General features: G+C 45.1%; 1 protein-coding gene and 1 long non-coding RNA gene across 7 annotated transcripts; one reads left to right on the plus strand and one right to left on the minus strand.

Moving 5' to 3' along the window:
- Positions 1–611: 611 nt before the first annotated feature.
- Positions 612–29597, minus strand: LOC307210854. Of its 5 annotated transcripts, none has more exons than XR_013836169.1 (4): positions 29508–29597; positions 27412–27476; positions 21274–21395; positions 6744–7766 (listed from the first exon to the last, which is right to left on the minus strand). It is a non-coding gene; the product is annotated as an uncharacterized lncRNA (long non-coding RNA). The 5 variants fall into 5 exon arrangements; XR_013836170.1 differs by lacking the exon at positions 29508–29597 and adding an exon at positions 29132–29271; XR_013836171.1 differs by lacking the exon at positions 29508–29597 and adding an exon at positions 27750–27868.
- On the plus strand, positions 27629–44186 carry GATA2 (GATA binding protein 2; the record flags this gene model as incomplete). 2 transcript variants are annotated; one of them, XM_079967022.1, is made up of 5 exons in its annotated part: positions 27629–27857; positions 29122–29739; positions 33022–33200; positions 39361–39486; positions 40354–44186. In XM_079967022.1, the coding sequence occupies 5 exons, from the start codon at positions 27629–27631 to the stop codon at positions 40651–40653; spliced, it is 1452 nt and encodes a 483-aa protein (XP_079823148.1). In that variant the 3' UTR covers positions 40654–44186. The 2 variants fall into 2 exon arrangements, with proteins under 2 accessions (XP_079823148.1, XP_079823149.1); XM_079967023.1 differs by having other exon boundaries at positions 33055–33200.
- Positions 44187–72089: the final 27903 nt, after the last annotated feature.

Below are 72089 nucleotides of genomic sequence, written 5' to 3' on the forward strand. Positions count from 1 at the left end.
GAGGGAGAGAAGTGCCCTGCCAGTCACTTCCCCTCTCCATTCTCCTGCTGCTTCCCTTTTCTCCACTGACTTTTTAAAAACTCCAGGGTGAATGAAAAATGTGCTTGGGGGCAAATGCGACTTAAGTTGGGGGAAGCAGATTGTTCTATCAATATCATCCCACCCAAGCTGAAGGAGATGATGTGGGGACACAGAATTTTCTATCTGCTGGCTGGAATCAACCTTAGAGTAGCAATTTTGAGTGGACTGATGGCTGTCAAGGGAAGGGCGAAATGGTCAACCACTGCCCCCCCCCCCTAAACCTGAGGGTACCTGTAGCTGCTTTGCAAATAATGGAACAACACAGGACTTGTAAACTGTCCCTGTGCAGAAGAATGCCACTGATCTGTGGAATTCCTTCCCACTGAGAATTGCTAATATCTGAGCACTTCCTGAATGTGGTGTAAGGCTTTAATGGCCAGGAACAGGGTAGTATGATGAGAGTTCATGAAGAGAATTTTTTTATATATAATGGCTGACACAAGGTTATTGGTTGCTAAAAACTGGAAATCAGAAGAAGTACCATCAGTGACAGATTGGCAACATATATATTTTTTTAATGATTGAATTAGCAAAAATGACAGCAACAATTAGAATGCAATCTAACCAAAATCTCAAACAGGAATGGAAGTGTGTAGAAGAATACATGACCAAAAGATGCTCCAACAAAAATTTATTGATATACATAGATTGATTTCACAATGTTAAGTTAAACAGATGTACAAGAATGTATGTTTAATTAAGATACAAAAATACAATCACAATAATAAAGTTATAAAATAAAAACAAGGAAGTCACACATGGGTGGAGGGAAGACATAGGGCAAGAAATAACAAGCAAATAAGAAATGACTAGATGTTGGTACATAATGAAATGGGGAAATGTGAATTTACAAATATAATGAATATGTAATACTATGTAAATATTTCAAATACGTATCGTGACATCAATAAATAAATAAATAAATAAGAGCTCAGTTTTATTATTCATGCAAGTACTGTGTTTTAAACATCTCCATCCTGAGCCTTTGGAACAATCATGCTACAAATCAAAGGCTGAAACATACACAGAGGCTACTGTGGGCCCTGAGACTTGTGGAGATCAGATGCCCTGAATTACTGCATGACATCCTTGACCAGAAAGGTTCTGCGGTTGTGTTCACATAGAACCCTCTTTTCTTTTAGCATTCAGCCTCTCCTTCCAAGTAAGTCTATCTCAACAACCAACAGCCAGCAGCACTAACCTGTTGTTCAGTAAGTTCTGAAGAGATTCTTCCACCCATGCATGCAACCTACTTACCCAGTAGAAGCATCTATGGATTAGGAGAAATGATATTTCTTTAGCAGGAATGTAGCACCCCAGCCCCTTCACTCTCAGTCTCTTATCTGGGCATCTGTCCACTCAATCACCCCTTACACATCAAGCCAGTTGGGATTGGCTACTGGATTGGGGTGATCCAGTAGTCAATGTTTACTGAGACGCTTGAAACCCCTTCTGAAGTCCTGCTTCAAAGACTCCTGTGCAAGTATAACTGTCATGAGATAAGAGAAGCCCTCTTATGGGCTGGTGGAAACTGCTTAAAGGAGAGCAAACAGGATAGGTGGGTGGTTCACATGATGGAGTATAATCAAGAGAGTCCCCCAATACTTTTACATTTATTCATAAGGGATCTGGAAACAGGGGTGAGCAGTGAGGGGGTCGAGTTTCCTGATGGCACCAATTTAAATTTAATGCTGTGAAAGCAAAAAAGGATAGCAAAGAGCTCCAAACAGACCTCTCCAAAGGTCAATGAAGGGCCAAATGTGGTTTGGTGCTATCTGATTTGCCACTGTAGGAAACCATGTGGTGGGGGGTGCTGATGGACCAAACAGTACTTTGCTCTTTCTGCATCATAGGGGGTTGGACTAGATGACCCCCTGGAAACCTTCCAACTCTGTAGTTCTATGATTCTATGCTCCGGTGGGGCTTTTATGTGTCTGTATCTGCTGCATTTAACAGCACCCAAAATCTGCCTGCTAAGGCAGGCTCTGAAAACTAAGACCCCTTTGAGGCAGTGGTTTTCATGCAGTGTGGCATGGCACTCTGGGGTGCTTTGAATGAAGGTCAGGAGTACCGCAGGCAACACTGGCCTCTGTCCCTCTCTCCTTCCCTCCCTCCTCTGATGCCCTCTCGCATCTCTGCCTCCTAAAAGCTTGCACAGCTGTTTGCTGCAGCAGCCCTGGCTACAAGCTCCCCAGGAGAATGGTCTTCTGGGGCTGGCCAGGGGATGCTGGTTGCCAGGAGCTGAGGTGGCCTTGGAGCAATCAGGCCAGGGAGCCCAGCCAGACAGTCCACCGGCCCTTGCTGTTGGGAATGGACAGACAAGTCCCAGGCCCCTGTGGGGCAGTGTGAGAAGGCACCTCTCTTTGGGGCAGGGAAAGCAGCTCAAAGACCAGGGGCATCAGCTGTGGCTGCCCAGAGGACTCTCAATGAGAGGGGAGAGGAGAGGAGGCTGAGGGAAGACTCCACAAGGGAGGGTGTTTGAGAAAGGGTATGTGGCTGCCAGCTCTGCAGGCAAGGGGTGACACAACTGGGCTCCTGAGCCCCACAGGGGTGCCGCAGAAGGAATGCAGTTGGTCAAGGGAGCCATGGACTCAAAAACGTTGAAGACCTCTGCTTTAAGGATACAAAGATGCCACATAACTCATCTTTCAAACCAAGACTGCAGAGCCATATTTGCAGAGCACGCATCAACTTGCTGTCATCGTTGGTTGTCTTTTTGCAAGTGAGTAAATTGCAGCTCGGGTGGTGCTGTGGGTTAAACCACAGAGTCTAGGACTTGCCGATCAGAAGGTTGGCGGTTTGAATCCCCGCAACGGGGTGAGCGCCCGTTGCTCGGTCCCTGCTCCTGCCAAACTAGCAGTTTGAAAGCACGTCAAAGTGCAAGTAGATAAATAGGTACCGCTCCGGCGGGAAGGTAAACGGCATTTCCGTGTGCTGCTCTGGTTTGCCAGAAGCGGCTTAGTCATGCTGGCCACATGACCCGGAAGCTGTACGCCGGCTCCCTCGGTCAATAAAGCGAGATGAGTGCCGCAACCCCAGAGTCGGTTGGACGACTGGACCTAATGGTCAGGGGTCCCTTTACCTTTACCTTTAACCCAGATTACCTTTGTTATCTTAGCTCCATATTAAAACTAAAACAAAACAACAAACAAATGAAAACCCATCCCAAACAAACCCCATGTTTTGGAAAACGCCAGTATCTTTTCCAAAGACTGACCAGTAGGTGGCGCTCCCCACCAGGAAATCAAACTGAAACCAATTATATGTTCAATATCACTAGAAATCATTGCTGTTGATAGAGATAAATGGGTAATGCACTACCTGTGTAACAATAGTTTTTTTTTTAAGGAAAAAGAAAAAAGAAAAATTGAACTTTTCATCAGCTGCTAATCATGATTTTTTAATGCTTTGCTTTGCATTTTCTGGGGAATAAAACCTCCAGGGAGCCCACTCTTTTGTGGGAAATGAAAGGGCATTACAAAAAATGAATGTACATGGATTCTAAATATTTCAGGTTGTATGACTTTGTGTTTGACCTTAGCAGAAGATGAACTAATCCTGCAATATAATAGACTTTCATAGAGATATGGAAAATGGCTGCTTTTTTATCTCAGTTGCCATGGGAACCATCAGGGAGAAGGCCTAGCTGAGATGCAATAGAAGGTTATTAAATGTGCGCTTGTGTATATTGGAAAAATACAGCTTTTTGTCATCCTGTGTCACTCATAGGTCTTTAATACGTAATGTTTAGGTTATTAATAAACGAACACAGGTCCATTTTTAGAGGGAACAACTGTGAATGTAGCTGTAAAAAAAAAGTACAAGTTGAACATTTGCAAAAAAGAAAAAAGAAAACCTCTTTAATAGAGGCAGAAGTGTGCAGTTGGCTTCCCCCCCACCTCCCCCTTTTTTTTTTTAGCTGTTGCAATTTTACTCCAATTCCCCCTGAAGTTTTTATGCTTCTCTGTTACTAAAGTAAAGAAAGATGCCACAGCAAGCCAGTCCCACTATTTAAAATTAAACTAAAACCTTTCTTTATTTCTTGGGGGGGGGGGGAGGGGGTTAAGATCTACAATGGACTGATTTTACACCTCTCCTTCCCTGTCTTTGAACTTGCCAGCGGTATTATTTGCATAACACTTTTATCCGGCCTTGATGCATTTGTGTGTGCTTGAGCTTTGCTGGGAAATGGAGGAAGAAAACATCTATGGGAATATTTTTCAGCACCAATGTTCTGTATTACAGCTTAGCTTTTCTTTCTCTCCCTTCCTCATTTTCTTTTCTTTCTTCTTCTTGTAAGCACCAGATCAAGCTGATCCAAATAGTGATACATTCTTGGGGGGGTGTGGGGTTTGGCATAAAATGTCTCTCTCCAGAAGACGCAAGGGGTGCCATAATCTTCACCTTTCCTCTAAAATCATGACTGTGTAGAAGGGACAAGCAAAATCCGGGTCCGTCCATCCCTGATTTGTGAAGAGCAGTGATGAATCTCCAACTTTAAACATGGGTTACTGAAACTTCTAGAGAAGGACTCCAGTCAACCTTAAAGGAATTTTCTGTTTCTTTGCTCAGGAGCAACAACGTGCAGATAAAGATGCTAGGCCTCCAATGTGTACACATTTCGACACAGCTAGTATACAAGGAATATAATACTGTATTGCTTGTTGGGCTGAACCGGGAGCCTGAGTGAAAAGGGCGAGGAAGCATCGAAAGCCCAGCATGCTGCAACAACAGATCTCCCGCAATGAACAGCTTGCCTTCCACCATTGGGAAAGAGCAGCGAAGGAAACTGGGCAAGAGGACTCAGATGCACACTTATGTGCATCGCTCCCCTCTGTTAAAAGACCAAAACATTGAAAGCAAATAAAAAACAACAACGGGGATAATGAAAAGTGAGGAAAGCCAAGCAGGGTTCCTTCCTGTCCCCCAGGTCTGACTCTTGGTCCGGCGGCAGGGTTAATCCTGATGCAAAGCGAGCTCCGCAGGTCCCAGCAAACAGAGGGAGCCATGAGAGATCAAGGGGGAACGAGTTTCGACCCCCCAGCTCCCCAAGTGGCGTCTGCAAAAGAGTGAGCTGGAAAGGGATCGAGTGACCCCACTCCTGGGAGATCTTCCTAACCTGCAGATCTCTTCGCCTCCCGCTACCAAACCTGCTCTTCGCCGTGCGCCTGTATGAAACCAGAAAGGGGCTTGCCACGGATTTGGTATCCGCACCGGCCTCCTGCGAATTTGGATTCTCACGGGCTTTCTAGCTTTTCCCTCCCGGGGACTCATCAGATCCCATCACCTAAGCAGCCCGGGGTGGTGGTGCTGGTGAACTCTTCTGCTTCCAGAATGACCGGGGGGGGGGAGCTAGGGATAAATTTGGGGATTCTCTGCCAGCTCGGACAAGAAGAGGTGAAGAGAAGAAGAGGCTTAAGGTGGATCCACAGCAGAGTCGAGGGTTAGTAAGGCTGTCCCCTTGGAGGAAATGATGGCCCTGGGGACTCCCCCAGCCCCCTCCCTCCGCTCAACTCCAAACACCCCACCAGGTACCCACTGCTGAAGAAGTGCCAGCTTGGACCCGCGACCCTGGGTGCCCGGGGCCGTGGGTGCCAATGCAGCGTGCGTGGCTCTGGCGCCAAAATGTGTGGGTGCCCGGACCCTTCATGGGGAATTTTGTGGGTGCTCGGGCACCCAGGGAGCCGGTACCTATGCACTGCTGAAAGGCCAAAAAGAAAAGGCTCTGCGCGCTTTGTGGAGCTTCCTGGCGTCCCGTCCCCAAATCTCTGGCCGGGCAGACCTCCCTCCCCCGGGCACCTTCTGGCTGCTGACCAGGAACAGAGCAGTCCCTTGCAAAGAGTGCAGGATCCATTTATTTTTTTCCCCGGGTCTTTTTTTTCCTTCCCCCTTTCCCTGCGTGACCCGGCAAGCGGCAAACGCCTCCTCTCCCCAGGCGATCCATCACTGCTCGGATTTCTATGAACACCCAGGAGCGGTCCAGATCAATATTTCCTGGCGAGGTTTCCTAAGAAGATCGACCTTACGGGTCTTGGGGGCAGTTCGGTGTGTGGTTTTGTGTTTTTTGTTTAATTCTGCTTACAAAAAAATAAAGATTTAAAAATCCCTCATCTTCCTCCTTTCGTTCCCTGAGAAAACTGCCTGTCGGCCTCGCCTCATCCAGTCCAGGAACCCATAGCAGTTAAGAGGAGATATATGTATATAATATAAATAAATAAATATACGTGGCTATCCCCTCCGGAGCGCAACGAGGAGGAGACTCCGATGGAGAAGGCGGCTGAAACTGTCAGCCTCACATGGCGCGTCTCCACGGCAGGATCCCCGCAATGCCACTCCGCACGTGTGCACGCGCTGTCCCGCGGAATACGCGCACACGCGCACTTCTTTGAAAAAGAGGCACCGTTCGTGAATGCGATTAAGGGGGGGCAGGGCATCCACCCTGAGATTTTTTTAATTTTTGGCTGTTGCTTATTCCCGCTGCACCCCCACCTCCTTATTTTTCTCTCTCTTTTTCTCAACCCCCCTCCCCACACTTTTTTTTTTTTTTTTTTTTTTGCCTATCTGCCGATCAAACGCGCGGGGATCTGCTCTGGTAAATGATGCATTAGATGCGGTGGCTGTATTTGTTGTGCGAGTTTTGAAAGGGTCCCGATAATCTGGAAGCGAGAGATAAGGAACAGCATTTATTCAGCAGCACTTTGGAACCAATTTTCAACCCTGTTCAACCCCATTCTCCTGCAGCCTCCAGGAGCCCAGGAGATAAGGATTGGACTATTCATTATCTTCACAAGGAACAAAGATTAGCTAGCAGAGATGAAAAATTACTCCTGGATAGTAATAATAAGGGAGAGAACCTCGGGAGCTGCTGAGCCCAGAGTCTCCAGGCTTTGGGAATACAGTACACACACTTACACAAATACATTTAAAAAAATCAGTTTCGAAAATATTGGGCTGCCCATAATAATAATAATAAAAAAAAACCTGGCAGCATTATCATCATCATCATCATCATCATCATTAAGCAACTTAATGTTTATCATGTTTTCATATGTAGAATAAGATTGTTACCGCGCGAGGAGAGGGAGAAAGAGGTGGGGGTTTTGTTTTCTAGTCCCCTTACCAACACCCCACGTCTTCTTCTCTCTCTTTTTCTTTTCATAGTTTAAAGACTACATCTTCAGTAGGAAATCTCACCAGGGCAGCCCAGAGAGAGCGAAACACCATCATTTCATAATCATGGGAGAATCGTGGCGGGTGGGGATGGAAATATAGGCGGAGGGAAGACAGGGTTGGCATGGAAAGTTGGGCGATTGTTGAATTTTGAGGAGTAAGGTTGTGTGTGTGTGTGTGTGTGTGTGTGTGTGTGTGTTTACTGACCCCTATAAGATTTCATACAGCTCAGAAAGTACAGACTATTACGATGGGGCAGAATATCAATAACAGCAGGGTATTAGTACTGGTATTGTTACACCACAACACATTAACCCACCCCCACCCCCCATAAGCCACTGTATCTCCCCGCAAGGTCTCCAGGCTCCAGTCCCACTATGAATTGGCAACACACACGTCCGACTTAACCCTTTCCCCGCCCAAGCTTTGCAAATGATTCCATTCACACCAGTTTGTTCAGTGGAGAGCATTTGCTGTTCTTTCCATCCCTCAGATTCCCAGTACTGTACCTGGAACTGCAAAAAAACATGGCGGGGGGGGAGAGAGGGAGGAGATTTAAAACATACTTGAATAAATCTAGTTATGTATCTCATCTCCTAGAATGAAGAGTGATACAGGAGGGTAATTAAACCAGTTACTTTGGCAATGGGCTGCTTCGGACTGATAAGAATTATCTGCAGCATATCAAGGGGCCCTTTCCCCTCCTGAACCATATCACAAAGACAGACAGAAAATGCCAGCAAAATAGGATTCCACCCCCTTCTCCTTGCTATTGCTCTGGGGTGTGTGTGAGTGTGTGAGTGTTTGTATGTATGTGTGTGTGTATATATATATATATATATATATATATATATATCCCACATACCATTATGATGATAATTCTTTTCCATTGAAACTCTTACACACACACACACACACACACACACACACTCCTTCTTTTACCATACATGTGAAGTTTTCCTGTTCCTTACTATGAGCATAAAAATATTAAGCAGCCGTGGCGGCGGTTTTTAACTTGTGGGGGACCTCAGATTCGAGAATGTAGACGCAAACCGAGACATCCAAGGCGTCGTCCCTTAAGCCCCATTGAAAGAAAGGGGAGTTAAGACTGCAGGCTATACAGCCGGTCGTCAATCGCAGTGGTCACCGAAGAAACACGGCCAGGAAAGGACTGGGCTGTTGGGCATTGGACTTTCCCTTATGGCTGCTTCAAGTTGTTGTTCACACACACTCCTTTTGCTTTGTCCATCCCTTATACGCTTTTTTTCACCCTCATCCTCTGCCACGCAAAGAACAGAAGTGCCCTTTTTTGCTAAAGGGACAAAACAAATTATTTGATTGGCTGCGATCTGGCAAGGTGATGGAGGTGTGTGTGTGTGTGTGTGTGTGTGTGTGTGTGTGTGTGTTAGCTAGTAAATGTGGAATAACAAACAAACAAGCCAACAAACCAGAAGAAGATCCCTAGCTAGCCCAAGATATTTGTAGGCCAAACAAGGAAATAAAAAGCTCACGATTTCGCTAGCCCTTAAAAGCGGTGGCGTCTTTGACTTCCAACCATTTCCCAACCTATTAGTTCCGGCTGACTAGCCTAATGGGCCAAGAATTTATGAATTTCAAGATCTTTTCTTCCTTTCCTTTCCTCTTCCTGCAACAATGGCTGAAGGGCGGCTCTCGCTGCCTTTTCCAAGCGTCCCTGCGCGCTCTCACACACCTAGACACAAAACACTTTCCCAGCTAGGTCTATGAAGTCCAGTTCAGAAGAAGTTAGGACCAAAAGCTTGGGCGATGGGCGGAGGGGGGGGCAGAGAGAGAAGTCAACGTGATAAAACAGGTGAGAGGCTTCAATCGAAGACTTTTCTCCCCAGCCCACGTAAGACCAAGGAGCTGAGAACTGCGGGGAGGGAGGTTGGCAACCCCGCTCCTCCCCCGGTTTAAATCAATAGGAATAATTTTTAAAAGAGGTCTGGAATGCAGGTGATGGGCTTGGGATGTTGGTGGATTTTTTGCTGGGGCGTACAGACTTTTGAGCTCCGACCCCCCCCCCCACCCCTCTTCCTTGGGACGGGGAGACTTTCTTTTGTGCGACTCCCTGCGCCCCGGAGTGGGGTGGGGGGCGTGCAGAGAGGTGGCGACGGCGGCGGGTGCGCGTCTCTGGAATAATATCAGTTCATTGGGAAATATGAAAGTCAAGTCGCGTCGCCTGTGACAGGGAAGGCAACAAAAGGTGCAAGCCGCAGACAATGCGAGGCGCTTGTACAGATATTGTAATGATGCAAATGAAGGCGAGGGGCCGAGCTGGCTGATTATGTACATAAATGCGCGCAGAGGAGGCGCGCACGGGCTCGCCGTGCCATCTCTGAGCGCGGGAGGAGGAGCGGAGGGGGAAGCCGGAGGAGGAGAGAAATTCGCTGCTAGGTTTTGAGCTGACTTCTCTCTCTCCCCCCCCCTCCTCCCCACACCCACCCCAATTCCTGGCAACCGATCTCGCTCGCCTTGCCTCCTGCCCATTCATCAGCCGCTCCTTGCCCCCTGGCGCTCCTTCTTTATTCAGATCCGCTGAGGGGAGCGCCGGGGCAGAGGCGAAAGGGTGGTCGTCGTCGTCGCTCTTTGCGCGCGCTCTCCCCGCCTGTCTCTCTCAGCGAATCCAGATGTGCCAGCTGCGGAGCCCAAGTCCTCATCGGGAAGGGAGTCTCGGTTAAAGCTGCTCTCCTCCACCCACCCCAACGGCAGAGAAGGGGGGGGGGTGAAAGGCGAGAGAGAGATAGACAGAGAGAGACTGGGTGGTGGTGGTGGGGAACCCACACAATCCCAAAGGAGGAGAAAGAAAAGGGGCTCAGGAGCCACAGGAGCGCGCGGAGAGGAAGCACCTCGGAAGAGAGCAAAGGTAAGCGCGTGATTCCAAGGCCAGCAACGAAAAAGAGGAAATGAGAGAGAGAGAGAGAGAGAGAGAGAGAGAGAGAACACTGGATGGCGCGCAGGGAGAAGGGCCGTATCTCAGTAGCGAAGCACCTGCTTGGCATGCAGAAGGGACCAGGTTGAATCATGGAGCTGCCTGAAATCCCGGGGAGACGCTGCCGACCAGTGCAGACAGCACTGACTTGGTATAAGCGATGCCAGAGGGGTTCCGGGCTGACCCACTCCGAGTTGGGCAGCGCAGGGAGAGGGGCTTGGGGTAAGCTGGCGGCGGAGATGCCCCCATCGAGGCCACCTGGAGAGGCACCTGGTGTGTGTGTGTGGGGGGGGAAGGGGGCGCGCTTTTTTGTTCCTGCCATGCACACTTGGAAGGAAAGCAGAGGACACTGTTGGGCGTGGGGGGTGGGGGTGGGGGGGCGCGGAGATGGACACCGGCTTCCCCCAACTCCACCCTGGGGACTTGTCTTTTTCAAGAGGGGCTAATGCCCGGTAACAACGAACTAAGCAGCTCCGGGGGCCCGAGAGAAAGAGTTGTCGCCGAGTAAGCGGAATAAAGCCAGCCTTTTTTCTTTGCTAGAAAGGGGCATTCAGTGGCGCGCTTTTTGCTAACCCTTTCGGAAAACAAATAAACAAACAAGTCCCGGGGCTGTGATTTTAAAAGGGGTTTTTAATCAGACATGGTTTGGGATGCCGGTGGTGGGGAGACGGCAGATCAGCCAGGTTGGGTTATGCTACCAAAGCACGGGCTACATGCAGGAACCTCTTTCTATGTATTTATATAGGACACATTTCCTTACCTGTATAAATATGAGCATGTTGGTGTAATAAGTATATGGAATCTATATTAAATAAGGGACAAAGGTGCTGCATTAAAAAGAAAAGAAAAATAAGTGGCTAAGAGCTCTCTAGAAAACAGACTTGCTGTTGGTACCCGCGAGAAGTAAATAATTTTCTTCTGCTAAAAATAGCGATTTTTAGACACGAAGACGATTCAGGGAAGGTGGAATTATGGGCTGGGACTCCCGGCCATCGTGTAGTTTGTGCTGTTAAGTGTGCCTGATGAAAGACACCCAGATGAAAGTGCTTTTGGCTTTATGGAGCGGCTTGAAATGAGTTTCTAATTAACAGCGTCTTAAAATCATAGGGGAAATAAAATGTCGCTTCTGTCCAGAAAACGAAGCGCATTTTACAGGCTGAAGACCCTTCTAACAGGAAGGGGAGAAAAAAAGATCCTCTTTCTTTATAGTTACACATGAGAATTTTACTAGGGAGTTCTGGAAACCAAAACACGCTCTTCTCAGCCCACGGAGCCACCCCTCCGATGGGAGAGGTGCGCAAGGATTTGTTTTATTCTATTTTATTTGTCACGGGCCAAAGAACAGAAAACAGCCAGAAGGCATCGCAGGGCGACGAGTCCTTTCAGAAACCAATCTTATGAGGCCGTGTATGCTTGTGCATTATAAAAAAAGACACACACACAAACTCGACATTCCCACTTGGGGAGGGGGGAAGAGAGAGAAAAAATCAGCAAAGAGAGAAGTGGAGGAGGAAAAGAAAGTTTTAAAAAAATAAAATACCCCCTTCCCTGTTTAATCTCTTCCCTCCCTCCTCCACAATCACACGCGCGCGGGCACACTTTCCCCAACCTATTGTTCTGAGATTTGTGTGCGTGTTTTAAGAGGACGGGGTTCTTTTGAAGGGGGGTTGAGGGCTTTTTCTTCTTCCCTGGAAACCCCCGCAGTTCCGAGGATTTCCCCCCACCCTCTCCCGTTTCTGGTCTTTCTGCACCTGCTTGCCCAGGGAGCTTTCTCTGTCCCGGTCCCGTGCAGAAGATTTGCACAGCTTTGCATGTTTTAGAACTATCCAACTCTAGGCGACCAGCCTCTTCCCGATTCCCTCCCCCCCATCCCCCCCTTTTTGTTTCTTTTTCTTTTTTTCTGCTGGGGTCAGCTTTAAAAATAATTCTTTCTTCTCTCACCGACCCTTCCTCCTCTTCTTCCTTCTGCACACTACCCTCACCTTCCTCCGTTGTCGTGATTCAAAGTCGCGGCGAATCCCCCGCCAGCGCATTGCAGGAGCTGGGTCCCTTGGAGAGGATTTCAGCAGGGAGAAGGGAAGGCTGTGGCGGGAGTAGGTTTGGTCCGCAAGACGAGAAGAAGCTAAGCGGAGAGTAACCTATATATCAATCGTAAGGCTGAGGGTGTGTTTGTGTGTCTCTGTGTCTGTAAATAGCCATTTCCTATGAGACGGATGTGAGACTCCGGGAATCACACGTGCGTATGTGTGGCTAGCCAAATAGTTAGCGTATACATCTTTTACATAAATAAATATTAAAATAACAACTTTCCTCTCAAGTGTAGTTAAAAAGAAAACCCACTTACAAGCTGACTACACAGACAAAACGTCTATTTAAAATAAATTAACTATAATGCACTAAACGCAGATAAAAAACCGACTCAATTTGTATGCATTCAAATAGCGATGATGATGATGATGATGATGATGATAATAATAATGAAAGCACCAGTGAGCAGAATCTATTATTACTATTATTTTTCTTACTGTCTTAGCTGACATTTCTAAGTCTTACCAATTTGGCTGCATCCCACAAATTACTCATAAAAGGCAACCCTGCGTCGACTCTCCTTTAGCAGCAACTAACATTTGTATGCAGACTGGAGCAGGATCCCTTCCTCATTTACGGATGCAAGTCCTAAACGCACTTACTAGGGAGTAAGTCCCGTTGAAAGAGTGCGGCTTACCTCCCAGTATCACGCACGGGGGCTGTGCCGCCTCATTTATTTCTTGCATCTTTTATATAACCCAGGAAAGGTTGTCTCTGGGCCCATCAACGGTATCTTAAAGCAAGTCATTTTAAAAGAAGAAAAGAAAAGAAAATGACCCGCCCATTTCTCGCTCCCCAAAGGATCCATGAATTCACTTTGATGAATAGTCCTCTGGACAAATGATGCATCTCCGTGCTGCAAAATGGCAGGATCCCATTTTGCAAAACACTCGTGGCCTGTTTCTGAAACGGACCAAATTTCCGTCTCCCGCTTGGCTCTCTTTTACAGCCTCCACCCCGAAGCGTTTTTCTCTTGGAGAAACGAGTCCGGGGCTTTGCGTGGGAAAGGAAGGCGGGCGGGCACCGCTGAACCGATGTCAACACGCATTAAAAAAAATATTAATTCAGGACATCGATCCCTCCCAGGTTGCAAGAGCCCTTTCAAGGGGGCATTGCAAGACCCTTTATGAACCCCCAGGTATGTGGGTCTGAGTTCAAGCCAACCTCGCCTTTTCTTTTTTTGTTTTGTTTTGCAAAGTGATATTTGTAAAACTATTTTTCGATTCTAACTGGTGTGGAATGAAGCGGGGAGCTGGCGAAGCGGCAGAGGGGCGGACAGAGGAGATGGGTTGCGGGGAGAGGGGCGGGTGGCGGGTGCTTAGTGGCTGACAAATTGCAGGTTAATAAAATGTATTTGAGGCTGAGTGTCAGGTGCATCTGGTGGTCAGGATTTGAAAGGGAAAAAGAGAGAAGACTAGGAAGGTGATACGAGAAGCAGGCTCAAAAGGGGGAGAGGCAACGAGGACTTGGAAATACAGGAGGCTTTCCCAACATATACATGCATACATACATACATACATACATACACGTATGTATATATGTATATGTATATGTATATGTATATGTATATGTATATGTATATGTATATGTATATGTATATGTTGTTGTCGTTTTTAACGAAGCTTAACCGGACCTCGTAGTTAAGTGGTTGATAGTTTAATTGTACAACCCCGTTACCACCCATTCAAAAGCACTGGTATCATTGGCCGTATTTGAAGAGAAACAAAAGGGAGGACAGAAGAAAATGAATAATCGTTTAAAACAATAAAACAAAAAACGCCACTAGAGCCCGTGAAAGGGGGCGAGGAAGCAGGAAGCCTCCTGCAGGAAGCGGGTTGCCCTGGGAAATGGGGCTAGTGAGGAATTTTGGGTGGCTCCATAGACAGACGTGAGAGCTCTCTGGCCCCAGCTGGGCGCTGCTGGCTTTTCCCTTCGCTCGCCCTGCAAGTCCGATTCACTCCTTGCCATTCTCAAGAACCCCAACCCGGAGCCAGATGTGCGCTCCTGATCCCCACCTAGATGGCTCATGAGAGGCTGAGGTGTGTGGTGGGGGGGGGCAGCATCTGGGCTGGGAAAGAGGCCCCGAGTTTGCTTTCGGAACTTCCCCCACCGTTTTCAGTCAGTCTCTCCGGCCAAGTCCGAATATGAGCCCGTGATGGCTCACCGAAACAAAGAGCCAGCAATGAGAGAGAGAGAGAGAGAGAGAGAGAGAGAGAGAGAGAGAGAGAGATGGTGCTGGACAATCCCGGATCCAGCCCTCGAGGAGAGGACTGCCAATGCCTTGTCCCCCCCCCCCCCCGCCTCCAACTGCAAACCGACGCACTCTCTCACTGGGCGCAGCAAGGCTTACTCCCGAGTAAACACGCGCGAGGGAGGGGGGCCCTTCCTGGCTGCTGCCATCGCCCAAGCTGCTCCGCTCGGAGGGATTTACTTCCGAGAAGACGTACAAGAGGACTGGGCTGAACAAAACTGAACAGGGAGGGGGGAGGAGAAAAAGTCTGGAATGCACTGATGGGGAAACAAAACGAAACAAAAATCATACGGGGTGTGCAGCGTGTGTCCCCCCTCCCCGCTCTAAAGCAGCCCGCCCTTTATCTACAGCCCCCCCCCCCCGCGCTAGTCGTTTGCAGCAGAGGAGACCTTTGGAGAGGCGAGAGGCTCTTTGGCTCTCTCGCTACCTGCAGCTGCAGCGCGCGACTAAAGCTGGGGTGCCTGCCTGCCTGGACGGCTAACCCGGAAGACGAGAGAGCGGTGTGTGTGTGTGTGTGTGTGTGTGTGTGTGTGTGTGAGAGAGAGAGAGAGAGAGAGAGAGAGAGAGAGACGCCCCTTGTACGTGCTTCTATTTCTGTACCTGCCTTAGCCGGCTTGTTGGAGCTCTGAGCGGGGCTGGGGCTGCTGCAACCTCCGCCTGGCCGTCGGCTCAGCCTGCGGCTCCCCCTCCCCTCCCCAGACCAGCGTTGCTCCTGGCTGCCCCTCCTCCCTCCCTCCCTCCCGCGGCTCCTCCGCCCCCTCCCGGCCGCCACCAATATCTTTCCCTTCAACCCCCTGCTGGCACTGAGGAGCTGTCTGGGATGCGGCGTCCGGAGAGACCACCCTTGCTCGCCACTGCTGGGTGAGTAGCTCTAGATTTCCCTTTTTTGCTTCGGCGGCCCGAGGAAGCCCGTTCCTTTCTCTGTCCTGGATGTGGAGCCGCCTTTTCATTAGGGGTTATATATATTGGCTGCTCCCTCCCTCTCTCTTTCTCTCGGTACCACTTTGCTCTGGTGACTTGGTTACATACAGGCAGGGAGGAAGGGAGAAATGGTGACTGTTGCGGCTGGAAAGGGCGAGTTTGGCGTGTGCGTAAAAGGCAGCGAGAGCGGAGCGCTGCCGCCTGCGGAGTTTGCCGTCGAGATCCGTACGGATCTCCACACAAAAGGTCTGAAGAGACGGCGGTTCAAAGGGTGACCCGCCCCGTCGTGTAGAAGATCCTAAGGCAGCAGAAGCGAGGCAGTTCTTAGCCCGGGTTTCCCGCTACGAGGGAGAAACGTGGCGGCAGCACCCTTGGGTGCTGTGAGCCGCCTTCTGCGGAAAGGGCGCGCGAGAGCGTTAGGAGAGGTCGCTTGTTTTTATTTGCAGCGAGGTGCAAATAACTGGAATGAAATCAGACTCGAAAGTGTCGGAGCTGGAGAGAAGACCCGGTCAGCTTGTGTGGCAAAAGTTGGGGAGTGTTTGGGGTCAGGAGGAGCCACGGAGTGACACGTAGTGTCCTGGAGAGAAGCAGCAGTGAATTTAGAGGCGATTGTGGACGTGGAGGAAACTACTGTTGGTGAATATCCAGCACAGGCAAATGCTCTCTGGGGTCAGAGCTCGTGGTGATTATAGGAATGGCTCCCTTCCTGTTATTTCCTTTTTTAAAAGTCTCTTAAACTAAGATAAATTAGGAAGGGGTGGAAACCCAGTCTGGGGTGAGGAGAGAGAGGGAGGGAGAAAACGAGCAGCGTGTGTAAATAAACAGTCTTTGCTATGTCTGTTCACAATGGGGGTCTCCCCCTGCTCTTATCACTGGCACAGGTGCCTGCCTATCTTGAAAGACACAATTAACAGCTGCTTTTGTGCGCGCGCGTGTGTGTTGCGAGTGCAAACATAGTGGGAGTCATCTCAGCGAGATGGCATCGCGTGTCCATTCAGATAAAACCACGGAGTAAAATCTCCCGTCAAAAGCAAAATTGAATGCAAGGGATAGGGAGCAGATGTGCGTCTATAGCAGTACATCATTCCCTAACCGGAAATGCATTTATAGTAAATTAAAAAGGAGGCGGTTTGTTGTTTTTAATCCAAGGGAAGAATTTACCTAGACCAAAACTTTTGCAACTTAAAAGGGAACCAAAACAAAAAAAAAAGGAAAGAAGCTAGTTTGCCCGAGCGATCTCTGTCCTCGAATTATATACATTGACTAGATTAATACCTCCCTGTCCATTGGTAGGAGGCAGCTGCCAACCTTTTCCTGGGACGAAATATAACCACCCGCGTTCCCTCTGCCTGTCTCGAACCTGCTGCTGTTGTATAAAATGCATCCCATTACGTGTATCTGTAAGGAAAACAACGCGGGGTGTCTTAAAACTGTCTTCACTTTCTGAATCTGGCGTTCCCCGCATAGAGTCCACCAAACAACCGATCGCCCCCCGATCGGGGAGAGACGGCGCAGGCTGCTTCTTCGGCCCACGCAGAGATTTGTCAGGGATTGGAGCCGGCTGGCTGCTGCAGTGCCGCCGCAGTCCGCTGCCCATTCAAGCAGATTCTCTCCAGAGAGGACTTTAATAAAATTGACAGAATAGTAGTTTAACCAGCCGTGTGATGCGGGCTGAATCTCAGCCCCAGAAAATTAGTTAAGCTGCTGCACCCGTGGTCCTTGTGCGGGTTAGTTGATGTTCCGATGAGTGAATTAATTAAATAAGAGGCCCCAACACACGCTCACAGACACGCACGCGCGCATGCCTTGCTCTCCTTCGTTTCCTTACTCGGAGTAGTCGGCTGCAGCGATGCATTTAATAGCAACGCGACCTCAGAAAGCGCAAATAGAGTTGCTAGCTAGCGAAGAGGGCTTTTGCTTTTTTGCTTTTGCTTTTTTTTTTAAAGAAACTGGAGACGCGCTGCTCGCTCAAGGAAGAAGGAGTCGAGAGAAACGAGTTAAGGGCGAAGAATTCACAGTTTTCACCCTCGTTACAAGGAGGCACGGAGGGAGGCGGAATCCGATCTCGAGTAAATGATCCGGGAGAGGCTCTCCTGGGCAGTCGGGCGCCCTTGCTCCCTTCGCTGCTAGCAAAGATCCAGGAACAACCCCACACTTCGTCCCCAATTAAACCCCCGCAGAAAAGGCAACATTTAAAACAGTGGCGGGGGCTCCTCTATGTGTTGGATTTGAAAGAAAGATTTAGAGATCTGAGCCGAAGCAGGGAAAAGAGACGAGGCGCAAGGCAAAAGCACAAAACAAAAGCCATTCCTAAAATCCCAAATTTAGCCATGCTAGTGGCAGGCACTAATAATAATGCAGAGGATCTTAGGAGAAAGGGGAGGCAAGTTGCCTTTTGTGCAAAAGCCATGAAAGAATGGTAACGGGGAGGTGGAGAGGAGGAACGCGGCCGCTGGGAATGTTGCCGCGTCGCTGTTTTTGAACGAGTGTTTTTGCGCGCTTCTCGGCCTGCGAAGGATGCGCGGCGGGGCGAGGCTCCCTCGGCGCTGGCGGTGGGCCGGCTGGCTCTCCGGCGGTGGGGAAGTGGCAGGAGCCGGCTGCAGGGTAACCTGACACGCGGGGCTTCAGGGGAGTTTCCTGGGCAGCCTTAGGGTCTCTCGCTCGCCATAAATCAAGCAGCTTGATTAATCTTTACAATTTGTCTTTTAAAACAAACAAGGCGAATTATCAGCTCGTTAACTGCGATTTTATCACCTGTCTAAAACAAACAGCTTCCCTTAACACCCCCCTCGGAAAAAAAAGGGGGGAAACACCCGCAGCTTCACTGAGTGCGGGAAAGGGCAATATTTAAAACGGTGGTTTGAACGCACAGCGCATCATTATGCACGCATTTATGGCAGCATTTCAGAGAGGTACAGGAGCGCATCTAGGCGAGAAAACAATGAAATTACCTTTTTATCCCACAATGCCTCAGTGGAGGGTCTCGATCTGGCCTCTGGGATTTTGGAAAGTTGGAAATTTGTAAAATGTTTGCTCATTTATTAATTAAAAACATGCCCTATCTACACACACACACACACACACACACACACATCCCAACACCCCTCTGAAACCTCGACAGGGCAGGCGGAGGCGGGGCGGGGAAGGCTCTCAGGTAAATCAAAATGTGTCCAACTTTATTCCCGAGTAACAAAATCGAAGCTTTTCTTTCCGTCTCTTGTCACTGGGGCTGGGGAGTGAAATAATTCTGCATGTTGCATGTCACTTTAAAATATCGTTTTGTGGTAAAGGCAAAGCTAATATTAGAACAGGAGAAAAGGTTCAGATCATGAACGGGGGGGGGGGGGAGAGCAAGCTGGTCTCTCCCTCCCTCCCTCCCTCCCTCCTGGCTGCCAGTCCTGGTGGAGCCGGAAGCCCTTCACAACGCGATATTGGGGGAATATCATATTTTCTAGTGCTGGCTTGACACTGAACCCCCCACGGCCCCTTGACCTTCCTTTGATTTGGGAAGGTCCCCTTCGCGTTCCAGGGCTTGGAGGGATCTCTCGCTGCTGCTGCTTCTCCTCCCTCCCCAGAATTTTTACCTGGGGAAGGAAAACGTCCGGCAGGAGACAGAGGAGAGCCCGCGCTTCCTGGTTGCTGCTGTATTGTTTAGATTACGCACGCACGCACTGTGTGCGTGTAGGAAAGGCTTTAGGTTTTGGTGAGAAACAGCGGCTTCTCTTGAAAACAAAACCACGCAAACAAAAATGAAGCGGGTTGAAGATCTGAAAAGGCCAGCAGCATCTGGGACCGGCCTGATCGTGGCGCACACACTCCTGGTGGAGATGGGCTGCTTGCCCCGGTCACCTCTCGTCTCTCCGGGCGCACACTGAGCCTGAAGGACATGGGGCGCCTCCCAGAGCTCACGTCTCGCTGGGCCAGGGTCTGCTCGCGGTGCGTGTGTGCTGGGGAGAATGGCAAAGGCAGTGGGTGGGTCGATCGGCCTTGGCAACCTGACAAGCCCACCATCTCAGCCCACCCTCCGGCCACAGGAGCAGAGCAGGCGGAGCCGTGCTGCCCGGGCCGGCTGCCCCCGCTTCTCCTCTTTCTTACCCGGATCGCCATGGCTCCCCTCCTGCTTTGGAAGAGGGTGGGCTGGGGGTCTCTCTCTCTCCGTCTCTCTCCTCGCAACTAAGCTGAAGAGGAAGCCGAGGACTCCGGGAAGGCATCCGGGAGAAAACAAAGACCAAACGAGCGAGAGAAGCAGCACAAGCTGGAGGGCGGGAAAAAGGGCATTGCAAGGGAGCATCGTCCTAACCTCCAGGGCCCACGGGCTGGGATGGGATCCCCGCAGGAGCCGACGCAAAGAGGGGGCAGCAGGGAGAAGGAGAGGGGGGAGAGAGGGCTCTGGGCTGCGCCTTCCCGCCCGCCTTGTTTGGGAATCTGGAATTGTTTTGTCTGGCTCGGAAGGTGACAGGGAGGCGAGGGCCGGGGGGAGAGGGGCGCAGGAGGGTGCCTCCAGCTCCCCAGAGAGCCCGCGGGGGCTTGGATGGGGGCAACGAGGGGCTGAGCAGGGTGGGCTCTGCCCACCCCCTTTGGGGTATATTATTAAAAAGTTCATTTCCTGGCGAATTTGGCAGCGGCGGGTGACGTCAGAGCCCCGGCGTCTCGGCGACGGCCCGCCTGGCTGGGTAGAAGGAGCCTCCTCTGGCCCAATTACGGGCTGTCAATCTTCCCCTCCCCCGCCCTTCAGGAAAGTGGCCTGGCCTCCCCCTCCCCCTTCATATGGGGCGGGGGAGCAAGGCGAGGAGGCAGAGAAGCCACCCACCCACCCAGATCCCCACCGAGGGTGCTGCATCTGACCTCCGTGCCATTGCGCTCCCCTTGCAGCCTGGCCTGCTTTGCCTGTAAGGTGAGGAGGAGGCGGAATTGTCTCCCCAGCTAGGATGCTGCAAGCGCGTCTCTTTCTCCCTAACCCACCCTAACAGGTATTCACGCTCTGTGCTGTCATTTGCACCCGCCAACAACCCACGAAGAGCGATGATGCAATTTGATCGCGCGCACACTAAAGTCTTGCTTTGACGCTGGAAATTCAATTTATATCTCCAGCACTCTAGGAATGACAGTCTGCTCATTATTTTTTATCTCCTCCCTCTCCTCACACAGCGCATAAGGTATATATATAGTTCCTTGGGCTGGAATGTGTGTGTACGTGGCAGTATTGTCTTATAAGTTGATGCCAACACCAATTCCCTCCTTTTGCAGCTCCAAAAAATCCCTATTAGGGCAATCCCTTTATTAGGCTAACCAGAACGTCACAAAGCAAGGTGCAGACTTTCTTGTCCCCCAGAACTCTTGCCTGATGAAGAGTTCTGAAGCACCCGAAAGCTTGCTTATTGTTTTGTGTAGCATTTTGGTTGGCCTAGCAAGGTCATTGCCCTAATATGGATTTTAGATTATGGGCCGACAAAGCTACCTTCACTTCTTTTTCAAGAGCACCTAGAAGTGTATTTAGTATTCTGGTCCTATACAAGGCAGGTGTGGTTCAGGTGGTATTTTGATTGCATCAAGCATGTATGCAGCACAGCACCGTTCCCAGTTTTACAGAACCTTTTGAAGGAAAACAATGTGGGTGGGGGCTTCTTCGCAGCTCTAAAGCTTGCACTTTTTTGTTAGCAAAATAAATAGGTATGTTATCACTTGAAACTTTGGGGAACTTTCTTATTTGTCTTCCTGTTTCACCTACACTGTTTGCACATTATAAATAGGGATCCTTCACAAGCAACAATGACACACACAAACGATGCCCTCCTGTCCATGCTTACAGTACCTGGCTTTACAAGTGGATCACAATTCCTCCAGGATGCTCAGCCAACTGAAGTGCCATCATCTATTCTGCTCTGTGGCCTGGATCCCGGGAAGTGTCAGGAGAAGCAAAACAACAACAAACACCTGGAACATAATAGCACCTGGGTCAGTCACAGAGGCACTCCTATATTTTCCATCCCAGTAAATTTCACTTTTGGAACTGGAAAGAAAGTCTTTCCTTCCCTCTGACTCACATTTGGTTGATTGCATCCATTCTTCCATTAAATGGCATGATTTTATTTTTATTTTTAAATCTCTCTCTCTGTTTGTGTATATATACATACTGGAGACAGTATTATACCTTGTGGAAGGGGAGAACAGGGGCATCTGGTTCCATTACCTTAGTTAATTAAACAAACAAACAGCCACCCTACCCTCACAACCAGGAAAACTCCCAAATCTTAAGTTCTTCTTGGCTAAAGTTTTCCTAAGGTGCAGGTAGCTGGAGACGGAACCTTCAAAATGTGATGACTGAATTAACGCCATGAATGAAAAGTCCTGTTGACTTGTTCCTATAGCCTTAGAACAGGGGCTTGAAAGGCAAGGGTCCACCTGGAGGAAGAGACGCTCCCCACCAGAGGCGGAAGAGCCCATGCTGCTGAACACCTGGAGAGGCTCCTTCAGCCTTGGTGGTGTCCTTAGCAAGGGCTTGTAGCTGGCTCCATTCTCCCGCCGGCTTCTCTAACGCTCTGCAGGGACACAGAGCCCCTTTTGGAAAAGGGGGAGTTTCTTCCCCCAACTCTACCTTGGGGGCTTGTCGTTTCCAAGAGGGGCTAATGCCCAGTGACAGCTGAACAGCTCAGGGTGTCAAAGGAAGGAAGATCTTCTGGGCGTTTGAAATAAACCAGCCTTGCTTTGTTGACGGGGAACATTAGTCAGAGGGGTTTGCTTTTATTTCCATCCCTTCCGAATACTATAAGATAGATTCAGCAGCGTTTGGGGCGGGTGGTGGTGGTAACAAAACGGCGTTTCGAGAAGGGTTTATAATGTTTCCTTTTTACGACCAAGACTGCGATCCCGTGAACCTAGGATAACATAGTGGGCTCTGCGTTAACGTGCTTTAAGATTGTGGACACTAACCTCTCTCACCTAAGAATCTGAGGGGGATTTAGGACCAAATTTGTCCTAAATGTATCCATCCAAGGGGGCTGTCCTGTATTACGTGACTAAGGTAAAAAGTACGCAAGGGCCTAAAGAGAAAAATAAATGAAATGTCTTTGGGTGTCTTTGAGAAATACTTCTTTCCCCCCATGCCCAACCTCCACCCCTCAAAAAAAGTGACATTAGAGGTGAATAATCGTTTGAGGAGACTGGAAAGAAGAGGCGGGATGCCCTTTCGCGGGTTCCATTGTCAGCCTGCGCGTTTGTGTGCGTGCGCGTTATTAAAGACCCAGAGATGAAAGTGCCTTGACTTTGTAGAAAAGTTTCTCATTAACTGCGCCTTAAAACTGAGAAGGAAAATGACGCCTCTGCTGTTCCTGAGCTGATGCAGGCTGGACAGGCTGCTGTACCTTCCGTCCAAATAGGAAGAGAATTGATGGCTAAATTACGGGAGCGTGTCTCCCATCCTTCCCCACCCCCACCCTCATTCTGCAGAAAGGGCTGGGTCTGGGTCAGGGGTTGAGGATCGGTGAGGTCTCTTAGCATCCATGCAGGTGCCTTGGTAGTCCTGGGCGGCTGTGAAGAGGAACGAATAAGGAAGAAGGTCGAAGGACAGCATAACAATGCGAGAATCCACCAGAGCGAAAGCAGACCGCTTGGGTGTTGAGCAAAAGGGCAGGAAGGGTGGCTGTTTAGCAAGCCTGGCCCTCGACGCAGCGGTTGGCCAGGAGTTTAGGAAAGTTTAAGACGCGACGCTTGCCTGCCCTGCAACCGCAGTCACCGTCTCTCCTGGCCGCTCTAGTTTGTATCTGGACGCGTGCGCCCGATCCATACCTGGGGGGGGGGGTGTCGGGGAAAGGATCACACAGGGCAGCAATATAGTATGGAGGGGGGGGCTCCAGAGGGCTGAGGGAAGGGGGCGAGCTTGGCTTTCAGAACTTCCTTTATCTGGTCGGTTAAATCCGACGGCGATCCTGGCCTGATTGTGCAATGCGCAACGAAGAGCCAGAAATCACAGGCGGCAACTACAGTCCGTGGTCGCTTCGGCTTCAGGCTCTGGGAGGAAATGCAGGCCGAGAATGCGCGCAGCAGAGTCGGGAGGGCTTACTTCCGAGTAGGCACGCTGCAGCAAACTGAAGCGGGGTAGGGGGAGAGTCGGGACTGCATTCATGGACACCCCAAAGAGAGAGTGAGTGTGTGGTGTTCCCACCCTATCTTCGATGCCGTCATCTGCACCCCCGCCCGCAGATCAAATATTTGGAGAGACGTCACTTGTCTATAAACCTCCTTCTTTACTTGCAAGAGCAGCAAGAGGGGTCTGGGGCGGGCTCCTGCTGGAGTAGCGAACTCGAGGAGACAAAGTTGGTGAGTGTGTTTCTAATCTAACGCCTCCATTTATTCCTTCACCAGGCTTGGCTAGTTATGGCAATTGCAGTGGGCTGGCTTGTTTTCCTCCAACCAGCCAGGTCATTCTCTGGTGTGTTGTGTGTATCTCTCCCAGATCAGAGACACAGGTGCCTGCCTCAAATGACACAAGTGAACCGATGCTTAAGGCGTGCGCGCGTGTCACCGCAACAACGGGGCATTTACCTGTCCATCAATTTAAAACAAGCTGGGGAGCGAGGGGTGGGGAAATATCTCTTCAAAAGCAGGGTGGCAGAGGGAAAGGGGGTAGTATCTATAAAGTAAGCATTTTTTAAAAAATCTAACTTATTATGAAAATAGCCTTACTCTCGAAAACAGATTTAGGGAGATCAAAACTTTTACCGCACAAAAGGCTGCTCCGAGGAGAGTAACCCGCAAGAATATCTCTCTTATCTAGACGCCGTCCATGGCATTGAGAGTTTTCTAGAAACTAGAGACACGCAGCTCGCTCAAGGAAGGAGTCGAGAGAAACGAGTTAAGGGCGAAGAATTCACAGTTTTCACCCTCGTTACAACGAGGCACGGAGGGAGGCGGAATCCGATCTCGAGTAAATGATCCGAGGGAGGCTCTCCTGGGCAGTCGGGCGCCCTTGCTCCCTTCGCTGCTAGCAAGGATCCAGGATCCAGGAACAACCCCACACTTCGTCCCCAATTAAACCGCCGCAGAAAAGGCAACATTTAATATACAGTAGTGGCAGGGGAGAGGAGAGGTTTTATTAAGCTCCTCTGTGTGCTGGATTTGAAAGAAAGATTTAGAGTTCTGATCCGGAGCCGGGAAGAAACGAGCCACAAGAGCAGCAGCGTCTTTAGCAAAAATTGCGAATATTAAAACTCTTAAGGTTAGTCATGCTGGCGATGGGCAGCAACAACAACGCACTTAATCTGAGGAAAGGGAAGGCAGCTAGCGCTCGTAGAACTCGTGTGCAAAAGCAAAGTCCCTTGAAATGTTGCTGCTGTTTTTATTAATGCGGAATGGTGGACGGAAGAATGTACCCACTGAATAGTTTGTCTTCTAAATCGTGGGCTTGATTTGGATGGTTTCTTTCCTTTTAGAAATGTTTTTGCTTGTGAGGGGGGCGTTCTTTCAGTCTGCCATCAATGTTTTCTGGGGGTGATTGGATAATTTTCCTTTTCAATTTTTATTTTTTGCTGGGTTTTAAAAGGGGAGTGAGAGTTGCTGAGCAAGCGGCTAAGTTCTCTCCAGCCACCCACCTCGCCTGTGGCAGGAGCTGTTTCAGGCAGCAGGCTCGAAAGCTTCGGGGGCTTCAAACTAACAGAAAGCGGTTTATTAAAAAGTTTTTGAAAGCCCAAGCAGTAGCATAGTCGTGGTTTACATTCAGAGAGTTAAAAGCATATCAGTATTTTGAACATGATTGAGAGCTGGTCCTGTTACATCGTTTCAATGCCCCATAAGGAATGAAAAGAATTGTAAATGTCCAATAGTTATATTGGACACCAAGGGTTCTAAATATGGCCTTGGTTTGGGCGGGATTTTTCAGGCGGTTACCTAGGAAGACTCATGACTTCCATGCAAAACCAGTGCTTTTGTATTCTTGCTTTAACCTAAATATCAGATTTAAGAAAATCCAGAGCGGTAGGAGGCTATTGTAATGATCTGGCAGCTATATTATCACTAAATTATACTTCTACCCAGAATTATTTCCAAATTGCCATACCTGTTGAGTATTAATATAATTAATTCACTTCTACTAAAATTATTTACTATTTTAAACGAAGATTTTAAACTGATGTTAAAAGTGTGACTTGGGAAACGTATTTCTGTTTTTTTTTTTTTAATTAAAAAAAAGCAAGTTGGGTATTGGTTTTGTTCATTTATTAAATGGTGAACAAAACAAGCTGCCTGAGAAAAACGCCACATCGACTACGATCCTGAATGCACTTACTGCTAAGAAGTTAAATCAGCTTAGGGGGCTGATCTACTGTGAAGTGAATGGACTGAGCACTGCAGTTATGGTGAAATGACAATTATGTAATAATAGAACCAAAACACTGAACTGCAGCGGAAAGAAATAAGGCATGTAGTTAGAAATAAAATCATTGCCGGTTTTAAATACGTTTGGATTCGAATTCGCTGGTACATTAACAGCCACTTCAGTTTTATTTGACGTACTTCTGGTTTACTCTGCATGTGCCTGGGATCCAGCCCACCTAACACTACTCTAATTACAACTGAATCAGCTTGAACAAAACAAAACAAATGCAGGCAATTGTTGCCCTTGTTTTAAAATGATGGGGAACCGGACTCTGGGCCTTGAGAAACAGGGTGTGGGTTTCCTAAAGCTGAGCATATTTCGTGACCCCACATCCCTGCCTACTCTGCTTTTAAGTACTTCTCTCTCCCCCCCCCCCCTTCTCCCTATGTTATTTAGTGCCGTGCAGATTCCCAAATCCTAGGTAAGGAGGATGCTTTACGCTGAGTAAAGTATACACTTTGCAACAAGAAGAAAGCGCGATCTCTGAAAGATAAGGAGCTTGCTTAATAATGGGAAAGCTGGAATGGGGCGAACCGAGAAGTTATGGGAGAGGTGGGGGGCAGCAAAAGTCTAAAAAGCAATGAAGGAGTGGAATGGCGCGTGGGGGGGGGGAGGGAGTCTTTGGCGGGTTCAGCGCTTTTTAGCTGTTTGGAGTAAATGAGGGGAATGTGGATTTCCCGGGGCCAATCGCAAGGCTCGGCTGAGCGCCTGGCTGCTGATTGGCTGGTTCTTAGCCTGCGCGTCGCCCCTAGTTCATGTCTACTGAACTGAGTCCAGCTGGCGCCAGAGCTGACATAGGATGCTTTGGGGATGTTACAAAAAAGGCCAGAATAAGTGGAGCTTGCCATCTGAGTAAGAGCTTCTATCCAAGCCTCCTCTCTCTCTCTCTCTCTCTCTCTCTCTCTCTCTCTCTCTCTCTCTCTCTCTCTCCGCTCTCCTTCGCCTCTCCCTCGCTCACTCTTTTCTGCATTTCCATCCTCCAAACAATCATCTCCCCTCCTCCCCCTTTACAGCCTCATAAAGAAACTTTTCAAACATTTGGAGTTAGATTCAGTCTGCTTGGAATTTCTCTCTGTAAGTATGTTTGTTAGTGGAGCCGAGAGGGTGGGCGGGGGGAGGAAAAGGAGACTGCGCTTATTTCGCAGAAAACGCGTTCGAATCGCTGTTTTTTTTGTTTTTAAAGCACTCATCACTCCGAGTTTTCTTTTCTTTTATCTCAGTTTGAACTACAAACAAACGCAGAGCAAAGGGCTCTCTACTTTTCCCCTTTTCTTACAGTTCGTCGCTTATTGACAACTGTAGAAAAGTAGATACTTTTTTTTTTTGTACAGCGGAACATTAAAAACAAATGTTTTGATGTTAGCCTGGGGACGGTGTGGAAGAATGAATATTTTTGAACCGGGAGGGGGGCGGCGGCTACAGACTGTGATGGTCAAAATAAGGACCCTCCTTCGCTCTCCTCTCTTCCCTCCCCCCACCTCCATCCCGTGATTCAGAGGACAATTTTTACAGGACTGTGTCTGCCGGAATCTAACGCGTACTCTTTGGAGCACATCTTCAAAAGGCACGTAAGGTACTAACCGTTCCTTCCTTCCTTACAGGTGGTGATCCCAGGTGTGTGGCAGGAGCCTCTCTCCGCAACTTCCCTGTTTAAAAGAGGGACACACGGTTACCTTTGTCTGCCTTCCGAGATCAACCTAGCTCTCTACCGTTTCAGAACCAAAACCAACTCTAAACCAAAACGGTTTTGGGTTGGAGGGAGGGTTTTAGGGGGGGAGTGGGGGAGAAGCCCACAGGAATGGAGGTAGCCACGGACCAGCCGCGCTGGATGGCCCATCACGCCGTACTGAACGGGCAGCACCCGGAGAGCCATCACCCGGGACTGGCTCATAACTATATGGAACCAGCGCAGCTCCTACCTCCGGACGAAGTGGATGTCTTCTTCAATCATCTGGACTCCCAAGGCAACCCGTACTATGCCAACTCGGCCCATGCCAGAGCCAGAGTTTCCTACAGCCAGGCGCACGGTAAATCCCCCCCCCTTGCTCCTTCCTCCCTCCACCCCCGGCCTCCCAACTCTTCTTGCTTTCCGTTTCTGCCTCGGGCTCCTGCTGATCTTCATGGAGATGAGACTGGGAGGTTTCTGGCAAAGGAGCAATAGTAGATGAGGGCGATCGGGTTGGGTTTAATCCTAGAAAAAGGTTGGCGTGCCCTTTTTTTTTTTTTTTTAAGGGGGAATAGGAAAGGGAAGCGGCGTCTTCGCGTTAGGAGAGGGGGAAGGGGCTTGTTAACTACAGATATACAGTACTGTACTTCGCAGGCACAAGACCGGGCCATTTCCCGGATATGAAATCTAATCCTATTTGAAATACTTTTGGATCAGCATGCATATAAAGGCGGGGTCGGGGAAAGATGAGATGACGCGCACCTTTTTCATGTGTGTGGAGAAAACTTTAAAAAGCATTGCAGTCACTGGGAGAAAAAAATCCTTCCAAAACCACCACCACCACCACCAAATACAACTCGTTCTGCTTAACAGAGCTCTGTTGAGAGGTGTGCGTGTTGCTTTTAAGACTAGGAAAGGCCCAACTCCTTGACACACACACAGACACACCCTGCCCTCTCCTCGTGTACTTTTAACGGTGGGGCTTTGCTTCCATGCCCGAAGTAGTTCAGCTCCTCGATTGCAGGAGGGAAGATCGCCTGCCTGGCGGTTGCCAAAATTCATTTGACCTGAGCAAAGAGTGGAGGAGCTGTGGGTTACCTTCCTATCTGGATTCCCAACCCCCCCCAAAAAAACCCCTGTTCCAAAGCACGGTATCCAGCATGCGGGCACTTTACTCCTGAATCCCCAATGATTTCCAAAAGAAGCCCCAAGTGTCCTTTTTCCTGCTGCTCACTGTTGATCCTGCAAGTTTTTATTTTATTTTGGGTAGGTTATACAGTATGGCAGTGCTCAAGGCGGCCTCGTTTGCGCTCCTTTAACGAGCTTTTGACCCTCCTCTGGGAGTCAAACGCGCGTTTCCCTTGGAATGGGAGTTGAATCATGGCTGCTTGGAGCGGCTGGTATACTAATGTGCAGGGCGTAGATTCCGGGCGCGGGCAAGGCTGACTCCATTTTGTGGCTCGAGTAGGGGCAAGGCCAAAGGGCTTGAACACAAGCCTTGCACACAAGGCCCCGCCAAGGCGCAGCGGGGTGCGGGGGTCGGCAAGCTGGGTGGCCGGGAGAGAAAAGCGCCCTTAGGCCTCCCCTGACCGTCTGACTGACTGCCGCCCTTTCCCTGCCCGCAGCCCGCCTCACCGGGAGCCAAATGTGCCGGCCTCACTTGCTCCACAGCCCCGGCCTGCCCTGGCTGGACAGCAGCAAAGCGGCTCTGTCGGCGGCGCACCATCACAACCCGTGGACGGTGAACCCTTTCACCAAGGGGCCCTTGCACCCTTCGGCGGCCGGCGCGCCGCCCGGCGCCATCTCGGTGTACCCCGGCGGCGGCAGCTCGGCGTCGAGCGCGGCCTCCGCTTCGTCGCTCACGCCGGCCTCGCACTCTGGCTCGCACCTCTTCGGCTTCCCGCCCACGCCGCCCAAGGAAGTCTCCCCGGACCCCAACGCCGGCAGCAGCGCCGCCTCGCCCGCCTCGGCCTCGGCCGGCCGGCAAGACGACAAGGAGCCGCTCAAGTACCAGGTGTCCCTGGCCGACGGCATGAAGATGGAGAGCGCCAGCCCGCTGCGCAGCAGCCTCGCCGCCTCCATGGGCGCGCAGCCCTCCACGCACCACCCCATCCCCACCTATCCTTCCTACGTGCCCGCCGCCCACGACTACGGCGGCAGCCTCTTCCACCCGGGGAGCTTCCTCGGGGGGCCCGCCTCCAGCTTCACCCCCAAGCAGAGGAGCAAAGCCCGGTCCTGCTCAGGTAAGCCCCTTGTCCGCCCCACCCTCTTCTCACAGAATAATGATAATGATAAGAATAAATAATGCACCCCTTTAGGAAGGGAAAATGGGTCGGTGGGCTGCATGTGCATGGATGGGGGTGGAAGAGGAGGCAGCCCGTATGAGTGTTTGCTCAACTTTGTCTTGTGTATATTCTCAAAAGAGGATTTATAATGCTCCTGGCCTTATTCCGAGATAAGAACTGGAAACTGCTACCCTGGCCGCTGCTAATTAACAACTAATAGCAATAACTATATATATTTAAAATGCGGCCAAAGCATTCGGAGGTGACTTGAGGCATGTATCCTTTGTGACCTCCTCTCTGAAATTCAATGCTCGGGATTGAGGCAATTCATGTCATCCACCAGATAAGAGTTCAGAGATTTTGGTATAGTGGATAGAACAAAAAAATGAAAATAAGTGCTTAAAAATAAGGCTTTTGTGTATTTTGCGGGGTGGTTTTCTCAGTACAAATTGCAAAGACCAAACCACTCACATTGAACTAACTATTTAAATTTAAATAGTAGCATTTACAAAAAAAAAAAAAAGTTGAATGGATGCTGGAAGTTCTGGGCCACTTACATTCACATCCAGTTTATTAATTCAGTCTAAATTTACTGCTCCTTTGGTTTTGTAATTGCAATAAGCAAGGCAGATTAGAATTGCTGTTGGTGTATTAACATATACTGAAAACTGGAACAATTGTTTTTTATTTTAAAACTCTTTAAGCACCTTGATCTTGTGCAAAAAGAGTGGCTAAATGGGTTAAGGTGTAGGTAAATAATCTGGATTAAGTGATTCTGTGTTTCATAGGACATGTTTTTAAATGCCCTGCTTCGACCTGAATGGATTCCCCTTGCTCAGTTTTAGTGAGAAAGTGTAACCAAATTGAACTTACTCATACATTTTATGAGGATGGGGGAGCAGCTTGGAACAGCAGGGGCATCTCTAGCTTTCAAAAGTTTAGTTTGTTATTGCTAATTGGTTGTAGGCAAGCTGTCTCTCCCTTCAAGTTCCTGCCGCTGGTCTCTGCAGCATTCGGTCACCGCTGGGCCCAAGGGATGCAGTAATCCGTTAAAAAACCCCCACAAAACTGGCAGATCTGAATTATGCAAATAAGGGTTTATATTGGAAAATCTCTTAATGCAGCAATATAAAGGCCTAGGCCAGCTGTATTCACTGGAAATGTCTGGCAAGATCCTGTATTCCCTTACCTCTTTTCGCGGGATCTCCACTAAGTTGCCTTTGTTAACTTGTGATAAAAGTTCATCTTTATTAAGCAGTACATTTTGCAAAGAACTAGCTGTTCAGGCTTGAAATTTACAAGGCCATTTTCTTAAAACTTCCAGAGGGCCTGATTTCCTTCAGATCATACAAGGAGCAAAAGTTCAAATATAGTTTACATACCAATGCTGGCTACCAAGGTACCTTGTAAATACTAATTTAAATGAATTCAATAAAACTGGGGGAGGGAAATAAGTGCCACTTATCATGTTAACTCCAGCTCATCCCTGTTTGTTAAAACAAGCAACTTAAAAAAAAATCCCATCTGTCATCACATATAAAATCTTTAAGCCAAAGAGACTCTCTTAACCTCTCTTTCTTTAAAAGCGTACTGTTTAATGAATAATATTCTCATGGATACAAAAGCTAATAATTTATGTTCATATTGCTTCATTTATATTTTTTGCTTTCAAACCTTACCAGGGCATAGTAAATACATATGGAGTTTAATGTGGCCAAAAATAAAAATAAAACAGGATATATATGTCTATACACACATCTCTTTTCAAAGTGGCTAGTAATTCAGAAACATGATCTCTTTTATGAGCATTGCAACCCAAATATCACATGTTTTTACTGCTTCAGGATCTCCACTTCAAATTGCTCCCTTTCAAGAGCGAGAGAATTCACATTTTCCCCAGGACCCGAGATAGATTACTGTCTCCAGTACATAGAAACAGAATGCAATTTTAAAAATATCCCACACCACTGTTACTTTTCTAAAGTGCTCCAAACTAGATAAAACAGTCACCTTGGAAAATTAGGTCTCAGCCCCTCCTCCCCTCCTCTCTCAGCACAAGGCTTTTTATTAGATGTGAGTTTTCCTAAGTGTTGTAATGGAGACCCTGTCCTGTAGATGGAAGTGGGGAGAGTTCGTGACCATTTAATGTTTTTGTAGAAAAACCAAGACTCACGACAAGGCGACTCCTGCAGCTTCCTGCCCAAGGAGGGACAAAAGCGAGGAACTCAGCTTCACAGAGTTCCCTCATTTTTCACTCCAGCCTGTACTGTTTAAAAACCACCCACTCCATAGATTAAAGGAGACATAGATGCAGCAGAACTCAGCCTGCTCGAGTTACTGGCCAAAGTGTATTTCCTCTGCATTAAATACTGTATGATTTGCATAAACTGTGCTAAAAGAATTTCCTCTATTAACTAGACTTTTTCACAGACAAATGAACTTTTAGTAGATGTCCTCCCCCCTCCTTTTTATTATTTTTTTTAGAGGAACAAGTATGCACATATCAGAATCTTTCAAGTTAGGTCAGTCCTTAAACATATAGCCAGTGAATATTTACGTATGATATGAACAAGCCAGCAACAAAGAGCATACTCAATCAATCAGAACTTCCTTATGAAATTGTAAACTGCAGGCTCAAAAAGTTAAATGTATACTCATTCAAAGAATACATTTCAAGCTGTTTTCCCTCCCTTATATTGAAAACCCTTATTGAACTATTTCAGATCTTTGTCCACTTTCAAACTCTGCTTAATTCCAGAGACAGTAGTATTCACAGGAAAAACAGTTTGGATCTGCTGATGGTGGGAGAGTTGCCATTCTGTTTAGATAACTATGCTAACTCGGCAATGCAATCCATACAATTGTTGATGTTCCTACTTTGCTTTTCTTGGGAGTTTTTTTTTGGGGGGGGGGAGTGAGGGGAAGAAAGAACAGTCCCAAATATGCTGTGGCCATAGAGCTGCATTAGACTGGAGAAGCAAAGCAGGACATTTTCTGCCACATTGATACCAGTGCAAGTTCTACAAAATATAATTGCTTTCTGATCGCTGTGTACGAAATTGATGCTTGAAATTTGTGCAACTCTCCTGGATTTAGACCTTTATTGCATGCACTGTAGATGTTGCCATTCATGTCTCTCTCTTGTTTTCCTCCCCTCTGTTTTGAATAATGTGCTGTTTTGATTTCTGGAATCTGCCTAAAAGGACAATGCAAAAAGCTTTTGTGAATTTGTTTTTAAAGAAAGAAATCCGGTTTCTTCGTGTTTCCATTTAGAAGGCAGAGAGTGTGTCAACTGTGGAGCTACTGCCACCCCTCTCTGGAGAAGAGACGGTACTGGGCATTACCTGTGTAACGCCTGTGGGCTCTACCACAAAATGAACGGTCAAAACCGACCTCTCATTAAACCTAAACGGAGACTGGTAGGTGTCTATTTCTCTCTACCAGCTTTGAGGCTAAAATTATTTAATGGGACCACACACACACACACACACACACACATGCGTGTATGGTGACGAGAGGGCAACATGACCCATCTCTGTGTGCTTCAGAGCCTGTATGGGATCTAGATATTGCACTGCACATGAGACCCATGTCACTCAGCGGTCACGGTGTCGCTTAGAGACATACTTTCTTTTTTGCAGGGAGTCTTGCCCGCAGAACTTTGCATGCCAAGTTACAGAACAATAGCAATTTTGTTTGTGGATATACATCACACATTTAGTATTTGACTGGCTTCTCTCCCCCTCCCCCATTCATTGTTTTATTGTAGCTCTTAAATCGATCCTGTAAGGTAGGTTAGTGCTATTATTTCCATTGTGCAGGGGTAAGGACTGAGGCCGAAAGAGGGTGGGTTGCCTAAGGCTACAGAGTTGAGTTCGCTGCAGAGGTGAGATTTGTAGCTCAAAGACACTAGCCAGTGTGAAACCACCAGCTCACCTTCTCCTGGTCTGTCTGTATTTTCTCTAAAGCTCTGGCTGTTGAAAGGTGTGTAACCAATTGTGCCTGCCTGTTTGTTCCTGTGGCTGCATTCTGTCCCTTTTATCCAGAAAGGACAGCTTTAATTCATTTGACCTCTTGGACAGTTCAGAAGTAGGCTGGAACTGAAAGTGTTAGTCATGTATGCCCTTCCAGCCCAAAAGTCCAAAAAGAGATCCAAAGCACAAAGTGTAAAGGAAAAAAAAGAGAGATTGGGAAATCAGATGCGTCAAAGTTGTTGCTATCTGCTCAGTAATTATTTTGATAAAGTAATTTTTATACTCAGAGATTCCATGGTAAAACTAACATTAGCTCTCTCTTCTCTCTCTCTATCTCTTTGGGCAATTCTATAATTGCCTTTTTAAAAGAACTGATTATTTTTCCATGGAGTCACCTATACTGTGTATTTTCATTTGAGTGATTAAAAAGAAAAAATTCTAGGCTCCTGGTAGTAGTTTCCTATCCGGATATCTGTACTCTGAAGATAAGGAAACTTTGTGTATCTGTTTCCTGACTCTAAAAGCTTTAAAGAGTTTCTATAGACAAGCCATGCCAGTCAGGCTGTCTGTTTTGAAATTGCGAATGTGCTCCACTCTACAAATGCTTGTAAAAAAAATATGCTAAGAATAATAAATATTTTTCTTTTTTGGAGCAATGTGGTTTGTGGGGTTGGGTGGAGGTCCTAAAACTCTCCCTCATCATTTGGGGGGGGGCGTTTTTTGCCTCAGCAAGAACTAGGAGGAGACTGAAGGAGCGGCTTTAGTAATCTAAAGCTAGGATGGGCTACAGTGGGGGTCGGCTGTGAGTCAGAATTTCAACAGGTCGAGCTTCTTAATAGGCTTGCTTTCCTTCTGAAGTGAGTGACACGTCTAGAAAAATGTTAAGACAACAGTGTAACATTATCGTCTCTCGCAGGCTAAACTCCATGCCAGACTAAATGGGACAGGCCATAGAGTTAAGCAGCAGAGTCTAGTATCAATAAACTATCTCAAATATGCAAACATAGCTCTCTGCTTTCAAATGTTTGGTGGGAGACTGCAAGTCCTTAACTTACTGCAAGTTTCTGGAGTTTGTGTTACTATATATTTTTTATTTGTTAGATCAAGGAGTGAGCCAGGACAACCCAAACTCTAAGAACTTTTCAAATACTATAAACAATCGGTATTGAAAAATCACCACTGTTGTCCAATAACAATGATATTAATTTTAAAATACTGCACCACCTTTTTTTTACCCACTGAGACCTCCAAAAAGCATTGCAAAATTTGGAAGTCTGGATAAAAGATGAAAATGTTTATAAACTGTGCCAGAAAGCTGTAGCCGTATAAGAGATAAGAAATAATCTTGATCCAGTGATAGGGATCTAAACATTGCTCGGCTGCAATGAAAGCATGATGGGGCGGGGAAGGCTAGCTTCAATCATTCAGCCTGAACATCTAGCTCTATTTAAGGGTGTTGTTGTGTTTTTTTGGGGAGGGGGGGGTCTCTCAGTGCTCATAGGCCAATAGCAGATTAGTGCTGTGATGGGCTTTTGAGTGAAGCCCTTCATGACATAGATGAGCTAATAGACAGAGTAGGAACACAGGAAAGCGCAGGACTCGGTTTGAGAGGCTTTGCCACTATTCCCTCACCCCATCTTATCATCCAGAAGTGCTGGGGCCTCAGTGGGGGATGGGAACACCTAAGCTATGCCCCAGGCATCCCCTTTCCCCAGCTCTGGTCCTACTTGTACTGATCACAGCTGTGAGAAGCTTCTACTCACCAGCCTTCATCACTCTGAGAAACAGGGGCAGTTTCTTGGCCTTCTTTTGCACTCCTAGTTCTTTGAATGGGACTCAGTAAACTTGGAATAAGTCGGGAGGGGGGCCTTAGCCCAGTGGCAGAGTATGTATGTGCTTTTCCTGCAGAAGCAATGGTAGTAATTCACTTTCTGGCAAGTAACAGGTTAGTTTATTACAGGATTTCCCAAACTTGGGGCTCCAGTTCTTTTTGGACTATAATTCCCATCATCCCTGGGTCCTCCTTGCTAGGGATGATGGGAGTTGTAGTCCAACAACAGCGGGAGACCCAAGTTTGGGAAACCCTGGTTTAGTACATTGTTTGGATTAGGTGGTATAGGATGTGGAAGACTTGCTTTGACCCTGGGGAGCTATTACCAGTCAGAATGGACACTACTGGGCTAACTGAAAAACAGCCTGGTGTAACAGAAGGCTGTCTCTTATAAGGAGCTTCTGAAAACAACTTTGGTGAACAGAATAGTGTAATCGCAGTTGGCACATTACATTTTCATGCCTTACACAAAAAAACTCCAATGGCACGCATTCTCCGATTCCACTACCACACTTTTTCACATAGTTCCCATTCATTTCAATTGGTCTTGTAGAAAAGAACTTGGAGGATTATGATCCAGGGAGCAGATGTGCCTCTGCTGCACTTCAGGGCAACCAATTTCTACCACCTGAATTAGCCTCTTAATTTTGTCTCATGGTATGGTCAACTCCAGTTATAATGATTTTTTTTTCAATAGTCCTTTTATAATATTGCTTTGTTTCTGAACGTGCTTTCCTTCCATTCATTTTGTAACTTTATGATTCAGATATATTTTTTTCTGCAGCTCCTAACACGTTCTTGGTGCCAGACGTAGCAATAGCAGCAGTTGTAAAAATAAATGTATGCTTTTCTCTCTCATTTCTCTACTCCTGAGAGCTGGCTATTAAAGACAAACATGCTTAGTTGTGAGACTCATGATGAAATTGTGAAAATTGCTAAACACAGTCATGAGCTTTTTAGTATACATTGGTACCTTGGTTTACAAACTTAATCCGTTCCGGAAGTTCGTTCTTAAACTGAAGCCATTCTTAAACCGATGTGCGCTTTCCCTAATGAGGCCTCCCACCACCAGTGCCCTTTCAATGTTCGGCTTCCATTCGTAGAAAGAGGTAAAGTTTGCTAACTGGAACGCTACATCCAGTTTTGCAGAGTTCGTATACCGAATAGTTTGTAAACAGGGCTGTTCTTAAACCGAGGTACCACTGTACACTGAAAGGCTTGGGAGAATCGGTGACCGTTGTGCACAGTCAAGATGGTTGGATAGTTTGTCCTCATACATAAGACATTCCCAGCATTGCAGCTGAAATCAGATGGAATAAGAGCAGTGGTAGCACCCTATGTAGATAGGCACATTTTTTTGGTCTAAACTGGATCCAGAGTAAAGGTCTGTCCTATATTCTGCCATAGTGAGGTGCACATTTTGTGTCAGCTTCAGAAACTGGGCTTGTAGAAATTGAATCAGTGTCACAGGTTGAGCCATAAGGCGCTGTCGTAGTACACATTTCATTTGCTTGGATGGTGCAATATTGTTCATGGAGCTTTTGAGGATCAGCTCATCCATGCTTTTTACATATTTGTATATATTTCCCTGACACACTCATTAGGCTGTGCCAAACATAGTGTACTGAACATATTTCCTGGAGCAGAATACCTTTGAACCCTTTGTATGAAGGATTCTTTCCTAAAAGAGAGTGTGCATTTCCTCCCCCCACTCCTAAAATTTTCTGAAATGACCCCATTGTTTTCAGGGTTATGGGTCACTCAGCCAAGTGCCAATCTAGGGGGGAAAGAGTTTTTCCCCCCTGAATGTAAATCTTACTTAGGTTGCTTTCATGTTGAGGAGCTCCCTCTCTCCCTCCCCACTCCTTGGGGGCACAAGCAACATTATAAAACAACAGTAAACACTAAACACAATCCACAGGAGCTTTTCAGTTCAGTCTGGTAGCCCTAGAGCTCATCTCAGACTCTGTAGCAAGGCTGAAGTTTAGTATGTTTAGTGCTTAGCAAGTCAGAAGGACTAGTTTAATTTTGCATATTACAATGCAAATTCAAACATCTTCAGAAGTGTATAGATGTGGTCATATATATTGGGTGCCAGTGCAGTATTGCACATCTTCATGTTACTGCCATGTCAAAGGCAGATTAATCAGCCCAGTTGTTTAGGGTCCGAGTGTTAAGCAAAGCATTGAGTTTGAATTAACTAGCTGCCTAAATACACCAAACCATCAGGTTACAAATTAGAATCAAATGTATAGTTTTTGTCGTGGTTAGAACTAAATGCACTCCTGCTGCATTTAATACACAGACAAGAGAACGGTACAAACTCATTTTATTCAAGTGACCTGGATGATCAGAAATGTGGATAACTGCTGAATATACTTCATACTTCATGAGGGATGGGTGCATTCATTAAAAGAGTTTGAGGGAAACATTGGTGGTGCTATACAATGTGTCATACAAAATGGCAATAAATATTCTTTTAAAAGCAAGGAGTTTGAGATAATGAGAACAGGGAATTTTTTATTTTTTTTTACTGTTCCACAAAGTTCTGTATATGGGTAATGGGCTATAGCCAAATAAGTTCTTCTCAGAGTAGATAAAGTTAATGAACCAAAGTTAGTTATATATGTAAGCTTTAATGGGTCTACTGAGTAGAACTAGCATGGGAGGTTGGGTCAAATTAGACACTGTGAGTAAAGCATCTGGGCAATCAGTGCTTTTTTTCAGGGGGTGCTTAGTGCTGGCATCTCTTTTTGTTGTTAAAAAGTGTGACACTTACTGTAACAACTTCACAGTGAGTACCGGCACCAATTTTTTTGGAAAAAAGCACTGCGTGCAAGAATGTGTGGGCAAAGGCTTCACATGGAAAGGTGCAAACCTTCTCTCCCCCGCTTCCGACCTTCCCTTTCGGTGCTCTTCTGTTTTAAGACACTTTCTCCCAGTTTTGGCTCAGGTGACGGAAGTGAAACAGCCTAGAAGAAAGTTGCTTAAAGTAGTGGAACACAGCAAGTTACGGGTTTGGGGTGATGTTCAGTCCGTTCTCCTGCTCCTCTCTTGCTTTACAGTTGTATCTCGGCTCCCGAGCGATCGAAACCCGGAAGTGAGTGTTCTGGTTTTCGAATGTTCTTTTAGAAGCCGAATGTCTGACAGGGCTTCCACTGATTCCGATTGGCTGCTTTGGTTTTTGAACGTTTTGGAAATCGAACAGACTTCCAGAACAGATTCTGTTTGACTTCTGAGATACGACTGTATATACATGGATAACATGACAATTCACATGCAGTTTTCCCACACAGTTCATACAGCCCAGAGCTCCAGGTGCATTTTTGATGCACACATTAAGCTCTTGCACAGTTGGAATTTTCCATTTAGTTCTCTGGCACAGAAGAATGAGAGGCCAAGCAGGTGGGCAAGGAACTACTAGACTGGTGCACTAATGCACATACATTCCCCCCCCCCCAATTTTTGAGCTATGGGACCAAACACCTACAGGCATCATAATATCCCAGGTTAGCTACCAAATACATTTGATAGAGTAATGTACCACCCATTAGCATTAGGTCCAGGTTTACATTTTCAAAATAGATCATTTAAATCCCAGAACAAATGGGGGTGGGGGTGGAACATGGAAAGGGGTCCCCCCCCCCTGCTGTGTGTGTGTGTCCTCATTTATTTCATTAAAATGCTTGCTTCTTAAAAATTAAATTATATTGCACGTGAACCATTGAAAGAACAGATTGTTCAACATATTCTCCCCCCCCCCCCTTTAATTAGTCAGCAGCTAGGAGAGCAGGAACTTGTTGTGCCAACTGCCAAACAACCACCACCACCTTATGGCGACGTAATGCGAATGGGGACCCAGTGTGCAATGCCTGTGGACTGTACTATAAATTGCACAATGTGAGTATTTGCCTGCCATGTGTCGCCCTTTTGCTTGCTTAGCTGCGATTGATGCCTCAACTGCATGGCGTCCACCAGCCCCTGTGTATTCACTGCAGGGAGTCCTTTTAATTTTTTATTTAAAGAGAAAAGCTTTTTAGGGTTCCCCTGGGAAGTCACGGCCATTCTTTGTTGGCATAGTGATGTGGAATTCAGTGACATTACAATGTATTAGCTTGGCTTCTAAAGCACACGGGTGATTTAAGCAAAATAGGGTTAAGAACTTTTGGTTATAACCCAAACACTGCATGGTTCTCTGCCTTTCCCAGAAATTCAGAGGACATTTCAAATGGATTCATGTAAAGTTTAATTCAATCGGGGTATCTTTATATAAGTTTGGCACTGCATGAAAGAAATTGTAGAATGCTCTGATCGGTTCCAAATTTTATATATCTGAACACAGAAATAGTGCAAACTTTCTTCTTTTTAAAAATTGAAACACTCCAGCTTTAGAATCTGGTGCTGTGTGTGTGCCTCCCCCCTCCCTCTTTTTTTTTTAAAGGAAATCTTTTTTTCTTTCTTTTTTAAATTAGGAAATGAATGAAGGTTAAGGGCTAAGGCTAAGGAAAGGAGGGGTGGAAACTGCCAGTATTTGGTCCAACTTGCTTTTTCATGTCTGAAGTTTTCCAGTGTGGTTTCATTAAACAAATCAAATTTTATAAACAAAATCTGCGGGGAGGAAGGAGGAGATGTAGGCTTTTCGTTTTGTTTTTTGGCCTGAAAATGATTTCTGTCCAGGAAACTCTCAGGGGCTGTTTAAATATTTTTATTTTTGTACACAAGAAGGTCATTTTGCTTGCATGAGCCTGATTTTCTCATTTCTTGCAGGTGAACAGGCCTTTGACTATGAAGAAGGAAGGAATTCAGACCAGAAATAGGAAAATGTCTAACAAGTCGAAGAAGAGCAAGAAAGGCTCTGAATGCTTTGAGGAACTTTCCAAGTGCATGCAGGAGAAATCTTCTCCGTTCAGTGCTGCTGCCCTTGCCAGTCACATGACACCGATGGGGCATTTGCCACCTTTCAGCCACTCTGGACATATCCTGCCAACGCCTACCCCCATTCACCCATCTTCCAGCATCTCATTTGGACATCCACATCCATCCAGCATGGTCACAGCCATGGGATAGAATCTGAAGATCCTAACAGAGAACTTGAAAACACTGGGCTTTGCCTATAAGATGACAGCGAGGAAAAAAATCTGCCCAGAGGAGAGAATGTAGGGAAGGAAGAGGAACGAAAGGGGATCTCATTCCAGTGTGGTTCGACTCCTAGCGCTAGACTAAAACTTTGCAGTGATGGGTCTTCTGCAGAAATGCTTAATGGTGCCTGTTATGCACTTTGCCCCCTCAGGTAAATGGAGAAAGAGGAACTCACCTGTCTGAAATGATACCTTCTGGTCCCAGCAGAAAGAAAAGGTGGCTGAAGCAGTCGAAGAAGTTGGAGCCAGCTTTCCTTTCTCTTTGTTAATTACTGTGAATATTGTAAAGAGATTAGCATCCTCCCAAGGCAAGAGGAAGCTCAGTGGTAGCCGCCCATGCTGGATTTCTATCACAGACTTTGTGTTCAGGGGAGGAAAAATGGACAACTTTATAAAAAAAAAAAATCTACTTTTTAAGAAAAGAAATCAGATACAGGAAAAAAAAATCATTATTTATTTTGCTCTTGTGTTCCAGAAAGAGCTTCAAAACTCTTGCATGTTCTTGTGGATCTTATTTTATTTTTTTATTTTGTTTAAAGAAACGTCCACCCAGGTAAAAAAAATTTTTTTTTAAATCTTCTTATTGCTTTAATGGCCACTCTTGATTCTCTTCATCGCTATTAGACTTTTAAAAAATCTACTAGGAAGGGGCTGTGTACATGAAAGAGGGAGACATTTGGCGCTGACCTAGGTTCCAACAGCCTCAAGGTGCAGATTATTTTGACATAATTTCTGTATTCATTTTTGTCAATGTGAAGGTCTTTTTTAAAAAAGCATGGCATCCTACAAGAAGACCAAGATACACTGGACAAATGGCTAAAAGGTTTTTCCATACCCAACAGTCCTGCATTGGCCGGAGGGCTAAAATGCACAAAATCGGCATTTCTTCCCCATCATACCTCTCTGAGCATCTAGTTGGTTGTAGAAAGTGATAACAGGTATACTCGCATCCCAGGCTGCCCTTCTCTCTTGCTCCTTCCCAACAGCAGGTCTGAACTGCATCTCCTCCAGTCATGGATTGTGTTGTTTTAGATAGAGCACACCAGTCCACTAAGTTCCATGATTTGCTCCATCCGCCTAGCTTGGGGATTGCCAACTTTTTGGGGGAACCCATGAGCACATTCAGAAAATGGGCACAACACACACACACCACAGCCAAGCATACATTGCAATCCATTCTATTGACCACAATAGAATGCTTCTTTCGTTGTCTGACATCAGCGGTAGGAGGGGACCCCATGGGTGCCAAGGGAGACTTCTGTGGGCACATCTGTGCCTGCAGGCAATCTGCGATCTAACTCCACAACCTCTGTGCCCTATCCACTCTCAACCTCCCGGTCGGTGCAGAGCTGCCACGCTGTTTCTATCACTCCTGTTATCTGTGCCTTCTTTCCCTGTTCCCCCGTCTGCACAAAGACATGCCCTTTGCACCAAAAAGCCCTACTAACTCCTGGCACTAGGAGCCCCCAGAACCTAAAAACGTCCCTCATTGACGCACCACCTTTATGCATTGCTCTTGTTCAGTCTCCAGTCGCTCTGATGGTTTTGTGTAGAGTTCTTGTTTCATATGAACCTAGGAAGTCAGATGATTGGTCAGTCTAGCTCAGTATTACCTACAGAGACCGATGGCAACAACTCTGCCATCTTTTCTAGCCCCACCTTGAGGATGGGAGGGGGGGGGCTGCCCTGTTTGTGCTGCAGCACAGACAGTTTGGTATAGTGAGCCGCCCTAACACGGATTCAGACCCTCCTTGTATCCTTCTCAGTACAGTCTGCTGAGATTGGAGGTATGGCAGGTGGTCTCCCAGGTCTCAGGCAAGAGTGTTTCTTTTCTGAGATGGTGATGCCAGATGCTGAACCTTTGACACATAAAACCCTGGAGCTGTAGCCCTTGCTTTAGTGGTCTGTGCCCCTGGATCTAACACGCAACCCTTAATTCAGAGCAAGGGAAAGAAAACCATATTAAGGATCTGCCATGATGCTTTTGTTTTGTCTGTTTGATTAGCAGACCTTGCCCAAGATACTAAGAAATGTTATGGTAGCTAATTTCCTACTAGATGTTTTAAATAATGTGTCCAGAGGTGGAGTTTGCCATCTGTAGGCATGCATGTCACACAGCTCCTTTCCTAGCTGTGAAACTGGTGAAGGGCGGAAAATAGGTGATGGTCTATAAGGGAGAGTGGTGGGAGAGAGAGAGAGACCTGTTTTCAGATTCGTCCAGTAGACATAGCAACAGCTACTGAGTGATGGGAAAGTGATCTGCTACTGGGGAGCATAGACGGGTATCCTGGCCGTTTTCTATACGACATATATGTTTGTTTTTTGTAAGGAAAATCACAAATGTTGAGAAACAGAAAAAAAAGTTATATCCCATTCTGAAACCATATTGTACGTAAACAACCGAAAAATAAAGCTCTTGCCAGTGTGAAGTGTTTTCTCCTAATTGTTATGATCTGATGACTTTCATGATCACAAGGTCCAGTATAACATATGATGTACATATTTAGCTATATTTCTGATGAGAAAAAAGCCCCTGTGAGCAAAGGGGTTTGATAATGTAAACCGCATAAGCTTAATTCTGTGACGAGCTTTTTCTTGTTTGTTTTTTTAATGGTTTTTTTTTTAATCAAGCCAATTGTATCTTAACTGCAAAAGTCTGCTTAAAACAAAAAAACAAAGGTGTACGTTGGTTTTGGTTTCTCTTTCCTGCCCCCCCCCCCCAATATATAATTCAGCTGTTTTATAAAGAACGAAGGACCAAGCATCCAAAGTGAAAAGTTGCTTTCCTCCCTTTTCTGGTTGGTGTGGGCATATATAGCTGCACTTTGTGAAGAAATAGAAATAATCGCCAAAACAAGTGGAAGAGAAATTCTGTCTGGGAGAAATGGCATCTTCAATTGACAAACTGGGAAATTAAACTACCTTTTATATTTAAGGGAGGCGGGGGGCTTTAAAAAAAATGGTACAGTTATACACGATTTGTAACTCAATTCAAATTCTTTAGGGGTGGGAGTGGCTGGGTGAGAGCATGAGCGGCTTCATGACATTGGGGGAGAATAGCCACCCAGTGCTGCTGCTGCTGCTCCACAATCTTCCTTTGTCTCTGTGGGGTGAGCCCTCAACAAGCCCCGCTTTGGTGAATGGAGATTGTGCAGCAGGAGTGCTTGCTGGGCAGGGTCCACACAGTCGACAAAGTGCAATATATTGTCAGTCACTGCAGCGTATAAGAACCGCAGTCAGGATTTAAATTATTTTGTACTTGTATCAGCATAAAGATTTGGCAGTATTTTCTGTTTTATTTTTTAATTTTGGCTTAATTTTTGGTTTAGTGAACTAAGTTATTGTTAATTATGTACAACATGTTTATATATTGTCTGTAAAAAAAAGTGTATGCTTCCCTCATATTCCTTCAAGGTGAATACTGCTAAGAATAATAATAAAAAATACCCCCTTTTTGTGAAAGCAAGTTTTTGCTCTCTCTCTACTTTAGGTCTCTGACTTTTTCAGATCTGGGACCCACTTTGAACCCAAATGTGCATTTGGGGACCTGTTTCTTAATCTTTTACTGTATATTTGCATGCTGGTAGTGCCATTATTGGGATCCACTTTGGATCAGGCTGTGACGCTAGGGGGTCCTGACACACACCAGTTGAAGAGCACTGGTCTCTAGATGATGTTGCTTCATAGGGCAGTGTGGTGAAAGGATCATACCTAAGCTATGAGTTTCTGGAGTCGTCATGATGGGGCTTGGGTGTTTGTGACAGTATTGGAAGAGAAGCCATGGGAATTTTTTCTCTTGCAGCAAGCATTAGGCACAAAAGCATATCTCCTGAGCACACAAGCTGCCCTGGAATTTGCCCACACAGACAAAAGTTCCTTATGCTATAAGCAGATGTTCCAAAGAATCTTTTGAGTTTGGGGAGTAGCTTTTTGAATGCACAGGCTGCTGCTGCAGTTTGGACCAGGTGGGTCAGAAGATCCACTTCCCATTCAATGTTATCAGTGCTTTTTTTCTGATGGTATTCAAAGGTATAAAGACAGTGCAGCTTGATTGGGAAGAGGGAGGTGGTAGAAAGAATTGCCATAACAGTTAACTTGAGAATTTAGATTTAAGGCCATTTTCATTTGTAATGCCAAAAAGTGCCCTTGAGCTGCTTCTCTATTTTTGTCAGAAGTGAAGGATGGAAACGCAAGACAGAAGATGAAGGGCAGTCAGTTTTAAATTTGATAACATTCCACCCAATGTAGGTTTCACAATACAGACCTAACAGTTTCAATTTCCTGTGTGAAAACTCACTTTGTTTACACACACACACTCCAGTTTTTGGGCACTGAGCAATAACCTGGGTCAGAATTCAACATGCAATGTCTGTAGCTCTACCAACAATGCCAGATTTTATATTGTAACACATTTTAATACAGATCTTTTCACTGTTAATAAGTTTTAGCAACTATTAAATGAGGGCAGAAATAAATCCCTGTTGCAGTAACATTCATCTGGCACAGTGTCTCTGATAGGTAGACCTGATTTGGTGGGTTTCATTACACTGGTTTCAGTAGCACTTAAAAGCATGCTTAACTTCCTCTGGATTGTGTCTGTAGGGTGATACACAATGAAATGGAAGTGAGCCTGGGGCTTAGAATGCATACGTATAGTTTGGTTATAGGATAGAGCATCAATTCTCCCCAACCTCCAGTTGCCCACATCACTGTTGCATACTGGGATGATGAGGACAAAGCCAATTCAGCATTCCCACTGTTGCATTTGCACTGTGCTGCCCTCACTGCTGCCATTTCCCTCTCCATCCCAGAATGCAGCAGTGATGCAGTTGAGCTTGAGCGGAGGTCTGGTTAGGACCCACAACACCACCATCTGCTACTGCTGTTATGTTAGCAAAACATACTTCCCCTTGTGCTTCTGCTTGTGCAACAGGATGTCAGAACTGACTGGGTCACCCACCCAGACTGTGACCATTAGACCTTTCTGGGCAGGAAAGAGTAAAAAGGGCTTCTTTTTCCAGATAAGCCATACTTGAGCAACAAGGTCTCTTTGGACACTATTCTACCGCCACCTTTGGTCTGTGCTCCCGCTTTGTCCTCTAGTCCTGCCATGCTCCCTGGTCCTGTCTCCTAGCTTATTCCTTGAGCCTGATGCCTGGTTTGTCCTTAAGTCTTGCTATACCCAAGGGTTCTCATCTTTGGCCTGTCTCCCCAGCTTTTGGCTCACTTCAGACTGTTGCCCACAGCGTAGCCCTTACACTCTGGAACATGTTAAGTAATAGCTGGGTGCCTCTGCAGAATATCTTTTCCTCACCACTGAATAACCGCAAGTAGTTACCACATCTAGAAATAGGAATAAGGCAGATCCCCATCTCGAAGGGAATCTCTTCTGGTCCAGCTTGAGTCCTGGTAACATCCACAAGACACAAAATGTCCCACAGCTCCACTAGAGGCATTTGATTGTTACAACCACTACATAAAATATAACTATATTGTTTACATAGTTTTATTTTCTGTAAAAAAATATCAAGCTGAGTATTATGTGTGTCTGCAGATACTGTTGTACAGCATCTGAAAAATCAACCAGAATAACACTTGGGGCAATGTCTGTCCTTAATTGCAATGATAAAGCACAGAGGATATCTCAAACAGTATTATTTATTTAAAGCAGGTGCGGGGGACCTCCTTAATTAAGACTGAGGGCCACATTCCCTTCTGGGTGACCTTCCAGGGGCCACATGCCATTGGTGGGCAGAGCTGGGCCAAAAGTGGACAAAGTAACAAAAGTGAATGTTATTTTGTGTACAGTAGGTTTGTTTCATCAAACTCAGATTTTCTATTCTTTATCCAGAAAAGCAAGAAGCATTATCGGAGTTCACTTACACATTCTGGGAAGGCAAAAGCAGTTGAGGAGGGTGCAAATCAGGGCTGCTAAGGCTCTGGAGAAATTGTGGCCAGGGAAGACTCCTAAAAGCCAGCCAAGCAGGCCTGGAAGATCACATTTGGGTGCTGGGCCTAAGGTTCCCCATTCCTGATTTAAAGCCTGCATGCAGCTTTGTTTAAATGAACATGCTGCTTTTCTCAGTACAGTGGTACCTCGGGTTACATACGCTTCAGGTTACAAATGCTTCAGGTTACAGACTCCGCTAACCCAGAAATATTACCTCAGGTTAAGAACTTTGCTTCAGGATGAGAACAGAAATTGTGCTCCGGCGGTGCGGCGGCAGTAGGAGGCCCCATTAGCTAAAGTGGTGCTTCAGGTTAAGAATAATTTCAGGTTAAGAACGGATCTCCGGAATGAATTAAGTACTTAACCCGAGGTACCACTGTACAAAGAAGAACACCTGCCTTTCTTTTATTGGTAATATAAGTCGCAGTGGATGGTGGGGTGGGGCAGTGGTACTCATCTGCCTGCCCCCTGTTCACCCATGCTGCTGCATCCTGGGACAGAAAGGGCTGAGCCAGTGGAGAGGACAGTATGGTGCAAATGCAGCAGCAGAACCAAACCAACTCTCCTGCCAGTGTGTTTGCACCATGCCAACCTCATTGCCACCTCACTCTTCCCTCTCTCTGGTATGCAGCAGTGGTGTGGACAACCAGAAGTCAGGCGAGCACCACCACCGCACTCCACCAAACACAACACTAAAACTAATGAAACATTAGTTGACACAACTGGCAAAATTAATAGTAACAATGCAGAGATATGGACAACCAGTCAAGAGGTAATAAAAAGTCTGGACGAAGAGTTGAGACAAATTTCAATCAAGCATCTCAAGATTGCAATAGAGCATGCCTGGTGGATTTCTTTAGAGAAGGCATTCCACAGCACTCATCCACCACTGGACATGCTCTCCTCTTAGTAGGGGACAACTTCACTGCCAGCAGTAGTGAGTCTTGAAATACAGTAGTGACTCCTCATCACCCTAATCCAAAGGATGGGGACTGACCCATATATGGGAAGGTGATCCCCAAGGGATTCTGAACCCAGGCCACTTAGGGTCTTCTAGGTGCCTAAATTCATTTGCAACTCATTTTCTCCACAAACGCTGAGAGAGTTTCTCGCTGGTGGATAGTCCTGACATTACTTGTCTTTGGATTCTGTTGTTAGGATTAATGTTTTAAGCCATGCTTAATTGTCATGTCTCTAAGGCCACATCAAACACCTAGAAGATTAGGTTACAGGCAGCGTTTGATGTCAAAATACAGGGGAAAAATAGATTAAGAGCAAAAGAAAATAGTCTACCTTTTTAGATTTATTTATTTTTTTGCCGAGCTTTTCGACTGGCACATAAAAAGAATGCTTTTTAAAAGGGTAGTTCCCTCCCCCCCAAAAAACCCAAATCTCTTTCATCCCCCACCCCCCACCAGCAAAATGCCATGGTTTTACCTATTGTGGCTTGAAAGAGTTAATGCACTCCCTCTTGGGTAGTAAACACAGCATAATTAATGCAAACTTCTTAAGCTATCTGGGTGACCTGCAGATGGCCCTTGAGAATTTTGTCATTTACTCCCTTGCCAAATATGTACCACTTACAGCTTGAAAAGTAGACAAAAGACGGCAAGCCACAACAACAGAAATAGCTCTGTAACAGAATATACAAATCTAGGATGGGGATATACATGATTCTGCTTCTCCTTCCCTCTTGTTTCTTAAATGATGAAAGGTGACAGATTTTGTTAGTCTTGCAATATATATATATATATATATATATATATATGGGGGGGGGAGAGAGAGAGAGAATCATTGTAGGATGGCCAATAGTCAGACCAACTTCCTGTGAACAGTGACCCTGACCTGGAGTGTTGGAAAGGAATGTAGACACTCAGTTCCTGGCCTTTCCTCAGTCTCAGAGTATTAAGGAGGGGGCCCATTAGAGCTGACCTTATGGAGTAGCTTTGGGGAGATGAAAAAAGAAAGTTAGCGCCTCTGTTGATGCATTCAGACAAACAGCTAAAATGGTGAAGTGCAATTTATGCATGTGAGTATATTTAGCAAAGGAAAAAACGATAAACGAAAGTTAATCTTCACAGCTTTCCAGTAGGAATGCTGCTCACAAAAAAAGAGACTTCAGAATTCTGAAATGTGTTGGGCACAATAAAACATTTTGGCACTTTGAGAGCCTGTTCTCCCTGGATTTTCCCCGAGTCCAGTGCCTTCCACACTCACCCCCCTATTTCTTTGGGTTTGCCAAAATGTGCACAATGGCAGTGATTTAAAAAGGGTGCCACCATCACACAAATCATGGCTGCCTGCAAGGTGAATTCTCACATGTTCTGTTGCATTGGACTATATATATGAATGCATGCTGAATTCACATCATTGCAGGATTCTATACTTAGTAATTAAGCACTCCAGAAATCCTATTAATCAGTTGAAGTAGGTCCTGTATTGCCAGATTTCTTTAAATTTACCAGGGGTGGCCAACTCCCAAGAGATTGCGATCTACTCACAGTGATCTACCCCCTTTTTGGGGTAAGGTTGTTAAGCTTTTTTTAGGGTGGAGGAAAGCCCTGTTTTTTTAGGAGGGCAGGGCAAAGCTTTTTTTTAGGGAAGCCAAAGTTGTTGAGGTTCTTTGGGGTGAGCCAGTGATCTTCCAATGATCTACCACAGACGTCCAGTGATCTGCTGGTAGATCACGATCTATCTGTTGGACATGCCTGAAATATACTATCAAACACTTAAGGAAATGAAGAGATAAAATTTACAGAAGGGAGGAAGGGCTGGCTTCTAAATTCAAGGACGGTTCATTGCTATGTGGTAAATACCTTTACCTTGCAAATAGCCCCTCCAGCCGTGACTAAATAGCAGGGCTGTTGTGTAATTCCTTGATAATAGATAGGATAAGCAGAGGTTGCCCTGCAGTAAGAGTGTCATGTGAACAGGGCTAAGAAGCAAGAAGGAGTGAGTCATCAAGTGACAGTATGCCTTGTTCTTCAACCTAGGCTGGATAAGGATGGGGGATCTTAAAGTGAAATGCTTCATTATTTAAAGGTCCAAGGCATCCAGACCCTGTATGCAGCAGTGATTTCTTAAGTGGTATTAAATTATCACCATTAAATAGAAAAAAGGTTGTATCTTAGCTGAACAACAGTTCTGCTGTTTTTAATCCATTTATAAACTTGATTCACATTACGTTTCCTTGTGTTGGATTCTAATGCCAGACGCACAGCTATTAAAATGATGTGCTACTGGGTCTGTAGTGGGTTTAGGGGAAGCGGTGTGGGAGAAATCAAATGTCGGAACCACAAGTTTATTCAGGGTGAGTACAGTATTTATGCATTATGTATTTACGTATTATGTGCTTTTCCAGTCCAGAATTGCTCAAAATAATGAAGGATCATCAATAAAAATGGACTCAATCCTTATACTTTTTGAATGCACAAAGTTCTGTACATTACCTCAGTAACCCAGGTGACAATCTTTCGAGGTAGGAACCTATTTTGGCCGCCATTTTACAAATGGGGGTGGTGAGGGTCAGAAATAGTCGCTTGTTTCAGGACCCCTAGTGAGTTCATGGCTGAGGTTAGATCTTATCTGGACACTTCCTGCCTCATAATTCTTGTCCACTATCTTACTTCAGCTTAAAAGAAACAAAAAATACCTCCTACCCAAAGTACTTGAGAACAAGGCGCATTTTCTTTCCTCCTTCATCGTAACAACTCCAACCCATCCTGGCAGCCTCAAACAAATAACATATCCAAAGGTTCTTTAATATTATAATTGTCATTATAACCGAGGGAAAGCTCATTAGTGGAGCATCTTCTTTGCACATAGAAGGTTCCAGGTTCAATGCTGGCATATCCAGGTCAGGCTGTGAGAGGCTCCTTGTCTGAAACTCTGGAGAGCCACTGCCAGTCAGTGGAGACAGTACCAAGATAGATGGACATTTGGTCTGACTTGGTATAAGGCAGCTTCCTATGTTCTTATGTTCCTATCCTTTCTGAGGTGAGGCGACCAGAGCTATACACAGTATTCCAAGTGTGGTTGCCCCATTGATGTGTATAACGGCATTAAGCTATTGGTAGTTATATTTTCAACACCTTTCCTAATGATCCCTAGCATGGCACTCACCTTTTCCACAGCTACCATGCACTGGGGTGACATCTTAACATAAGAACGTAAGAGCCTGCTGGATCAGGCCAATGGCCCATCTAGTCCAGCATCCTGTTCTCACAGTGGTCAACCAGATGCGTGTGAGAAACCAGTGAGCGGAAAATGAGCACAAGGGCACTCTCCCCTCCTGTGGCTTCCAGAAACTGGTATTGAGAAGCATTGCTGCCTCTTCACTCTTCACTATCCACTACAACCCCAAGGTCCTGCTCCCAGCCAGTCCCTACCAGTCCAGATCCCATGAGTATATCATGTTGGGAAACAGTTTTCAGGGTAATAAGGTTGAATGATGGAAGTTATAGTAAATCTGGATGGGTACCACTTTGGCTACCCTTGCCTTGTTTTAGCCTACTACACTGCGGCATCTAAGACAGATACAGACTTAGCAACGGTCCCAGAGTGGTCATGAAGAGGAAGCAGCTACTGCACCGTTCTTCTATAAGCTCTATTATCAAGAGGAGCAAGAGGATGAATTCAGCTTGACTTGCAGCTTTGTCTGTTTCAGCTTGTCATCAGAAATGTTCTTCTGATGGTTTAATAAATCCTGCCGCGTGCATCGTTTTATGATTCTTGGCAGCGCTGGAACTGCAGCATAGCTGTGGTAATGAATTGGTTTTATATTTGACCATATAGAGTCAGCAATAGAATTCAGTTAGCGGGTTAAGCTTATGTTTTTTATTTCAACCAAGTCTAATGTTGATTTCAACTCACAATGCACTGCGCTTGACAAAAACCGACATTCAGAGGCCACACTCAGGAGTAGTCTTATTATTGTTGTTGTTGTTATTTAATAACTTATTGAATTATTTAATGGATTTTGTGCACTGTCCTTCATCCATAGATCTCAGGGCCGTTCACAGCATAAAAAATACAAGATAGAAATACAAAATACATAACGAAAACAAGAACAACAGCAGAACAAACCAATAACTCCCCTCCCCCAAAACAAAAGGGCATAGGATGTTAAACAGCCCAAGGCTTAGTTGAAGTGGAACATGTTCACCTTGCACCTAAAGGCACCAGCCGAGCCTCCCTAGGGAGAGCATTCCACAAGCGGGGAGCCACCACAGAAAAGGCCCGTTCTTGCGTTGCTACCCTCTGGACCTCTTGTGGAGGAGGCACATGAAGAAGGGCCCCAGAAGATGATCTCAGGGTCCAGGTAGGTTCATATGGAAAGAGATGGTGCTTGAGGTATTGCGTTCCTGAGCCGTTTAAGCCTTCCCAAAAGGCAAACACAACGTTTGTGCCCCTTTATGAGAAGCAGTTCTGGGCCAGCCCTTCAAAACTGAAGCACTCTGGAACACAGGAGGCAGCTTAAGCTTGGCCCATCTATATTGTCTGCATTGTCTGCAATGACTGGCAGAAATTCTCCAGGGCTACTGAGACAAAGGGACATTCCCAATTCTACTGGGAGGTGTTGTGAATTGAACCACACAAGATATCCATACTGTAACAACAGGCACATTAATAATATGGAAACAAGGAACCTTTTCTACGAGATGCGACCAAACTCCTATGCTTCTGAAACATTGTAAGTCTTGCGGGACTCACCAGTTCACAAAATGCTTTTAAAGTTGCCATATTTCCCCCCAATAAGGCTCTAGGGCCTTTAACATTTGCACAGCACCCGGAAATGCAATTGATGCAGAATTGCTGCATCCTTATGCTGGGTTGTTGTTGTTTTTGGCTAGCAGTTGGGGTCTCCATGACAGCCACAGACCCCAATAGTGACTGCAGGCACTGCAGCTGTCCTGCTCCAGCTTATTCTTCACACAGCAAACAGCTATCTGAGGGACTTGCTTGCTGGGACCCCTGTTAGGGGAATATTTATTATATTTAATGCAGAGGTCTTGCACAAACTTTAGCACAAGAGTGCTATTGCCCAAGACCTCTGTATTTTATTTTATTTTATTTTATTTTATTTTATTTTATTTTATTTTATTTTATTTTATTTTATTTTATTTTATTTTATTTTATTTTATTTTATTTTATTTTATTTTAATTTCTGGCTGATATATACTACGGTTCTGACATGCAAGCAGCAAGCAGCAATTGGTGGAAATAGGCATTGTCACATTGTTTGAGCTGGCAGAAACAAAATAGCTAGATTGTGCTTGGTTGAAGAGCAAACAGAAATAGGGGTTGTGGCAATGAGGAACACCCACCAAAATGCCACTACACACACGACAAACCATTCAAACAATGTGATATTGCAGGGGGTTGGACTAGATGACCCTCATGGTCTTTTCCAACCATACAATTTTATGATTAAATAGCACCTCGACAGGAACAGTGACTGCAAATGTATCACAGTCCATTTTTACCTATTGGATTATTTGGGGTAAAGCTCAAGGGTGCTCAGGGGTACGCAATACTGGGACCTCTCTTTTTTTAGAAGAAGAAAAGCACTGGTTAAAAGTGTGGCACTTACAACTTCATGGTGAGTACTAGCACCATTGTTTCTAGAAGAAAAACACTAGGTACAGGGAAATCTGGATTTAATGGGATTAAAAATAGACCTTGGCATTTTGATGACCATGTGCGGGTGGTGTGAAAACCTTGCATTTATAAGCAGCACAGATCCAGAATAAACCCCTGTCTAGAAACACCTTTAATATGCCTCAAATTTCTCCTCCTCACCCCATTTTGTTAACACTTAGACTAAAGTGTACAGCAAATCGAATCAAAGCCTCCCCAGAACACGGATTGTCTAAATACAGAAAACAGGAAGTGAGTAACTTCTGACGGAAACAGTTCGCCTAATGGAAGTGAAGACCCAAGGTCCAGTGCCTTTGAGAACTCCTTGGAACAAAGCCAGGCAGTGAGAGAAATCCTAGCAGAATGGATAGATCAGATTTCACAAGAAGCAATTGTTTGTGGAAATGTTGCTTCTCTCTGTCAGGGTGCATTAAAGGGGTAATGGATGATTTTAATATTGAGATTCATTTCAAAAATGAAGAAAGGTGTCTCTTATTAACCAAGGAGGTGAGAAGAGAGAAAGAGAAAGATAGCTTTGATAGGACTAAGAGGTTATTGCTTCCTATAGAGGTAATAAAAGCCAAAACAATAGGGACAGTTTTGGTAGGATGTTTCCAGGATGCAATGGTGGGAAGTCTGGATTTTTTTAAAAAAATAAAAACTCAAGACTGAACTTCTAATTCTAAGGCAGATATATAACAGCTCCCCCCACCCCTTTCATTAGGACCTACACAGACAAAAGCTACATCCTGAAAATGCAGGCCACTGGAATGGAACACAGCACCTCCATAGCAACAGGAAGCACTATGCTAATAAAACTCCCAGGATGCTTCATTCATAATGGTCCATTTCTTCTCTCCTATCCCTACCCCTGAAGACACCCGAACACGCTTTGAAATATATTATAAAACCATACTGTGACATTACTCAGTAATGGTACACTGGCTGTGAACCCCCCCCCCCCCAGGTTCCTCAGGCACCATGGGTGCAGCTGCCCCCCCCTTAATCAAGTAAATAAATAAAAATACTCAGCTAACTGACCAATTGCATCACAGATAACTTGGTTCTGCCCCCCAACATAAAGCCTGCCCCACCCCCAAAATAAATCCTGACTATGCCCATGTCAGGCATTGCATCTGGTGATCTTCCAGTGCCTGTTAACCTGTTATTGGTGGAGATATTGCATGCCTGCCCCATTGGATCTATGTGTTTTAATACTGGTGATGGGTGTGGTGACCTTCAGATGTTGTTGGACTACAACTCTCAACCCAGACCATTGAGCATGCTGGTGGCGGCAGATGGGAGCTGCAGTGCCACATCAGGAGAGCTACAGGTTCCCCACTAAGAAAGACCCTGAACCTCTGGGAAAAGCTGAATCGGAAGGCTTTCAATCTGCTGCATGTACGTTGTGTTGCCCTCTTCCTCCTCCCCATAGCTAGGTTCCTGTGCCTTCTACAGCTATATGACAGGCAAAAAAGCAACAAGTGTGACTTTTCCTGGTATGGATCTGTTCCAGGATTCAGCCCTGGCACTGGAACTAAGTTGTTCCAGGGCTGAGCACCTGGCTCAAATTAAGCAGGTATAATCACCATCATTGGGTTATCGCCACTTGCATCTTTAGTAATTTCAGCACAAATCATTTTGGCTTATGCGACTGAAATTAGAGAATAAAAACTGGTCTTCGTTCTTTTTTGTTGTCATTCAATAGATTGCTTTTTTGAAAATAAACTGCTGGTTATAGTTATACTTTTTTCTTTTTTTAAGCACTGCAGAATCTAGTGTGTAAGAAAGGAGGGATTATCTCATCAGAAACCCTTTCTTGGAGGGTGGGAAGAATCTACCCATCCCTATCATTGTAACTTTCCCCATTGTTCTTAAGTAGGCAGGGCTAGTCCCATCATTGCACCGGAGGACGGGCCCTGATCTCATTAAAGCTGTCTGATCACTGGAAACGCACACGCGGACAAGCTTCCTTGCACTCTGGGATAGTATGTTTGTCTTGATTCACTGGCGAGTGAATAATAGAACTGGTTATCACCAGCAGATCCGGGATTTCGAACAAGGAAGATGCAACTGCCAGGAGCTGCAGCTGGCCTTGCAACAATATGACTGCCAAGATGGCAAGGCCTACCTCTGAGTGATGCTTGATGTATGGCTCAGATGCCCTTCTCAATCTGCAGTCAGTGCCTACCTGCAGCTTTTCTTAGTGACCCCCTTTTCATTCTCTGTTGTCATTGGAGATGTTATTTCCACCTGCATTTTGTACAGAAACAAGCTGACAACAAAGCATGGCTGGACTGGATTCCTCTTCCCCTTCCTTTTTTTATTTTGCTTTCAGGCTAGTTGCCAGAAAGGCAAGGGGGCAAGGCTAAGGTTGGTTTTCTTTCGCCCTTCAGTCTTTCCTTTTCCTTCTGTCGCTGTATGTACACCTTATGCAAATAGTCTTTGCCCTTCCTAATTCTTCCCTGAATCTGCCAAAAAAAAAAAAAAATTAATGATGGGCTCTCTCCCTCCCTCCCTTCACCTCTGGACCTGATCTGGGCTTTGTTCCCAGGCCATGACCAGTTACAAGTTTTGTTTTCAAGAGCTGGCAGCTCTAATTTTAGGCCCCTCCAGACATCCTTTCTATTGTGCATCCCTAAGGATTTGTGCTGGAGGTGATATAGGGCCTTTGTTTGATTTGATTGACATCCTCTGCCCTTTTAAAATGTGGAGTTTTTTGGGGAGGGTGTTATTGGGTTGTTGTTTTATTTTGATTATGTATTTTGTGGTTTTATATTTTGATTTTATTCTGTGAACCGCCCTAAGACCTCCAGGTATAGGGCAGTATATAAATTCAATTAATATGCAAATAATAATAATAATAATATGGTGGTCACGTGCAATCCTGCTTTCTGTACGTTTTGCACCTTGAAAAATATTGGGGTGCTTCATATCGCATAACATCCTGCTGAAATCCTGTACTTTTAAAAACATTATTATTTTATTATTTATTACATTTGTATACCGCCCTTCATGTGTAGATCTCAGGGCAGTTCACAATATAAAACTACAAGTTAAAAAACACAAAATACTGTGCATAATAAAAACAAGAATAGAAACAAACCAGTAAACCCCCCCACTCCTCCCCACAAATGTTCTATCCAGCACAAATGTCCTGGTTTATTTTTCTCATGCATTTATTGTACTATAGCTCCTTCAGACAGTGATGATGTGGTAGCATGGGGAAAGCATCACAGAACAAATGAAAGTAGAAAAAATCCACCACGAATGCAAAAAAATAAAAATAAAAATGTGCTTCAGAATACACCTGCAAGAAAACACCATCTGGAGGGGCCCCTTTATGTGGACAGCAGAATTCAGACCAGCGCCAGTGCCTGTACCACTATGGAATAAGGACTGCAGAGTTTTCATTAATGGTTATTTACAACCAGCCTACCCATCCTATGGAAACGTCTGTTTTCCTCCAGCTACCTCACTCTAACCTTTCTAGAAATGGGGGGGGGGGGGGACAAGGGAGACGTAGAGGCATCTTTCATCCAGAACTAAATAACATAAATAAACTACCATGAAGGAATGTAGAATTTGGTCAGGCAAAAATAGGAGTTTAACAGAGTACCTGCAGGATTGTGGGGCCTCTTTACATGGCTATGTGGGTCACAAGTTGTGTAGGCCTAGTTCAAGAGTATATGCTGTTTTGACACCACATTTTCCTTCCTACACTCCAGCTCAGTGCACCGGGTCTTGCAGACCAGCCAGCTGCTAGCTAAGGAGTTCTCTGATGCTAAGCCATCATACCGATACAGTAATATATTATGCCTAGCCAGACTAGAACAAATGGCACCAGAGACAAGGAGCCTCTTTGGTGCCACCCCTCCATTTGTTTAAGTTTTGCATACCTGTTTTCACTGCCTTTGTAGGCTCTTCATGACTTTGATGCATGATTTTCCTGTGTGATTTAACCCTATCCTATACAACAATAAATTGGCACACATGGATTTGATGATCATCACTCCTGTGCATACTATTTCTTCAGTGAGCACTGATGATGTGATTTGTCCTGTGAACAACAACAACAACAACAACAACACATTAACAATACAATGGCCACACAGGGGAGTGTTGTCAGCATTGAAGGTTTATACAAGTTGTTTCAGCTGCTGAGAGGATAGTTGAGTAGATAACCCCGAATACTCAGTAAGAATCAGGAGCAAATAAGACAAATTATGTGCAGTCGATAAGGGTTTGTCAACCCTCTGGGTCTAGTGGGCACATAAGGAATTTTGAGAAGGGCTTTGGTACCAGTCACAAAATGGCTGCCACATCTGAAAGAGCAGAAAAAGAGACAGGGCCACAAAACGGTGCAGACATACCCACCCCCATCAGCCACCCCATCAATGAGAGAAACGGCAGTTGCTTCTACATTTGCTCACGGAGAGAAGGACCTTGAACCTCTCATTCATTCAGAATGGATGAGGGGGTGTCCAGTCCTATCAACCAACGGAAGCTGGGCATATTTAAGGAGCTGTGTTCAACGCAGGAGAATATGAGCCAGTGCAAAGAGGAACTGAGCAGGAAGAGCAAACAGTCTTTTATGCATTGTGGATTTTTGAGAGGGTATTTATTAAGACCTTCCTTTGGTATCATTGCAGGTACTTGCGGGCACACCAGAATATATAATCCCAATGCTCACACTGGAAAACACATCTGTAGGTGGTAATTGAATATTTTAAAGTAGGAGCTGAGCTGACCTCCTGGAGCAGGGTGTTTGACATGGGGGGAGGGGGGACCACAACAGGAAAGGCACTTATCATTACAATGTTCAGAGACATAGGTTCACCTCCACCTCCAAATATAGCCCTGCTTTCCTCCCTATGCACACTTACTTGGAAGGAAACTCCATTGCAAAACTACAACACTAACTCTTGAATAGACATGTACATAACTGTACTGCTAAACATCCCATTGGAGAATGATTCTGTTTTCATGGCAACTAGAACCCTGTTTACTTGCCGGGTCCTAGGCCACCAAATGAGTAGCCCGTGCCTCTTGCTGCCTTTGTCTGGAGATGCACAGCATCATTTGAGAGACAGTAGTACATATTCAGTCATAAAGCTCATCCGTTCTCACCCTCACAGTGTCCAAGAGAGCAGCTATGCCCAGGAAACCCCACTATTTCAGCTCCAAAGGCTGACCTGTGGTACTGACTCCCCTGTTTCCCTCCATTTGTATTTGAAATGGGCTCAGTGCCCAGAACGAAGTGAAATAATTAAATTAAGGAGGGAGGGGAGAGAGAGAAAAGATGGCAATTTTATTTCTCTTTCTCTGCAGTCCAGAATTCTGAAATGATTCTCTTTTTTGTGTGACGGTCCAATGTACGAGGCAAAATGGGGAGAGAAGTCAGAACAAGGAACAAGGTGGGTGGACCACATCTGCTGCTTTCTGGGGATTCAGCAAGATGTATCCCCTTCCTTTCACATGACAGCAACCTGATCTGCTCACCAGGCTAAAACTCTTGACAGGATTAGTCTACCAAAAATTAAGGAAACACACAGTGGTAAAATGCTTATTTGCAGTTTACCTGTCAGGCCTTTTCAGCCTTTGTTACCAAAATAATGTGGACAAAGAACTGGGGTCTTTATTGCCATCGCAACCCACCCAATTACCTCATGGACCTGTAGGGGCTTTGCTGCTCCCCTGATCACATTAAAGCAGCAGAAGGGGAAAGATGAGAAGGAGGAGGAGCCCTGACCCGGGGATGTAGAAAATGATCCAATTTGCTTGCCTATCTCTCTAGTTGCAAACGTGAAAACAAACAAACAAATAAACACCCAAACCACTCGTCTCATGGACACAGAAATTCATAGAAGCAGTAAGGAGGACAGATTCTTCTGCCTTTTTTAAAATGGAGATTCACTTAGTCATGCAAAACATAGTGGTGTTTTTCTCTGCCAGTCTGGTCAGAATGCTGGACTGGGATCTGGGAAGCTCAAGGTTCAAATCTCTACTCTGCCATGAAGTTCACAGAGGACCTTGGGCCAGTCAGGGTTGCTGCGAGGATAAAATAGGGAGCAGGCAAACTTTGTATACCACCTTGAGCTCCTTGGAGGAAAGGTGGAATAGGAATGCAATTGAATTTAAATAATACATTTGCCCTGATCCAATGGAACATGCAGCTATGCTTGGGGGGGGGGAGCAGCTAAAACACAACCAGTCAGCTGTTTGGGAAAATAGTGAGGGAGGGTATGAGCCCTGAAATATCAGCATGAATGTACCCTAAAGCTGAGATATTGCAGACCTCCTAAATCCTTACTTGGATATTCCTGTTTTTAGTGTATGCAACAGTTTTGTTGTGAAAATGAAATGGGCTAACTCCAATACGTGCTGCTCCTTGACTCAAAGGTAAAACAAGTCCTTAATAAAATGAGTAAATAAATAATAGTGAGCAAGAAGAGAAAACCAGGAATTTTAAACGATGGAGTAGTTAAGTAAAATGGAGAAAGGGGGAGGATGAAGAGAGGAAGATAAAGGGGGTGGGTGAGAGAGTACAAGAATTAAGAATTCGCAAGAGACTGCTCCAGGATCTAAGAAGATCAAAAAGAAAACTTGCCCTGGAAATGAAGAACAGGAGATGCAAGTAAACAGGAATATTCAGTCAGTTGGGGCTTGCAGGGCGAGATAAGGGCAGGGGAAAATGCAGAGTTAGCTAATTATAGCCAAAGGGGTTAAAAGGAATAAGTGGCCTTTTACAATTATATCTGGGGTGGGGTTGGATGAAGAACTTAGCTGAAGGGTAGTGTTGGTTGGAAGTAAGGGATGAAAAGAAGGAGACAAGGTGGACATGGGAGTCTCAGTGTAACATGGCTATCTCTCCCTGTACTGGAACTCCTTGGATGAAGGCTGGGACAAACATATTATGGGAATCAATGAATACATGCATGCATGCATGCATGCATGCATAAACAAGAAAGAAAGAAAGAAAGAAAGAAAGAAAGAAAGAAAGAAAGAAAACTTGTCAGAACTTCCAAATAAATTATGAATAGCAAATATGGGGGGGGGGAGAGATTCAAGCCTGCTTTAGAACTGGAACTAGTTCCAATGCATTCATTTGCCTTAATGGCAGAATGGTTTTCCCTTCAGTTTCAACCCAGTATGTGGTGCCTCCATATACAGTGGTACCTCGGTTTAAGAACAGTCCGGTTTAAGAACGATTCGGTATATGAACTCTGCAAAACCAGAAGTAGTGTTCCGGTTAGCGAACTTTACCTCGGTCTACGAATGGAAGCCGAACGGTGGAAGGGCACCAGCGGCGGGAGGCCTCATTAGGGAAAGCGCACCTCGGTTTAAGAATGGTTTTGATTTAAGAACGGACCAGGTCGGAGCGAAACAATACAAACTTAAAGCTTTTGCAGATGACCTAGTTTTGACCCTGCAGGAGCCAGAATCTAGTACGAAAAGAGTGTTACAATTGATTCAAGACTTTGGTCTGGTGGCGGGATTTAAATTAAACAAACAGAAAACTAAGGTGCTGGGAAAAAATTTGACAGATACAGAGTCAGAACGGTTTCAGAGAGAGACAGAACTAACTGTGGTTAAAAAAGTAAAGTACCTAGGGGTAAACATAACAGCAAAAAATCTGAGTCTCTTTAAGGATAACTATGAAAAATGTTGGTCTGAAATTAAAAGAGACTTAGACAGTTGGACAAAATTGAAACTTTCTTTGTTAGGCCGAATTGCTGCTATTAAGATGAATGTATTGCCAAAAATGTTGTTTTTGTTTCAAACACTACAGATTGTGAACAAGACGGAGTGCTTCCGGAAGTGGCAGAGAGACATCTCTAAGTTTGTCTGGCAGGGCAAAAAGCCCAGAATTAAGGTTTAGATATTAACTGATGCGAAAGAAAGAGGGGGCTTTGCCCTGCCAGACCTAAAGTTGTACTATGAGGCCGCAGCTTTCTGCTGTCTAAAAGACTGGCTACTTCTCGAGGACACTGACGTTCTGGATCTGGAAGGTTTTAACAATGCTTTTGGTTGGCATGCATACTTATGGTATGACAAGGTTAAGATCAATAAGGCCTTTAAGAATCATATTGTCAGAAAAGCAGTGTTTAATGTCTGGACAAAATATAAAGACTTATTGGAAAATAAAACTCCAAGGTGGCTTTCACCTCTGGAAGCCAAGGCCCGAAAAAGACCCAATATGGAGGCCAAATGGCCAAAATATTGGGAAATACTAGAAAAAGATGGAGACAATTGGAAATTGCAGAGTTTGGAGAAAATGAAGGATAAAGTGCAAGACTGGTTACACTACGCTCAGATTAAAGAAGTCTTTAAAAATGACAAAAAGTTAGGGTTCCAGGTGGAGAAATCGAAGTTGAAAACAGAACTGTTAGAGCCTAAGACTAAGGTACTTTCAAGAATGTATAACTTGCTGTTAAAATGGAATACACAAGATGAAATGGTTAAATCGGCTATGATAAAGTGGGCACAAGACATTGGGCACAACATTATGTTTGAGGACTGGGAAAGGTTGTGGACCATTGGGTTGAACTTCACTGCATGTAATGCTTTGAAGGAAAATGTAATGAAAATGATATATAGATGGTACATGACCCCAGTTAAACTTGCCAAAATATACCATTTGTCTGATAATAAATGTTGGAAATGTAAAGAAAATGAAGGAACATTCTTTCACCTCTGGTGGACTTGCCCTAGAGTGAAGGCTTTCTGGGAAATGATATATAATGAGCTGAAAAAGGTATTTAAGTATACCTTCACTAAGAAACCAGAGGCCTTCCTTTTGGGTATTGTCGGCCAGAAGGTGTTAAGGAAGGACCGAACATTTTTTATGTATGCAACAATAGCAGCAAGGATACTTATCGCTAAGCACTGGAAAACCCAAGATCTACCCACACTGGAAGAGTGGCAGATGCAGCTGATAGACTATATGGAACTAGCCGAGATGACCGGCAGAATCCGAGACCTGGGAGAAGAGAAAGTTGAAGAAGACTGGAAGAAATTTAAGATTTATTTAAAAAAGCATTGTAATTTGGTTGAATGTTAAGAAGGATGCTAGATCATAAATAATTGAGCACCACTAAACTAGATGGAATTAGGATGACAAGTGAGATTGAGGAAAAAATATAAACCTTTGGGAGAATTATTAGATTATTTTTTAAATGAATGGGATACAAGAATGTAAAGAAGATGATAAATTGCGGGTAAGAATTGACAATGATGCAAGTGGGAGCGGGAGACGTGAGGGAGTCCAATGAAGCTAAGAAAATATGTTATGATATATGTTTCATTGTTTTTTATTTCTGCAATTATGTTTAAAATTTTTAATATATATATATATATATATATATAAAATAAGAACGGAGTTCTGGAATGGATTAAGTTCATAAACTGAGGTACCACTGTAGATAGGTATGTGCAGGGAAATCAGATTTTTCCTGCACTTGGACAGCAATATCTATTTATTGTTAAGTCGCATTGGGATGTTTTACTAGAAGCAATTAATAAATGAATCAAGAATATATAAATAATATTTTACTTCTAGACAATGGAAACATGCCCTCCAGCGGGCATGTCAATTGCAGCTTGAAAAAGCTTCATGGGCAACTGTTAACTAGCAATCATGACATCAATGGAGCTGTGCAGCACTGTCCTCACAACATTCGTGTGGCATACTGGGAAATTTGTACAACAGTTTTTAAATGTTCTTTATTTTCAGCTCCTTTGAACTCCCCGCTGTGGTATTGCACTGAAATCCTTTTTTAATATCATGCGGCTCATCTTACCAACTGCTTTTCTTGCTTCTTTTTTCTCCCTGATTCCAATATCCTCATGTCTCTTGCCCCTTCCCCATTCCTTACTTGGGGCCAGGATATTGCACTATTATAACTCCACCATGTTAAGGATTACCTTAAAATGTAGGACAAAAGGATACTGATTTGGGTTTGCAGTATTTTGACACCTGGAAGAGCCGAAAATATGTGTGATGCACATCCACGGTTTGCTCACACATTTACATATAGGTTCATAAATGCATATGCAGATTACTTCCACCTCTACATAATTATCTATATCTATATATATCTATACATATAGATATATATAGAGAGAGAACCAGGCAGAGCGCCTTCTTGGTAGTGGTGCCCACCCTGTGGAACGCCCTCCCATCGGATGTCAAGGAGATGAGTAACTATATAACCTTTAGAAGACATCCGAAGGCAGCCCTATATAGGGAATTTTTTTAAGATTTAAGGTTTGATTATGTTTTTATATATGTTGGAAGCCGCCCAGAGTGGCTTGGGCAATTCAGTCAGATGGGTGAGGTACAAATTGTTGTTGTTGTTGTATAAATAAAGAAGATTGATAACCTAGAATAGCATATAGGATTTTCTAAAGCAGGAATTGGGAATTTATGGCCCTTCAAACGTAACTGAACTCCAGCTCCCATCAGCCCCAGCCAACATGGCCAATGCTCATGAATAATGGGAGTTTTAGTTCAGTAGTATCTGGAGGCTGGCAGGTTCCTCATCCAAAGCATTATAATTATGAAGTCAAGCATCCGTCTTTATTACTCCGGAGCTAACTTGCATGATTGCCCTGGTGTAGCACCTTTCAATATGAGTAAAAAGGGGGTTGTCGCCGATGATGATGATGATGATTACATTCTCTCCATTTCTTCTTCCTCTCCCTCCTATTCCTCTGCTTGATTGGAACTTAGTGCCTAACAGTGCAATCCTTTGCATGTCTATTCAAAAGTTAGCACATTGGGCGGTATTCCATAAGGTTTTACTCAAAGTAGACCTATTGAAATTAATAGATCTGACTTAGCTATGTTGATTCATTTTAGTGGGTTTATTCTGGGTAAACCTTAGCTCAAGACCACCAATGGAGTTCCATGGGGCCTACTACTAGGGAAATGTGTATTATATTGCAGCCTATACACAATTACCCTGGAGTAGGTTCTACTGAACTCAGTGGGATTTACTTCTGAGCACACATATCTAGGATCACACTGCCATTCCTCCCACTCCAAGTTTTTTTGGGGGAATTTGCAAAACGGGGGGGGGGGGAATGATGTTAAAAGATGAAAATTTTAGCAATGCAAAAATCAGCTTGAAAATGTGACTCATTAGGTTTGATCCTCTGGTAATATGTTTTATGATGATTAATTTGTTGATTTCTAGGAAATCAGTATGTTGATTCCTAAGAAACTTACACAAATGTATCTCAGAAAAGGAGACTAGGAAACCAGGAAGTTTAATGTGAGAGACTATAAAGTGCCTTCTCACATCCATCTATGTACCACCTAGAAGCTGTTGACCTTAAATGTAATTCAACTCAGTATGCTGTGGAGGATTTGGGTTAAGTGGTATATAGCATTCTCCCTGTAAGTCAGCACAGCTTCATTGAAATGTATGGGCTCTGAGTGGACGTGTGCTGCTGAGATTGCTTTTCTGGGAAAGCATACTCAGACCAACACACCTGGAATGTAACCTTCTGCAGTTACCTAAGTTATTCTCCTAGAACGCATATTTCTCACAGAGGAGATCCTCTGGTTATCCAGTTTATAAAGAGCTGCAGAACTAACTTTGCCACCTCAGAGACACCCCTTCAGCTCAATCCAGTTTATTCTAAGGGTTCTGTCTTATGCTTGCTTTGGCAATTATGTGAGAATTACCAGCTAATCTAACCTTGGGGGGAGGGGGGAAATTCCTTCCTACTCCTGAATATGTTGATTTGTTAGATGCTCAGCATGTAAATGAGTCTTGTCTGATGAGTCTCCCAGGAATGATTTTCTTTAGCAATTTAAGGCAGGGATGGGGGACCATTGGCCCTTCCCAACATTCTTGGGCTCTGAATCTCATCACGGCCCAGCCAGGATGGCCAAAGGTCAGGGATGAAAGGGGCTGGAATCCAACCACATCTGGAGAGTGACAGATTCCCCATCCCTGATTTAAGTTCAATGTCAGTGTGTAGTTATGGTCAGTTTAAGAGGAAGAGGAGGGGATCTTGGAATCTTAGGCTGCAGGGGCTTCTTAAATCACTATTGAGGCATCATATTAAATCCCAGGGTTAAAAAAAGAAGTTCTATATACACATGGATGGTGTTGAATGAATGAGATTCCTTCCTCCCTCCCTCCCTCCCTCCCTCCTTCTTTCTTTCTTTCTTTCTTTCTTTCTTTCTTTCTTTCTTTCTTTCTTTCTTTCTTTCTTCTCCTTCTGTTCCTGCCCTGCCCTGCAACAAAGCTATTGTTTATAAAATTTGAAGGTCTTAACCACCCATTACTGAAATAACCAACTTGTGATTTCATTTCGGTGGCTTTGTTTCAGTATTGGCAGCCTTGCTGGTGTCAGGGAGTGTAATCTGCATAATCCCATCTTCTCTTGAACCCACACCTCAGGCCACTCCCTGCATGTCTGGGCCACAGCAAGGTAAAGGTGACTATTGTCATGGAACTCAGGTGCCAGTGCCTAGTAGTCTGTCTCTGTATAGCAGATGGGATAATGTTACGCCTTGAAGTGACATTGAGGCTTGGGGGACATTTCTGGGCAGAAGGTCTTTTGTTCTCCCTTTCTACCTGAAGATGTGTCTGTATTCACATTCGCCAGCTTCTTTGTCATCCCCAGCCTTTCTTTATTTCTCTCTCTAGAGCTGCAATAAAACGGAATGTACTGTTTTATCTTCCATTGAAATGTCTTACTCCACCCCAAGAATGGTTGCAAGATAGTTTCATTTACACAGGGAAATAGGTAAAAAAAAGACAAAACTAAAACTGGGTAGCAACATTCATTCAATTAATTCACAACCCACCCGTCCTCCTGAAAGAACACAGGGTGACAAATATGTCAATAATATATTACAATTCAAACTTTTAAAAACAACTTCCTAAAAACAATTCAAAACATCCAACATCACCAATTCACAGCAGCTAATGTGGGCCTCCCTAGGTATGAAACTGTCAACAATAAATTCCCATTAGCGCTGCCCCTCTTTTATCATAGCTGTTGGATAAATACAGGACAATAATAATGATATGTAGCATTTAAGTAGCTCTTCTGAGTGTTTAGTGTGCTATGCTTACATTTTCCCAGTAAACCTTATAGCAACTCTGTAAGGCAGTCAGGATTGTTACTTCTACTGTAAATAGGAGGCCAAGAGGTTAAAATTTGCTTAAGGCTACCTCATGAGTTGATGGCAGAAGCAGAACTTCCTGCTTCATAGCTCAGCCACTCTAGCTCTATGGGACGTTTATCTACTTGATGTTAGTCAATGCTGGTGTCCAGGGTAATATTTTGCCATGAGAGACTCCTTGCTGCCTCTTTCTGTTCACCTGTCTTCTCCAAGCATGCAAGCAGCAACAAGAGGCAGAAGGCAAGTGAACAAGAGCAGTGACAATGGCAATATGGAGGTGAGCACACTCCTAGAGGGAGGCCCATCTTGCTCAAGGGCTCCCACAGAAAACTGATGTCAGCAGTGCCTTTGCGTCTCCCCCAAGCCCCCGTGTCGCTCAGAAAACCCTGACAAGGGCTTTCTGCACTTCCTCGCTGTCCGCGACCCAAACCGGAAGCCCCCCCAAACCGGAAGCCCCCCCAAACCGAAACTGACGCCAGCATTGGCAATTGTACATATTATTTCACCGTGTGTGTTGGTTGCCATTGTGAATGTTGAATCTTAGCTAACAGAAGACTCCTGCTCATGTTAGACATAAGAATCAGGCCAAAGGCCCTTCTAGTCTAACATTGTGTTCTCACAGTGGCCAATGAATGCCAATGGGAGGCCTGCGACTTGGGATTCCCAGCAAATGGTATTAAGAGGCATGTTCCTTCTGACCGTGGAGTGTCTATTTTATCTGGCAAAACTCTGTTTGGATTAGGAAGTGGTTTCTGACAACCATGCAAGTGAGCACTGAAATTTGAAAATTTAAATATCTGAAATACTTGGGCTGGGCTGTGTCCATAAAGAAATAGACAACATCTATCTGTGATAATGTGCACTGTGACATAATGTGCACTGTGATATACGTTTTAAAATCAAAAGTGGAAAAATTGAGAGACGAGAGTTGGAATCCAGCAACATCCAGAGAGCCACAGGTCTCCCACTCCAGTGCTATATTCTCCAGTGTGGTCCTGTTCTTTACAGGAGAATTCCACAAGCCTCTTTGCTTTCTCATTCTCTAGATGACACCTGTCATGTAGAGCCTTAAAAGCTCTCACAGCTTCTCCCCTTTAATCCCCCCCCCCCGGATCATTACAAGAGCTGGCTGATATTTCTCGTCTCATTTGATCATGGCTTTTATTTCTGCTCTCCAAGGAGCAGGTTTGTGACTGTGACAATAAGAGGTGGCGTTGGGAAGAAGCTGAAAGGACCCAAGCCAAGAACCATCAAAGCTCCAAGCAGCAGCAGCAGCAACAACAACGGAAAGCAGTGCTTTGAATAATCTCATGAATCAAGCATGACATTATCTAGAGTGAAATGCCTGGGAAGGGGTTTCCCATGTACTGCTCTGGCCTGAAAGGTTGAATCCATGGGGACCTTTAAAGCTTTTTTAAAATGCAAAAGACAAAAGCTAAATCAGAAGGAAATGATATTTTATTTAACCTTGGGTGTCTGGGGAGCTAGTGACAGGATCACAAGAGATAATGCCATGGGACTGAGAATAGATAACTCAGCAACATATGGGGCTTTCGCCTAAGCAGCGTTATGTACCACAAAGAAGCCAATTCCACACACACACACCCCACTCTGCCAGGCTTTTGAAATGCTGTCACTCACTTCCAAGGCGTGAGAGCCGAGGATCTCGCAGAATACACACTGCTAGAGGAATGAGTCTGTTTGAAAAATGATAGTGGAACTGCATTGCTTTGAGGGAACAAGGAATTTGCCTTTGGGAAAGCAGTGCTTCCCACTAATGTATTTACAAATTAGGAGTTCCTTTAGGGCACTGGGTTGCAAGTGATAAAGTTCCTTATTGGAGAAATAATCACACCTTGCAGATCTTCTATAACTTGTTGCATACCCTGCAGCAGAGGGTGTGACCACAAGGCATCTGACCTTAGATCCAGTCTACACATTACTTTTTTTTTTTATCTTGCCCTTCCTCCAAAGAGCTAGTGGGGTAGAAATGGCTTATCCTCACAACAATCTTGTGAGGTAGGTTAATAAACTATAATTGCGCATACCTGAATGCAGGTATGTGATTGAATCCCATCCCCAAATAGCAACAGTCTGGAAGCATCCTAAAGGCCTCTTGGAACAGAAAAAAATTAACTTTGTCTGAAACAACATCAAGAAGAGAGTAAGACAAACATCTCAAGGCTATGGGGTAGCCAAGCCTCAGATGCCAGTGATACTTACTACAGGGCCTCTCTAGATGATATTGGATACAGACTCATATGATCTGTCATCGGACAGTCACTTAGGTATCCTGGTCCTAAATCTGGTCTAGGTATTATGTGCAAATATGTGTAGTGATACCCTAAATGATTTGTTTCTATTTTTGTTATGAGCAGCTTCAGGATGCTTTAGGTTTCTCACAGGTGTGAGAAACCAACAGTTTTGTACCAACTGCATTGGCTGCCTATAAGTTACTAAGCACAATTCAAAGTGCTGTTTATGACTTATGAAGCCCTAGATGACTTGGGAATGGGTTATCTGATTATCTGATTGTTCCTTATAATTCTGACACTTGAGATCTTCCACAGAGGCCCTTCTTGCTGTCCCTTCAGTTATTTATAAGGTGTCAACATGTGATTTTTCTGTGGCTGCCTCCCTCCTCTGGAATTCCCTCCCTCAGGAGATCTAGACAGTTGCTTCACTGAATTGCCATCTTGGAACTGAGGCTCCATCTGCACTATACATTTTAAGCAGGATCATATCACTTTAAATCGCCATGGATTCCCCCCAAGAATCCCGGGAGCTGTAGTTTGTTAAGGGTGCTGAGAGTTGATAGGAGACCCCCTGTGTACCCCTTACAGAGCTACAATTTTCAAAGTTCCCTGGGAAGAGAGATTGACTGCAAAAATACTATGAGGATTGTAGCTCTGTGAGGGAAATAGGGGATCTCCTAACAACTCTCAGCACCCTTAACATACAGTTCCCGGTGGGAGTATAAGAAAGTGAAAAGTTTCTGGGAGATGATATATAATGAACTGAAAAAGATGTTGAAATATACATTTGTAAAGAAACCAGAAGCTTTTCTTTTAGGAATTGTAGGAAATGAAATAAATAGAAAGGACTGTAAACTTTTCCAATATGCAGTAATGGCGGTGAGAACATTAATGGCCCAAAAATGGAAACAAGGGGAATTACCGATGCTTGAATAATGGAGAATGAAAATGATGGACTATGCAGAACTGGATAAACTAACTGGAAAGATTAGATATCTACAAGACCATAAGTTCATCGAGGACTGGGGGAAATTTGTAGAATATCTGAAATGTGTATGTGATGAGCAAACAACGCTTGTGGGACTTCAAGAAGCTCTGTGAAAGTTTGAGGGGTATTGTAAAAAAGAAAAGGAAAGAGAGTGGGAGGATATTTTAAAAGGCAATATTGATCTAGGAAATGTGTAATTTAAAATTAAATATGGATGATTGGCAGAGAAGCTGAAGGAAGTCCAAAAGAGTAAATTTGTGATAAATTTTGATGTTGTATTTTATGTATATTTGTATTGGAAATCAATAAAAAATATTATTTAAAAAAGTATTCAATTAGCATAGCAATGACAGCAAATAAGCCCACTCTGAAAGTGCTTCCAGGAGGGCTCATGCAACCATCCCAAATGATTGAGAGAAAGAACTGGAAACAGGTAAAAGGATGCAATTAAATATTTATAGTTTTACAGTTAAGTTCTATATGATTCTTGTTAAATAAAAAAATAAATTGACAGTTACACATGAGTTACTAGGGAAATGAGCAAACCTATAGCCCTTGATGGTTTGCTTTAAATACTATTACTAATCACACTATTTCCAACATGATAAATAAAGGAACTCATGAGCTTTGATAAGAAAAAACAACAACAACAAAAACAACAACATACAGCTCCCAGGATTCTTGGGAGGGGGGAGCCTTGGCTGTTTAAAGTGATATGATCCTGCTTTAAATGTATAACGCAGATGGGACACAAGTCAACAAGCATGGCTACAGCAGCCCAGTATTTTTACTTTTTTTCTTCATGCCTCTCACCCCGGCTTTGTGCAGCATCTTGCCTGCAAGCTTGCTACATTTTTTGTGACATTTTGGTTGATCCTGATAAAGGTATTACCCATCTGTGGATTTCGAAGTTTTCACTGCTTGTGAGGAAAGTAAAAAACTTTTAATTCTGACCAGGCTTTTGAGTTATTTGGGTTGCTGTTTTACTGGGGGGTTTTTAGTGTTATGTTTACCGTAACTGTATGCCACTCTGTTTGTCTTAGGGAGGGAGAGTAGGATATAAATGGTTTCAAAGAAACAAAGTACCATAAGTTTGAACAGAGAAGTGGCAAGGTGTGTTGGTGCTTAACTCTCTCTCTGTGCACCATTTCCAAAGCCATTTTGGCTGCCTACACACAACACTTTATTCTAGAGCCAATGGAGACCGAGTTCTTGCATTTTCAACACAGTCCACATGCCATCTAAATCTGTTGCATTTTTCTCAGCCTGACCTACCTCATAGGGTTGTTGTGGGGATAATGAAGAGGCTGAGAACTACATATGCCACACAGAACTTCTTGGAGGAAATGAGAGCTATAAATGTAATAATAAACAAATAATGGAAGAAACACACAATACTATTTTACTTGAAACTTCACCCTGTGGCAGATGATGATGATGTGTGTGTGTGTAGTTTCATGATGAGATTTTTTTTTCATATTTCTATTTTGGTTTTAATGCAGTTCATAAGGCAAGTTGCCTGAGGAAAACAAGGGATAAGTAAAACTGCAACTAGCTGGGGGTGAGACCATTCTGGGTGGCCTCGGCAACTGTTGCCAAGGGAATCAGCATGCTGAAAAAGTGACAGTTGGGGCAGTGTGGCCGGAGAGAGAGAAAAGAGAAGAAATGGAGAATAAGAATTGTTTTAACAAAAGTGCTTGTGTTGTACAGTGGTACCTCGGGTTAAGTACTTAATTCATTCCGGAGGTCCGTTCTTAACCTGAAACTGTTCTTAACCTGAAGCACCACTTTAGCTAATGGGGCCTCCTGCTGCCGCCACGTGATTTCTGTTCTCAACCTGAGGTAAAGTTCTTAACCCGAGTTACTATTTCTGGGTTAGCAGAGTCTGTAACCTGAAGCGTATGTAACCCGAGGTACCACTATAGACACAAATTGTGACGCTGGAGTGTGGTCTTCCTCCTGTCACATGCCTTTTTCCATTCTCCAGTGTCCTGACTGTGATCCGGTTTGAGCACCTGAGGGACAACAACCACTGTCTGATACACCTTTTCAATGATTTCTGGCTCTGCAGTGCCTCTTAGCAGTTTCCCTGTTCTTAACACCAACTGTTGGTGCTACTGCTTCAGCAGATCTCTCTCTCTCTCTCTCCTCCACCCCCCAGTGTTGAATCGACTCTTTTATCAATTTCTCTCCCAATCCCCCTAGAGCCTAACCATCTTTTTACCCAGGCAATATCTCCATTCTGGTTTTGCATATCTACCCACCCTTTCTCTACTTCTAGGTGCTTGTGGCTTCTTCTTCTGCTTCCCAGGTCATTTTTATTAGGGTTTCAAAAGAACAGAGTTAGAAGACAGAAAAATACTAAAGGCAAAATAAAATTGTC

Source organism: Podarcis cretensis (genome assembly GCF_951804945.1).
Source record: "Podarcis cretensis genome assembly, chromosome: 2".
NCBI classification, from domain to species: domain Eukaryota; kingdom Metazoa; phylum Chordata; class Lepidosauria; order Squamata; family Lacertidae; genus Podarcis; species Podarcis cretensis.